Here is a 72,089-nt window from a genome sequence, read left to right as displayed (position 1 = left end):
TATGGACAATTCAGGGCTTGGAAAGTGCCTGTAGCATTTATATATTTCATTTTACCTTCCTCTTCTCTTCCTTCTCCTTCAGTAAAGTCTCTCGGTCGACCAGTTTGACAACAGTGGGAAGCCCTGAAAAGGAATATTATTCTCCAATGAGAGAAAGTTCAAGCAGAACACACATTCTTGGAAAGAAGGGTCCCAGGCCTCACAATCAATGAACATTTGAGGCTGAGATCATGGACAGGCTGGAATTTACTCTTCTGAGGGGCTAGATTATAAGTAGATTTGTTTTTCCCCAGTGTGCCATCTCATAAAACACTAAGAAATCACCCATAATGCTTGGTTAGCTGGAGGCACTGGGAAAATGGTAAATGAGGATGCAATAGCTTGCTAAACAGTCCAGTTCTTATGTGTAACACGAAGGAGCAGATTTATGAAGGGTTGAATTGAAAATTCTAATTTTTGAAAAAATGTTAAATTCAACTAGAGAGTTATGGAAATTCAATTCAATTTTTTTTAAAAAAATTTAATTAAATTTTCGAGATATATCATACTCTGGCCCTTTAAGAATTTGAATTCGACTATTTGCCACCTAAAACCTACCAAATTGCTGTTTAAATCAATGGGAGAGGTCCAGGGACCAATTTGGAGATGTTTGCAGCCTTCCTGACATTTGAGTTTGATCAAATTTGAATCGGGTCGTATAAATTTGTCCGAGTTTCAAAAATTTTACTTTATGAATAAATTTAGACTAGTCGGATTTCAAATTTATGGGAGTTTACAAAAACTCACATGAATTCTAAAATTTATCTTTTGATAAATGTGCCTCCCCATGTAACTCTTTAAACATAAGTAACATCTCAAATGCAATCTCTAAAAATCAAGTGGTGTGCCCCACTAACAGGGTTGTGAGCAGCTTCCCGCACCTTCATGGTCCTCCAGCCGCACTCCAAGTTCAGGAAGGATGTCATCACGCAGCAAATCACTGAGTTGTAAGACTTCAGTCACTATTAGGAGAAAATACAAGGGATCGAATCAATCACCCATTGTCCTGAACAGGCCAGCAGTCAGCACAGAGCTGAGAGTCACCCTTCCCAATAAATGGGAATTCAGCTCCTTGTTTGCGCGGGGAGGCCTAGACTGGAGTTACCTTTGTGCTGCCGGGCAATCTGTCGGACCCCTTCTCTGAACTGTGACAGAACCTGAAGATATGGCATAACTGTGCTTTCAAGCTGAGAAGGGAACAGAGAGAGAAAGGATCAAATTAAACCCCAAATCATTTATTCCAGGAATTATTACCCACTGTGAATATTTACTCCCACAGCCAACAGAGGAACCCCACATTAAAACCATACATTTGTCAAGTTCACAAAGAACTTCTAGTTGTTAAGTAGAGGTACTGACCACTTGCTGTCAAGAAACTTACATTCATGCTGTTTTCACTTCCACCAATGGGAAAACCAATCACTTCTTCACCCTCGATTGCTCCAAACACCTAGAAAATTATTTCTGCAGTCAAAATCTTGTAAAATGGATATGATATGTATGATAGATATGTATGACATAGACTGATTTCTGCTTGTAGGTTTAATGGAACAAAATTATGGACCAGGGTTACTTTGGATGTTTAAATCATACCTTGGCTGCATCTGAACAGAGTTTGGGCCCTTGGAGTTTGAGACATTGTAGGACTGAGGCAGTAAGACTGTTTAGTGCCTCCAATCCAATCCATTCTCTCTAAAACAGGGTTTGGATATAGCTTCCCCTTGCTGAATGTCTGACCATCTGTCAGAACAAGGAGTAGCAGGGTTCAATGTGACTATCCTTCTGGAGTGTTTTGAAAGTCTTAACCTACAGTTGTGTAGCAGTTTAGACTTGGGAAATGCTATCCAACAGAGGCTGTGGATGGCTGTGCTGGTTGATTCTAATGTAGGGTCTGGAATCCTGTGGTCCAAGAAGATCTGTGGCAGGGCATAACTGCAGGCTAGAGGTTGAGGTTAACCAAGAATGTATCCCTTCCAATTTGTGTGCCCTGGCATTACTGAAACAGGCAAGCTGATGCCAATGTGTTGTGCTTTTGTACGGAGTATACCTTCATACAGCCTAACATCCATACAGGCAAGATCCTAGCACACAAGGCCTACCAAAAGGATCACGAATCAGGCAATATGTACTCTTATTACCCCATAGATATACAATTAGAAAAAGGGCTACTAACATTATCTGAAAGGCAGGGGGTACAAGCATCTATGAATTTCATTGTGGAATTGCAGGGCCAGTCTCACTGATTTCTACTGGTACATTGTTTGTAAAATCTTCCAACTTTAGTAGGCATTTGCATAAGCTAGGCCTTTTACCATTTATGAAGAGTAGTCCAGCAGTGTGCAATCCCAAGCACCAGGGGTGGGGGAGTCAACAGTTAACTACCACAGGCCAAAGGTGTACTTTTCCATAGAATATGAGAAAGAAGCCCAGTGAGATGAAGCCTTGGGTAAAGGGACCAAATACTTTCATACGTATCAATTTCTATTGTGGTATAAGCCATACACCAGTTGCTTACCAACTCTGTTCTTCCATTCCCACTCTGTAACTTATTGGTCTGTATATGAGGCTCACCAATGGGCCTGTCAAAACCAATATCTTGCTGAAAATTGGACAGATATCAATCGGGCAGGTTTCAAAATTCTGCTGGATGATGAGCGCATTGATGCAGCTCTATATGGCTAGCTTTGATGCAATTGAAGTTGATAAAAATACTGTGAGACTAGCATCATGCAATTCAAAACTGCACAATGTTTTTTTTTTACTTATAAACCGCTTATGATACCATGTCAAATTGTAATTACTTTAAACCAGGGGTCCCCAACGTTTTTTGGACCTGGGACCGGTGCAAAATATATATATATTTTTTTGCAAAGACCGGGGGTGGGGTCGGCAGCAAGTTTGGACACGCCGGCGTCCAATTTGGCATGCCTCGTTTTGTGCGCTGGGGTCTGCAGCCCAGTGCAGGAGTGTCCGCGGCCCGCTTCTGGGCCGTGGACCGGCGGTTGGGGACCTGCTTTAAACCACTTGTTTTTTGGTGTTGCTGTTCCTTTAACTGAAAAGAATATAGAGGTTTTTCTAGAAAACAAGCTGTGTAACTCTAGGCAGTGTCACTCAGTGGCCACTATAGCAAATAAATGTTACTATACAGTAAGGTCCATAAATATTTGGGCAGAGAAAACTTTTTTTAATTTTGGTTCTGTACATTATCACAATGCATTTTAAATTAAACTGAAGTTGAACTGCAGACTTTCAGCTTTAATTCAGTGGGTTGAACAAAAAGATTGCAAAAAAATGTGAGGAACTAAAGCCTTTTTTTAACACAATCACTTCATTTAAGGGGCTCACAAGAAATTGGACAATTGACTCAGAGGCTATTTCATGGGCAGGTGTGGGCAATTCCTTTGTTATGTCATTATTAATGAAGCAGATAAAAGCCCTGGAGTTGATTTGAGGGGGGATTTTGCTGAGTACAGACAACATGCAGTCAAAGGAGCTCTCCATGCAGGTGAAACAAGCCATCCTTAAGCTGCAAAACAGAAAAAACCCATCCGAAAAATTGCTACATTGGTACATCCAGAGAAAGAAAGAAAGCACTGGTGAACTCAGCAACGCAAAAAGACCTGGACGTCCATGAAAGACAACAGTGGTGGATGATCGCAGAATCATTTCCATGGTGAAGAGAACCCATTCACAACAGCAAAACAAGTGAATAACACTCTCCAGGAGGTAGTCGTATCAATATCCAAGTTTACCATAAAGAGAAGACTGCGTGAAAGTAAATACAGAGGGTGCACTGCAAGGTGCAAGCTACGCATTAGCATCAAGAATAGAAAGGCTAGATTGGACTTTGCTAAAAAAAAAACATCTAAAAAAGCCAGCACAGTTCTGGAAAAATATTCTTTGGACAGATGAAACCAAGATCAACCTCTACCAGAATTATTGCAAGAAAAAAAGTATGGAGAAGATGTGGAACAGCTCATGATCCAAAGCATACCACATCATCTGTAAAACATGGCGGAGGCAGAGTGATATATTGTTATATAAGCACTGTTGGGATCTATGGTGGGTTAACACTTGAGGAAGAGCAGTTTAAACCTTTGATCATGACCTGTGTGTCCAGAGCACATTTGGGAACCCCCCATTTTTGACGAGGGTATTGGCATTCTAATTTTTTTCTCAGTACTTATAGCTGGCGGTGGGATAGGCCAGTACCATATACCTTTTTTCCAATATTTTTGGCACTGGGACACTAGTGTTTATCCATGATGTGACACAGGACAGAAGCAGCCGAATGAATTCTGAGGTGTTCAGAGACATACTGTCTGCTCAAATCCAGCTAAATGCAGTCAAACTGATTGTGAGGCGTTTCATAATACAGATGGACAACGACCCAAAACATACAGCCAAAGCAACCCAGGAGTTTATTAAAGCAAAGAAGTCAGAACCCAATTGAGCTGCATTTCACTAGTTGAAGACTAAACTTCGGACAGAAAGGTCCACAAACAAACAGCAACTGAAAGCCGCTGCTCTAAAGGCCTGGCAAAGCATTAAAAAGGAGGAAACTCTGGTGATGTCCATGAGTTCACGATTTCAGGCTGTCATAACTAGCACAGGGGTTTCAACCAAATATTAGAAATTAACATTTGAGCCCCTGAAATGAAGTGATAGTGTTAAAAAAAGGCTTTAGTTCCATTTTTATGCAATCTTTTTGTTCAATCCACTGAATTAAAGCTGAAAGTCTGCAGTTCAACTGCATCTGAGTTGTTTCATTTAAAATTCATTGTGGTAATGTAAAGAACCAAAATTACAAAAAAGTTGTCTCTATCCAAATATTTATGGACATATGTGCACCCTCATATTAAAACCCTTCATACCCTGACCCCACCCATATGTATCAATACTAATATACATAGAAGGAATGTTCCCACCCCACCAGTAATTTGGGATAATAAGGCAATTACCTTTAGCATTGAAGTAAGATAAGAGCTGATGCTTCTCAGTAGCATTCTGTTGGGAAACTGTTTTGCTACCTTCTTACTGGCTATGTAGGAGTTGCACTGACTGACCAGTGACCTCATTTCTTCCATGACAGTGCGTGTATCGATGTTATCACACAGAGCTTCATGAATGGCTGCCTTTTTGCTATAAAAACTAGTCAAAGAGAAGATAATGTTAGAATGTATATTTGTGCCATATTATGCCTATGCCAGTGGACACCTTACTGTGTGACCAATGAGTGATTATAATCTGCCCATATGTTAGGGCTTTAGCGGATAGCTGCTGTGAGCTATAAACCTATGTCTGTTTCCTAGTTATGGTTAATTCCTTTAAACCTATGGGATGATCCAAACCTTCACCTATTGCAACTACTGAACTCCAAGTCCCAGCATGCCTTGAGCAGTGAACTAAATAGGATACATGGCAGAGTCTGTATTTTAATCAAATCGTGGTTTGTTATATGTGGTGGAACAAATCTGCATAGTGTGTGTCTATTAGACTTAAGCAGGCCATAGTGTAGCCGTGCCAGAATCACAGATAAAGATCAGTTACTATTGGGAAATCATGTGTCAAGTTATTTAATGATGGAAAGTCCATCAAATGGAGCAAACAAAAAAAATCTTTGGATCTTGTCCTAATATAATAAAAAGCAAATGCTAACTGCAGGTTGCAGACTGTGATGGCAATTAGAGGGACATAGGTGCCAATGACAGGGTCATAAGGAGAAAGGCATAAGGTACAGTCTCTTAGCACTTAGCAGTTATACAGTTCCCTGCCACACAGAACTTACCAATTGTTGAGTTCTATTTCCAGAACTTCCCACTTCACAAACTGCCCTGTGATATCAGTAGGAGCTCTGAGAAGATCTTTCACGTTTAAGAAGAATTCCTGAAACAAATATTGATATTTTGTATGATATTCTGCTAGAGGTAAGAGCTGCCACTGATCTGCTAATGTTCTGCTAGAGGGGATACCAGGGATCTGATAGTGTTCTGCTTGAGGGAAGAATTGCCAGGAATCTGCTAATGTTCCGCTAGAGGGACGAATTGCCAGGGATCAGATAGTGTTCTGCTAGAGGGAAGAATTGCCAGGAACATGTTAATGTTCTGCTAGAGGGAAGAATTGCCAGGGATCTGATAGTGTTCTGCTAGAGGGAAGAATTGCCAGGGATCTGATAGTGTTCTGCTAAAGGGAAGAATTGCCAGGGATCTAATAGTGTTCTGCTAGAGGGAAGAATTGCCAGGAATCTGCAAATGTTCTGCTAGAGGTAAGAGCTGCCAGGGATCTGCTAATGTTCTGCTAGTGGAAAGAGCTGCCAGAGCTCTGCTAAGGTTCTGCTACAGGAAAGAGCTGCCAGGGATCTGCTAATGTTCTGCTAGAGGGGAGAATTACCAGGTATCTGATAGTGTTCTGCTAGAGGGAAGAGCTGCCAGGGATCTGCTAATGTTCTGCTAGAGGAAAGAGCTGCCAGAGATCTGCTAGAGGAAAGAGCTACCAGGGATCTGCTAATGTCCTGCTAGAAGAAATAGCTGCCAGGGATCTGATTATGTCCTGCTAGTGGAAAGAGCTGCCAGAGATCTGCTAGAGGAAAGAGCTACCAGGGATCTGCTAATGTCCTGCTAGAAGAAATAGCTGCCAGGGATCTGATTATGTCCTGCTAGTGGAAAGAGCTGCCAGAGATCTGCTAATGTTCTGCTAGAGGAAAGAGATGCCAGGGATCTGTTAATGTTCTACTAGAGGGAAGAGATGCCAGGGATCTGCTAATGTTCTGCTAGAGGTAAGAATTGCCAGGGATCTCCTCGCACTGTTCCAGTAACATTTACATCTTTATCTGGGCAATTTTCATTGTTCCGGAGACTTGCTTTGAACAAAAAAGGGCAGGGGTAAATTATGATACTGACATATGCACATAATCTAGAAAACTGCCTCAAGGTAACAACTATGGCAAAGATAAACAGATTTCCATACATACATTCATAAACTTCTCATACTGAACAGCCGACTCCATTGTGTTGTTGGAATAATCCAGGGTGTCCTTCCAGGAGTGCATGAGGAATGCCAGGCGCAGCTGACGGGCTGGATACAGAAACACAAAAGCAGACAATTTACCATTTAATTACCAAACCCTGATGGTAATACTTGCTGCACCTGATATTATACAAACAACTCTTATACTGGTCCCTGATTATTACACAAATGAAAACAAGTCACAATAGCATATCTGATGATGATACTTCATTCCCAGCACAATGCAACACTATGAAACATTACAACATTACAAAACGTACCTGTATTTTTCTGAAGTGCATCTTTGATGGTGATGAAGTTCTTCAAGGATTTGGACATTTTACAGCCTGCAATAGTCAGGTGACCAGTATGGAGGAAATAGCGCACCCAGTGATCATTATCAAAGTAAGCCTATGGCCGGAGAGAATAATCAGAGGCAAAGTCTTATTAACCAGATTTAACTACCACATACCCACATTAACAGAGAGATTGAGAGGCTACATAGGAATCAAGATCAAAGGGTTACACTTAATGGACTTGTGTCTGATTTAAAACATCAACCATATTGTTAATAAGATAAAACAGTCCAACTGATGCTACAGGAGGGTCAGGTAAACAATAGAGAATGGATCAATGTGCAGCTTGGAATTCTGCCTTCCTCCCTTCATCCTAGCAAAACCCCTTGTAGTCCTGTTTGTCCCATGTTGGGCAGGTTTGTGCTCTCCTGATAAAGCTTTTTTAATATATGTGTCTGTGATTTCCTGAATCATGAACATCATTTTGCCTTTGCATTCAAAAACCAGGAATATTTTGTACCTCAGACTGTGCCAATTCGTTGTCGTGATGGGGAAATCGGAGATCAAATCCACCCCCATGGATATCCATTGATTCACCAAGAATAGATCCTGCCATTGCTGAACACTCAATGTGCCAACCAGGCCGACCCTGCGGGAGGTTAAGAAATGAAGCAAAATCTGCCATAAGAAAAAGGGTATACATTTCTTGCTGTGATCTCAGGGAAAGGAACTGTACTTTATCAGGGAAAGGACACTTTGCTGTGGTGCAGGGCAGTCAATATATGGATCAGAAAACAAAAAACAAGACACGTTTGCTTGTTACCTTTCCCCATGGCGATTCCCAGGAAGGTTCACCAGGTTTTGAAGCTTTCCACAAAGCGAAGTCATTGGGAGATTGCTTCTCACTTAATCGATCAGCAGAGATACTCAGATCCCCTTCATACAGTGACAACAGCACAATCATTAGGTAAGCAAGAAGCACAATAGTCATAAGGTAATGGTAAAGTGCTTTATTGGTGTAGCACAGGAATTAGTATAACTTATATACTGGTGTACCCAGTGACATTATTATAGAGGTAGCACACCCCATGGTCGCAGGGTCTTTAAATGTAACCGCTCAAAAGCCAATTCTAGGAATCATAGCACACCAGGCCTATTTATAAATAAGCTGCTGTGTAGCCATGAGGGCAGCCATTCAAAGCAGAAAAAGGAAAGGGCACAAGATACACTATCAATAACAGATAAGCTCTGTAGTATACAATGGTATGCTTCAGAACTTATCTGTTATCTACTGTGTATCCTGTGCTTGAATGGCTGCCCCCATGGCTACACAGCAGCTTGTTTATATAAACGATAGTAGTACTTATCTGTTATCTACTGTGTATCCTGTGCTTGAATGGCCTCCCCCATGGCTACAAAGCAGCTTGTTTATATAAACTATAGTAGTACTTATCTGTTATCTACTGTGTATCCTGTGCTTGAATGGCTGCCCCCATGGCTACTCAACAGCTTGTTAATATAAATAATAGTAGAGTTTCTAAAGCAAACATACCAGTTTTATCAGTGCAGGAACAGTACATTATATTGTCAATCCTTTAAAACACTTTTATCATTTTTTAGGACAGGCATATTCCAGAAATGCAAATGATAGGCTGCACGGTTGCATTCAGGCACTTAGAATATGCTCATGTGCCAGATCCTTACATGAGGGCTTCTTGCTGAATACCTAATAGAGTGAGTTAATGCCGCACACTGCCTCCATAAACAGGCTACCGACAATACCATGTTGACATATGTGGATTTTGTGTGTCTGTTGCTTACCTTCTCCTTCCTGAAGGGCCTTCTGATCTCCAACAGCTTCGGGAACCAGTTTGGCATAAAAATGATTTTCACTGTCATGAAACTTTGCAGTACTAAAGTACACAGATCCATTAGACACATACCTGTGGGGAAGGCATCATAAAGTGAAGGCTATCACGGGTAATCATGTCAATTGTTACAGAATTTCATATTTACATTAAAATCATGAAATGAACTGCAACTGCAAACATCTGGGAATGTTTATGAATTGTATTGTGTGCGGAATAAAAGGGGTCACTGTACTGACAAATAAATCCTTCTCTAAAGCTTAAAAGCTTAGCAGACACAAATATATCATTCTATAAATCATTTATCAAATATATCATTTTAAATTATTAAACGGAAAATGCCCAATAAGTTTGAAGTTATTTGTAAATATACTGTAATTGCTGTTGAAAGCAGTATCTGCGTGCCCCTTGCTACTCCTTCCACTGCTTGTCCTGACTACATGTACCATATAAACTGCAACTATGAATGTGAGGAACTCAAGCTCTGCCACTGGCTCACAAAAGCCTGTTTCTCTATATGGAAATCAAATGGAAGAATCGAAAAATAGAGAATTGCTCATGGGCTTCATTCCTGGGGAACATAGGCACCAAAGTCACCCCCACAGGACAGGAGGGATGCTGGTAGAAGCAGCACCGTTATACTGAAAGCTGAAACCTACCCAACAATATCAGTAGGATCAGGTGGCTCACAATATAACTGATCCACCACTTGAAGTAGACTTCAATGGCATTAAGGGAATGTGCATTGAGACATGGTGGAGGCTCAGGCAGGAATCATAAGTCTAAAAGAATTTGATAGCTACACCTCCAGAGCCAGAGGCCCCTGAAAAATCGACTCGGAAAAGGAAAATAGAATAGAGGTGGAGCTGTCCCAAAGATTCCTATCTGATTGATTTTCTATCTTAGCCCTGGGACACCACATGAGGGAGAATAAAGGAGGCGGAGAACTGTGGTCTCACAAATTAACTTTCTATCTCTTGGGATAGCTCCAACTCTATTCTATTTTCCGATCTAAATTTCATGAATTGCTGGCTTCTTTGAAATTTAAAGTTGATGAACTAGCTTTCTACAATTTTTAATATTTATTAAGCACAAGCACTTTAATTCATTTGTTTTTCATTAATGATTGATTAACGTTAAATGAATTCATAATTAATTGACTGTTGTGATGAAACAGATTTGTTTACCTTCATGTAAATTAATTGCCACTATGCACTTTTTAATCATTTACAATTAATTATTTAAAAATTAATTATTGGTAAGTAATTGGAGAGTGTGGGGTTTTACTGCTAATTTATTCAAGATATAACACAATATTACTTCTACGAAAATAAAAAATAGAAAACATACCCATAACCGTTATCCACAATTTTTTGCACAAATGCTACAATTTCCGGCACATATTCACTGACCCGGGTCAGTACATCTGGTGTCAGAACCTAGGACAGGTCAGATATTCACTAAATGTAAAGGTACATTTCAGTTACAGGCACAGACCCAATGTTATGGCTGCTCAGATAAGGATAGAGGAACTTTAGGTCTATGAATGTGCAAATTATGTGTAGATGGCAGTGCATCACATTGCAAGCGTCACACATCCATGGAGCTGGAGACTGGTTACTATTTCTCTCTCTCTTTCTGTGCAGGGGATCACAGACACCGGGACATTCAGGAAGTCAAATAGGGAATTTCACACTAAATTGGTGCTGCGCGTGCCTTCCCTCTCCTGAATATTACCAACCAATCGTATAAAAGATAATGCAAATGAAACAGGAGAGGGAAGCCATGTGCAATACCAGTTCAGTGTGAACTTCCCTATTTGGCTTTCTGAATGTCCCAGTGTTGGCCATCCCCACAGAGAGCTTTAGTAGCGCTGATCCACAGCTAACATGGTGCGTAGCTCCAAAAAGAAACATTTCAAACAATAAAGATTATTTACATAAACATTTTTTTTTCTGACACTGGGCTATTTATAGTGTCTGAAGGTGAACATCCCTTTTAAGTGGTTCCCTGGCCCTCCATAACTGAGACTGATGAATGAAGTTGTTGGGAGTTAGCCCACAATAAAAGTGAATATTCATAATGCAGCCTGGTAAGCTTAACCTCTTCATAACCGATACAGAACTACAGTTATGAAGGGGTTAAATAAAAGGAGTAGAACAAGAGTTTGCGATTACTGCATTACATTCTCTTACAGCTGAATAACTGCAGTCATGTGTGCAACTACCTGGTAAGTTGTTCCCTGTAAAACACAGTATAATGTATAGAAATGACACTTACATTCAGGGCCTCCATGTCTTTATGGTATTCGCCTTCCCAGTATTTTGGAAGTTGAGAGAAAATTGAATTGTCTGCGATTTGAGCCCCATGTTTCTCATCCAACCAGTCCGACAGCAAATCTACTGCTGCTTCCATCAGCACCTGAAGTGACAGTGATCACAAGGTTTCCATTAAGTCATTGGATCTAACATTTGTCTCACATAAGCAGACACATTTTTACTCTCATATAAGCCAAAGTTCAGATCCAACAATTATCCACATCTAGCCTAGTCCCCTCCCTTCTCTGGGCCAGTCACAACAAAAATACAGTACGCATACACTCGGCGGGGAGTTGGTAAACAAGGGGTACAGCACGGGGGCCCCTAAGTCCAACTCTGATTTCACATATCGAACTAATCTTTCCCAAGTAATCCAGTCCTCAGAACTTTCAAACTCTTCCATTCTTGATAAAAGACCGATGGCGGTCTGAAACGTTGCCAAGTGTATTGGGGTCAGAAACCCATGTCTCAATAAAGGCATTTTAAACAAAGCGATCTATGGCTGGTGCTGTCGATATCTGCAAATTGTGAGTAAACGGTGGAAACCGTTGGACGTGCATCAGATCCTAAGAATTGGGAGGCATAGGTGCTGACTGAGAAATCTAATTGGTCTAACAATTCCTCCCAAGTAATCCAATCCCCAGATCTTTCTAACCCTCCCATTCTGCAGGTCTAACAATCCCTCCCAAGTAATCCAGTCCCCAGATCTTCCAAAACCTCCCATTCTGCAGGTCTAACAATCCCTCCCAAGTAATTCAGTCCCTAGAACTTTCAAACCATCCCATAACTCCCACTCTGCAGGTCTAAAGGTGGCCATACACGGGCAGATTAAAGCTGCCGATATCAGTCCTTTAGACCGATTCGACATCTTATCTGCCCATGTGTGGGGGATTCCGACAGGTCCAACCAATCGATATCAGGCCAAAAATCGGCCAGATATCGATCAGTTAAGTTTGATTTTTTTATACGATCCAGGACCACATTGGCTAGTTGATGCGGTCCTGCGACCCGTCGGAGCCCATTGTTAGTATCGTAATCCAACTGTTCGGCCCCAGGGCAGAACGTTCGGATTCATCCGATTTCGCCCAGCCATTAGTGGGCATATTGGGTCAAGATCCGCTCGTTTGTCGACCTTGCCAAACGAGCGGATCTTATGTAAGCCAGTCCTCAGATCTTTTAAACCCTCCCATTCCATAGATCAAACAATCCCTGCAAAGTAATCTAGTCCCCAGATCTTTCAAACCCTCCCATACCTTCCATTCTGCAGTCTAACAATCACTCCCAAATAATCCAGTCCCCAGATCTTTAAAACCCTCCCATACCTCTGATTCTGCAGATCTAACAATCCCTCCCCAGTAATCCAGTCCCCAGATCTTTCAAACCCTCCCATTCTGCAGATCTAACAAACCCTCCCAAGGTATTCAGTCCCCAGATCTAACCATAAAGCCCATGTAAACCAGACCCCAGAGCAGTGATGCAGTTGAACAGCTTGATTATATTGCACTATACAGTGTCCCTTCTAAACAACTCAGTACCCAAATACTATAACACCCCCCCCCCCACATGTAATCAAGTCCCCCAGATCTATGCCCTTAGCTCACCTGACTGTGTTTCTGGAGTTCCTCGGCTCCTGTATTTTTGTTCAATGCATCCTGAAGAGGAAGAAGGGCGGCACTAACAGCAGTTTGGATCCTCTCCAGCATCTGCTTTTTATCTGGGTCGTTGGTCTCGCTAATTCTTTGTAGGAATGGCTGGAAGGAAGAGGCCAGTTTTTAAATACAGGTTATGCTCATCTAGCCAAAACTGTTGCCAACAATCACATCATAAATTCTTGCCTTTTGTTACACATTTGGGTTCATGTTTGATCAGGTCCCACCCAGCAGATACCAACATTAAAGGGGTTGTTCTCTTCTGAGTTAACTTTTTTATCAATTCTGTTTTATGAAGATGTACAATAAAAAAGCATACCGTATATACAGTGGTACTGAAGTTCATTTCTTGAGTTTGCATGTTAAGAAACAATTTCAACATCATGAAAATTTTAACAATAAACTTGACAATGTATTCTGTGTTTTTGGTATTCTGTGTTCTGTTCTCTACTAACAATGAATCGTTGTCAATTATTTGTTACATATTACATCTGTAAGGCGTGGGTTTCCATGGGTGGTGCCTAAGGGTCAGTCTTAGAGTATAACAGTAGGGATATAGAGAAAAGTCCCGATGGGATACCTTTATATGAGAGGAACAGTTGTAATATCTCCAAAATGGTTGGCTTGGTACATGGTTCTACTGGTATGCTAGAGAAGGCATGTTCATTTTTAGAGGAGGCATGTTCATTTTTAGAGGAGGCATGTTCATTCTTATCCCCATGTTCAAATATATTAGTTTGATGGTAAAGGATGTGCTTTTTTGTTCAACCTGGGCTAAGCTCAGTGCGTTTTGTGCACTTAGTCAAGTTTGTCACACTGGCTCAGTGGGAGCTGCCTCATATTCAGCATCCAACTCCTGCAGCTTTTTGGTGTGTGTGTGTTTATTTTAGCGTTAATTGTGGTGTTTAAGGCCTTGATATTTCTGATGTATTCCCCTCTAATGTGAGCCTTTAGGGCATCGCAGAACATCCCCAAAAAGAGCTGCTGAGCAATGGGTTTGAGTTTTTTTGCCCACCAAATGCATCTCAAGCAATATTACAATTTGGGGTTTTTCCTTCCTAATGAAATCAAAAACCAGCCTGCAGCTGATAGCGGAGCCCATACCCTGTACATTCCATGACATTACCTTAAGCCTTGAAAAAGAACACACCGGCACATCATGGGTAATGCTAGCAGGAAAAGCCTTGCTCGTTTATTGCGTTTCCGGCGTAACCCCCTTGTCAAGCAAGCTAGACAAAGGGGTTACACCCCAAAACGTTGCATCCGCAATAAACCAGCAAGGCTTTTCCTGCTAGCATTACCCATGATGTGCCGGTGTGTTTTTTTTCTATGTTGTATTTGGGGCTGCCAATTCCTCTAACACCTGGGATTCAAGTTTATCTGGACAGCCAGGGTGTGCTAGGGTAATCCTTCCCTTCTCCATTACCTTAAGCCTAGACATATTGTAAATTTAGTAATATTTTGCCATGTGAACTCGCCACACCTTGTGGTAGCATACCAATGCATTGTCAAGAAAAAAATCATAATTATAAACATAGTTATTCCTCAAGTCCCATGTGTGTACCCTCCCTACACACACAGTCCCCAACATAACTTTGTGTGAGTTTCCACCCTTAACCATAACTTGTATGGAGAAAATGGGGTTAGTATCTACTCAGCCTGTCCAAGTGTGGATGGCGCATGTGTTTAGAGCCATGAGTCAATGTGGAGTCTCATCATCCACGAGAGGCCAAATTGTAGTTGCCGATGGTAATAACATATGTTTGCTAGTTCTGTCCCTGGTCTTTAGATGGAGTGAATGTTGAGTGTTCAGGCCTCCGGTTGTTGCCGGTGGTGTGGTGGGGGTGTTCTAGGTCTCCCTGCTATCCACGTGATTGTGTCCTCCGTAGTGTTGAAGAAGTGCATTTGCCCTTGTCTGTTATCCTGTCATCATCGGCCGTGGTGCTGCACCTGTGGGAGAGGGTGGACTGGTATTCTAGGGTTCCTCTCGACCGCAAAGGTGGGAGAAAAAATTCGTTCAACCAACTTTGATTGGAGCCATTTTTTCCACAAAGGCTACTGTGTCATATCCTTCTGCCCGTTCAGGAATACCTAGGATGCAAATATTATTCCGCCTGAGGCAGGTTTCTAAAATGTCTGCCTTGGTTTCCAGCATGTTTACTTGTTTAGAGACAAGGTCCTAGTCTCCTTTCCATTACTTTTTGTAAGTCATGGCAGTCAAGTCAGTATTTCATCCACTTTTGTGATTAGCCTGGAGTGATTACTGGTGTTGGGCAAATCTCTCCAGCTTCTTTGCTGCTACATCCCCCAGTCCTACTTGCAGTCTGGGTTGTGTTTCAGAGCGATGTGATGCGGCTGCAGTGCCATCTTGGATGCGCTTCCCCTCTGTTGCAGCTGTGGTGGAGGGTCTGGAAGCTTGCCTGGTTTTCCCCTTTGGGACTGGAAAGGTGTGTGCTATGTTGCTGCACCGAATATCTGTGTTGTAGTTGGTAAATCCAGGGGTATGGCAGGATTATAGAAGGCCCTCTGGCGGAGCTCACAAAATGTGCGTCTTTCCCGGTTAGCATGCAGACCACGCTCCGGAGTTAACTTTAAGTATGATATTTGGAGTGATATTCTGAGACAATTGGTTTTCATTTTTTATTATTTGTGGTTTTTTACTTTTTTTTTTTAATTTTATTATTTTGCGTCTCTTTTAGCAGCTCTCCCTTTGCAGTTAAAGCAAGTTAGTTGCTAGTGTACAAATTACCTTAGCAACCATGCACTGCTTTGAATAAGAGACTGGAACGTAAATAGGAGAGGATCTGAATAGAAAGCTGAACAATAAAAAGCAGCAGAAACAATAAATGTGTATCTTTGCAGAGCATTTATTTTTTTAGATGGGGCCAGTGACCCCCATTTGGAAGCTAGAAAGAGACAGAAGAAAAAGGCAAATAATTAAAAAACTATAAAAATGAAGACCAACTGTAAAGTGGCTTAGAATTGGTCATTCTATAACATACGAAAAGTTAATTAAAGGTGAACGACCCCTTCAATGGTGTAGGACAGCACTGTGATATCAACTATCTTCCTATAGCTCTATGCGTACATAGAGTAAATCAGTGTAAATCAGTGTTAGCACACAGGCTAAGCAACAGAAGGACCAATTACATTCTCTTTCATTTGGGTTTCCAGTTAAGTGGCATTAACTCTTCGCTAAATGTTGCATTATACGTTCAGATTATTTCCCTCTGCTGTACAGTGCGTATATATTAACCCCTTCAATCTGACTGTAGATAAGGAGTGGGAGGGACCTTATGGTTTTCCTGGGAATCTTGGCCTATTGCTGAACTTTGGCCTATGGACGCCAGTTATGGGTCTTTTATAGGACACCCTTCCCTTAGTAAAGGTTTTTCTACATTAGCTACAGCAGGTACATTTGTGCCTCAACCCCTTCTGCTGTCCTTTACAGTTAAAGAATTCCTCTGCATGATATTATTGTATTGCTTGCTAGTAAATGGCCTAGATATAATGTACCTATAATGTGTCTGGATGTAAAGTGTTGCACCCTGCAAATGCACCGTTCCTGTCGTGACTGGAATGTAACTGCATGCTCTTACCTGGATTATGTATTGAAATAAATATTAAAGCTCCTTCTGGTCTGTAAGTGCTCCAAGCCCACAACCCCAATGTAGCAAGCATGAAAGCAGCACATATTGGCAATGTTTTCAAATGCACTGGAACATTCTGGATAAAAAAAACATATCTGTAAAATTAATGAATGTGGGTTTCACTCACTATTAGTGCAGTGTTGACATCCTGAAGCAGATCGGAGTGTGGTGGATTACTCTCTCTGTATTGCTGAAATAAATGCCTCTGTCTGGCTCTCTTTATTATCTGCACAAAAAACAGGAGTTATTATTATTATAAGTAATTCTTTTATTGTAAAACTGCTGTCCCACACTTATGCCATGGTCCAATTAATCACAACTGTATATGTTCACAAACCCAGCTATTATAGAAAAATTATGCCATACAAAGAGGACTATGGACATCTCAGGCATAAAACACCTTGGAGGCCAACATCTACCCAGCAAGCCACCATGTGGACAGACCTGCTCTAAAATTGTCTTAATACAGTTAAATACCTATGCTGCCATAGTTTTATGGAATCTCTCTGTACACACTATGACCAAACTTAGGGGGCTGTTCCTGCTGAATTGTGCTTTGTACACGGGAATACCTATGCTGCCATAGTTTTATGGGATCTCTCTGTACAGGCTATGAGCAAACTTAGGGGGCTGTTCCTGCAGAATTGTGCTTAGTACAGGGGAATACCTATGCTGCCATAGCTTTATAGTATATCTCTGTACAGACTAAGAGCAAATTTAAGGGACTGTTTCGGGTGAATTGTGCTTAGTACAGGGAATACCTATACTGCCATAGTTTTATGGGATCTTTCTGCACAGACTATGCACAAACTTAGGGGACTGTTCCTGCTGAATTGTGCTTAGTACAGGGGAATACCTATGCTGTCATAGTTTTTTGGGATCTCTCTTTTCAGACTATGAGCAAATTTAGGGGGCTGCTCCTGCTGAATTGTGCTTAGTAAATTGGAATTCTTATGTTGGAACAGTTTTATGATATCACTCTATATAGGCTATTGGCAAACATAAAGGCTGTTCCCCGTTATTGTGAATGTAGTACACTGAAATACCAATGCTGGAACATAAAAAAAATCATTCATATATATTCCATTTAAACATGTGTTTAAAAATTTTTAAAAAATATGTTCCTACTCTAACCAGACACACAAAGCCTTGCTGGATGTTAGAAAGCCATGTAGGAAGTGTTGCCTCCCAAAACCCACAAAGGTATTAATCCTAACACCAATTTTCTCTTTTATGTTATTGTGCAGCTGAAATGCTCAATGCTGAGCTGGGCAGAATTTACTCTTTCAGTCAATGGCTCTGCACCCTTCATGAATCAGGAGAACGAAAGTCTTTAAAGCAGACCTGTCAACCAGACATAAAAAGTCCTTTTCAAATTAAACATGAAACCCAAATAAATTTTTTATTAAAGCAGTCATACCTGTTATAAATGCATTCAAATGTCAATCATGTTTTGCCTGCCTCACCTCTATGCCTTAGGCATAGAGGTGGGGCAAGCAATTACTTTCACTTTCCATTCTACATTTCCTAGATACCACATTCCCACTCCTTCCTTACCACACAAAAACAAGATTTTGGGATAACGTAAAACTTGTGTTCACAAAATGGCATCTGCCTGCTTGCTGTGATTGTAAATTTTCAGATTAAAGTGAACAAGACAAATAATGTATGTAGTGCAAGTAAAGTTTATCTTGCTTGACTAACATGATAATATATGATTGGATTTATTTCTTAGGGTGACAGGTCCCCTTCAAAGAAACAGTAACATCAAATAATGAAGGTGTTTTAAAATAATCAGAATATAATTTAGTGTTGCCCTGCAGCAGACAAAAACTGTGGGTGTTTCTTCAGAAATAATACTGTAATTTATATAAATACACTGCTGTGTAGCCATTTAAAGGGATCCTGTCATCGGAAAACAGTGGCTTCCAGTGCTTACCTTGTCATCAATATCAGTAATGTTCATGCAGTAAAATACATCATATTTGAAGTAGTCCCTCAGCACTCTCCTAAGGATATCAAAGGATATGTACGACCTAAAATACAAAAACAATGTTCTATATCAGAACGACCATGGAGGGAGACCCACGAATAATATCTGACAAATGACTGAACAACAGATTAAGGGGGTGATTTATCAAAATCTGAATTAATCTCATTATTTTCTGAAATATACTCCGACCAAATCCACACAGGTTATTTCCTCTTATTTATGAATACATTTTCTGAAAGTTTCCTGTGCAGGAAAAAAACCATGAAAATCATAAAAAATTCAGATTTCAGATTCAGATTTTCTGCATAAAAACTGAAATTTTTTCAGATTTTTGCCTTAAAACCACAAAATCTTTGGATCATTGCACGAAACCCATCGCAGATCAGGATATCTTGGGGACTTCTAACATTGACTTAAATGCAACCTCGGCAAGTCTGAGATGCCAGATTTTTGGATTCTGACTTTTCCCATCCTCGGAGTAAAATAAATCCCCAAAAAAATGTGAGGTTTTTTTTCTACTAAAAATTTGTATTTCATAGTGAAAAAAACTTGAGTTTTGGCATTCGGACTTTAATAAATAACCCCCTTAGTGTATTATTAATGCTATACGGTCCTGAGGAAAGTCAGGGAAAGACTAATTCAAGGGGTGTCAATATGCTAGGCACCCCCAGTGAATTAAATTGCTCAGTTTTTTTTTTACAGAGGCCAAATCTACTCTTTTGAAAAAAACTTTACTGCCCCAGGGTTGTTTCCATAGAAGAGCCATGCCCAATGATACTTTCCCAGGTATACACCGAATCCACTATTTTGGAATCGGCTGAACCCCCTAATCCTTCACAAAAGATTCGGCGAACCAATTCCAAATCCTAATTTACCTATGCAAATTAGGGATTGGAAGGGGAAAACATTTTTTACTTGTTTTGTGACAAAAAGTCACGCGATTTCCCTTCCCGTCCCTAATTTGCATATGCTAAAACCTGCGGTACCCTGCGTGTTACGGGTAGAAGTTCGGGGTGTGGGTATGGACGCGGGTCGGGCCACGGGTCTTCTCAATAACGATTTTTACTCCTTTTTTGTAATCACTCCTACTTCCAATGATGTCACTTCCGGTTTATGACAGCACTTCCTGATTCTTGATGGTCAGCGAGTCGCGGGTCCGGGTTGCGGACTACTAAGGAGTAGCAGGTCCAAGCGGGTAAGAATGCGGGTCCGGGTTGCAGGTACGGGTTCCTTATGATTAAGGGCGCACCTGCCCGAATTGTGTCAAGCAATGTTGTATGCCGTGCCTTTTTAACTATGGACAAATAAAGTTTTTGACTTTTTAATCACTTTGGAGTGCGGAGCCATTTTCTTCTTCCCGTTTATACTGTGTGGCGTGGGACGCCAAAAGAATCCAGCACCCGATCTTATACCACTTATATCTTATGCCAGACCTCTTTACCAGCAAAAGCGGTGAGTCGGAACGGTTACATTCATTTATCTTCCCTACCTGAGAGTCAGCTGGTGGAAGATTTCGGTATTGAGTGACCATTCTCCCTGGCCGATTGATGTTCTGCTCAGGTATTCTGCTTCCCAGTTTTGTACCCCTGGGATAAAAACTGCTGATGTCTGTGACTGTCCGCTCTGCCCAGCCTAGTATTCTTGCTTTCCTCTTGCATGGCTGTTTTGCTTCTTGTGCCCCCCTGTTTGTTGACTGCCCGTGATTGTAAGAGTGTGGACCACTTCTCCAGTGCTAGTGCTATTGCTCTCAGTTCTAGTACACCGATGGGTAGGAGGCTCCCCTTCCTGGAACAGATCCCCTGGAGTGGTAGTTCCTTGTGGTTACTACTTCCCAGGTAGTGTTTGTCCAACTTCTTCCCTGTAGGAGGTTGTCCTCTCTTTTTCACCAGATCAGGCTGTCTCTGGTCGCCTTCGAGATGGGGATTATCTGTTGCAGGTTTTGGTGGTCTCTGTTCCAGTGTTGTAAGAAGCTTTCCTTCTCCTTTAAATGCGGCCTCCTCAGCTGGTAAGGCTGTTTGCCTTGATAGTCGGGCAACTGCTGAGTCCACCTTAGGTGTTTTTTCCTATCTTTTTTGGTGTTCTTCAGGTACCGGGTAGGTTTTTAAAAGATCTTTGTGTGAGAGCAGTCCGTATCTTCCCTGGGGAGAGCTGCAGTCTCATCCTTGATCTCTAGTGGTTGCATCATCTCTCTTAGACGTTTTTAAGATATTTCTGGGGTTGCAGCTGACAGTCCTTCCTCAGAGTCCGATGCTGATTGTGGCTATGAGTGAGCTGAGCTATCTGAATCTTGGCCTGGTGTTTGGAACCCTTTTGTGCCCCCCTTGAGGAGGGCAAGGTTGTACGGTTTTCATTATCCATTGCAGGAAGTCTCCTAACTTTGGCATTTGTGCCAATGCGTGTGCGGCTGTGTCAGATTTCCAAGGTGTGGTTACAGGCCCCTCTGCTTGAGTAGCGTTTAGCCTTGGGTAGGGTGATGGAGTGCTTGGTGATGAGGCCTGGACTTGTGAGGGTTGGGTAAGAGGTACTTGCGGGGACAGTACTGGTGGGTCAGTAACTGATGCAATGTCTGAGGTGGGTCAGCAGTCAGAGCAATAATTTCTCTCGGATTTCCGTAGGGAGTGTTTGCACACTTTACATTTAGGGAGTTTATTAGGCTTTCTTTGTTTTTTGCCTGTCCCCCCTCTGAGGTCATTGAGGGAATCCGTTTCCTCCATCACACCCTGTGGTGCTGCCCCCTGGTAACAAATGTGGTGTTAATCCATAGACTGAGTGAACAGTCTTTTGCCCAGATATTAGGTAAGGTAAGCCTTATGTGTAAATAAATATAGAATAAAAAATAAAAATACTGTCCTCTACCTCCGAGGCAGGACAAAGAACTGAGAAGGGTAGGTGGAGACAAAGTATATAGACAGTGGCAGGGACCAGGAGGTACCAAAATGCAATTCCCTGTCCTGCCTCCAGAGGTAAATGAAGACAAAAACCCTAACGTCTGCACTGACAGGAGAGCTGACTAGAGAAATTATAGACAATTATTTTATTCCATCTATAGAGAAATCAGGAGCATGCATTTAATAAAGGCTAACACGGAAGAGATTTACCTGGCATGTCCCATGTGGGAGGCATCATACACAGTGGGGCCACAGCAATACCACGTGACTTTTCTACCAACTTGGGGGAAAAACAGCTCCTACAAAATCATTTGACATTATTACACATTTCTGAGCCTGCACATGGATACACTGAAATGAAAATTAACACATATAATAGAGAATAAACCACTAGTAATTCAAAGCGACCATGAAATATAAATATATATATATATATATATATATACACTGAAGCAAGAGGATAAAAGGGGGCAAGAGGGGTTTGTCTGTACAAGATAATGATCAGCACACATAGATCTGTAACCCCGTTTCACTGACTGCACACAGTCTATTTATACAAGGCTATGTAAATGATACTGTGGGTAGTACTGAATTACTTGCAATTCATTTGTATTTCTTCCTGTATCCGTTTCCTTCCACATCCCAAAACATAAAAGTGGGTTAATTGGCTCCTGATAAAACTGCCACTAGTTCAGTGATCCCAGACAAGTAGCCCATGAGCAACATGTTGCTCTCCAACCCTTTGGATGTTGCTCCCAGTGGCCTCAAAACAGGAGTTTATTTTTAAATTCCAGGCTTGGAGGAAAGCGTTGGTTATATAAAACCGAGCTTTAATGTAGGTTGACAATCTACATAGGGGCTACCAAATGGCCAATCACAGCACTTATTTGGCACCCCAAGAATGTTTTTCATGGTAACTTTGCTCCCCAACTCCTTTACCTTCTTGATGTTGCTCACGGGTTTAAAAGGTTAGGGATCCCTGCCCTTGTGTATGTAAATGTTATAGGAATCTTAGATTGTAAACTCTCTGGGGCAGATACTGATGTATAAAATTTACATGTGGAATGTGATGTTGCCGTATAAAGGATATATAAAACAATAGAAATATTGTGACTCATTCATGGCTGATCCTTCCTAAGTTTGAGGTTAGTAGGGGGTGCTGTTATTACATAAATACTGGAACACCCTCCCAGCCTAGTGTTGGAGGGCCCCATACATGGGTAGAAAATTTGTTAAATCAGCAGGCTAAATCTGCCCGTGTATAGCCACCTTTAGTTATTAGTACTAGGAAGAAGGAGATGCTGGGGGAGTACCTTGCTGCGAGTCAGGCTGTTGTAAAGGCGCAGTCCAGGTTGTTCATTTGTGTTGGGTGCAGACCAGGGTGGCTGGGTGCGCCTTCCTTTACCTGGAGGAAATAATAGGGCTGTCAGCAAACACAGGGGCATGAGGATCCATTTATTTGTACAGAATCATTGATATAAAAACTGTGCAGCCCGACCTTGCTCCACAGTACCTGTGATCTGGCCAAGGCGTTGTCTCTGCCACTCCATGACCTGCCTTATTAACTGTCTATGTGCCTTATTAATTGTACAAAGCTTTATGTTTGCACCTCCCACTTAACTTCATACGCTTTTGAACTGGGGGTGCAGGTATCCTTAGACGACTGCACATACACCATCATTCAAGCAGGCGGGGAGCTCATCCCTTATTATATATTATATTGTGCCTTATTCCCTCCTTCCTCTGGGCAGTCAGCACTCACTCACTTGCTCACACTCATGCCATGAGCACAACATACTATTAGCCTTACAGTCTTCTCCCCAGGGTCTTTTTACTGGGTGGATCACTTGGCATTTTTCCCTCCTGCCCAGTTCCCTTGGGGACCCCACTTTGCACACCTATCAGAATTCTCCATCGGGACTGTGAGTGATATTTGCAGAATGCACAGTCCTGTCGGCTTCTGCAGAAAAAGTTCTAACAGGGCAGGAGAGGCAGGGCAGGCAGTTTTTTATTTATCCCCAACCAGTGAAGTTTTTTTTTCTGAGGAGAACAACATTGAAGTATACTGTATAGCTGGAAACAAACAGGATTATTTAGCAACCCTCATGCATGTTATAAACCAATGGCAGGACTTAGAGTGTATAGAATATTCGATTTGTAGTAACAGTTGGAAACACTCACAAACGCAGCATAACTGCAATTAGGCTTTTTATTCCATTACCACACAACATGTTTCGGGCACCTGGCCCTTTCTCACTTGAGAAAGGGCCAGGTGCCCGAAACATGTTGTGTGGTAATGGAATAAAAACCCTAATTGCAGTTATGCTGCGTTTGTGAGTGTTTCCAACTGTTACTACAAATCGAATGTGTAAGGGATGCTAGAGGCGGAGCACCCAAGGAATCACCACAAGAATTGTTTTGAATTAACGCTAATCAGTGTAAAAAGCCTTTTTGGAGCAGTGTATAGAATATGCTTGGAGGAAGGCGCTGGTTTCATTATGCTGTTTGTAGTCCATTAGGCAGGGCTCTTTGTTTACCACAGCTCCTTCCCTGTAGACTCTAGGTTGTACACGTGTACTCACTTTCCTATGTCAATATCCTGTATTCATGCCAATGTGTGAGCACTCCTGGTGATAAGAGCATGAGAGCACTAGGAGGGAAAATATTAAGGAGTTTAACAGGGAATAATGAAGGCAGGTGAGCTGCCCAGAGCAGAATGATCCCCCGCAGAACTGCATTTGGCTTTATAGCTCCACTCAACAGAATGATCCCCTGCAGAACTGCATTTGTCTTTATGGCTGCATTCAACAGAATGATCCCCTGCAGAACTGCATTTGGCTTTTTTGCCCCACTCAACAGAATGATCCCCTGCAGAACTGTATTTGGCTTTATTGCTCCACTCAACAAAATGATCCCCTGTAGAACTGCATTTGGCTTTATTGCTCCACCCAACAGAATGATCCCCTGCAGAACTGGGAACAGAACTTTATTGGTGGAATACTGAAACGTGACTTACTTACATGACTGCCCATTTCTGAAGTCACTGTGCTTTGCAGCCTCAGTGGAAAGTGCTGCTATGTGCTTGTACCACCGAATCACATGGAACAAGTGGTCAGGGGGAGGTCCCTCCAGTTGCATGAAGGCCTGCACGTCCGCCTGAGAATAAGTGTAGCCCTGGATGTAACTACGGGTGCTGAGAAAGTCATTGAGAGCCTTCATGCTGACCTTGTCCTCACTAATGCTCAGAACTAAAGGAGAGATGCACAGGAGAGTCAGGGCATGCACAGCACCCGCAGGACTCGATACAGGGGGTGTGGTTATAAATCTAGGGCTACCCCTCCAAACCTCCCCATGCCTATTTGTATATTATAAGCCACCGTCTATAAACACTATGACATAAAAACATCCACCAAGATGAATCCTTTGCTCATATCGCTCCTACAGAGAGTCTGTTTTAGTCAGTAGGTAGGGAGCCCTCTCTTTATGAGTGCGGTCACCCACTGATATTTGGTAGTGATTTAGAAAGTACCAACACTGCATGTCATTAGCAAACATGTTGCTTATCATTTGTAAGTACACATTGCTGACTGACTGTACAAACTAGTTAGGAGTCAATATGCTGATCGCATCATGCAACCTGACTGATATGATTGGCTGTACAAACTGGGTGCAGTCACCCACTGATATTTGGTAGTGATTTACAAAGTACCAACATGTCATTTGCAAACATGTTGCTTATCATTTGTAAGTACACATTGCTGACTGGCTGTACAAACTGGGTAGGAGTCAATATGCTGATCCCATCATGCAATCTGACTAGGATTGTCAGTCAGCAGAGAGGCAAAGAGCAGTGGCTGTGATACACTATGAAGATTTCATGTAAATACAAATGTCAGAGCCACAGAAAAGATGCTGTTGCACTTGGGGGTCTGATCCAGGGAGAGGCTGGAAAAAATCAGACACGGGGCCATGGATATAGTGCAACATTAGGGGTGAGCACATGAATAGATAATAGATAGATATTGAGGAGTGCGGTACCAGATGACTTAAGCCGACATAGACGCAAAGATCTGATCATATGAATCGAGGATTCGGACGATTTTCGAACCGTGTGTGGAGAGTTCCAACATTTTTCGAGATTGGTGGTTTGGCTGATTGGACAGGTTAAAAGATTTCAGTCGGCTGCGGGTATATCTCTGCATGTATTGCCGCTCGTACGATTTTCAGAGGGAGACTGTCACTAGCTTTGTTGGACATTAAGCTGGCCATAGACGCAAAGATCCGATCATACGAATCGTGGATTCGTACGATTTTCGGACCATGTGTGGAGAGTCCCGACATTTTTCGTCCGTCGGAGATCGGTCGTTTGGTCGATCGGACAGGTTAGAAAATTTCTGTCGCCTGCCGATAATATCTCTGCGTGTATTGCCGATCGTAAGATTTTCAGAGGGAGACTGTCACTAGTGTTGTCAGACATAACTATCGTACGATTGCTGTCAGGGGCAGAACATTGGGTGATCTGTTCTTATTTGATCGGAATGGTAAAGACTTTGATCTGAATGGTTAGTGGAGGGTCGGGAGATGGGAAAGTCCGATCGTACGTTGATTCGTACGATCGGATCTTTGCGTCTATGGCCAGCTTAACTTTCATAGGATTGCTGTCAGGGGCAGAACATCGGCTGATCTGTTCTTTTCTACTTTATTTGATCGGAATGGTTAGTGGCAGGTCGGGGGATGGGGAAGTCCGATCGTACGATCGGATCTTTGCGTCTGTGGTCAGCTTCAGAGCCCCGGCTGTAACACAGCAGCTAATGTGGTGCCATGAGAGCAGCACACACTAGGGGCAACCGGGTTGTGGCTCAGGGAGCAGGAAAAGACATCCATGCAGTTGGTCAGAGAGCAGGAAGTGCGACTATGGGGTCGCTTTGTATTGAGACACGAGAGGACGCTTGACAGCCGGGTGCGTTGTAAACACGATGCCCGGGGGACTTTGGGGCTCCATTCTAGGGCCCCACACACCTGCGCTCACCTTGTTCCCATGATTCCGTCATTGTGCTCCTTCTCCCAGGCTGATGCAACACTCAGACAAACGTGCCGGATGCGCCCGAGAGACTAACATCCGCTTCGCCGGTAACTTAGCAACGCCGCGCACGGGAAATGCGTAATTCGACGCGGAACAGGAGCAGTTCCTGGAGGAGAAATTGAGGGTTAGGTTGGGTTTGTGCGTTACGGAGAATTGTAATTTAACCTGTCATGTAACTGGAACGTAAAAGCCGAGGGGCTGCGCTGCTCAGTGTGGAATAGGTTTGTGGCTTTGTGCAGATAGTGACACTAGCCGCTGCCTTTTAGCGCCCCCTGCGGGCGTAGTAATGTGTCTGGCTTGTTCCAGCAGCCTCCGGCCCACTGATACACAATACACAGAGCACAGGCAGCGCAATGGAAGCACTTGGTCCCTAGTCATACGAGCTAATTTTCTGGCAGGCTGGAAAAAAGTGCTATTGAGAGTTCCCTTTAGTTTATTGTAGAGGGGTAAATAGTTTGTGCTGCAGTGGGCTCTTTTCTGGTACCTCAGGTATTTCTTGTTACACCCCTATTGTGCTGCACTGGGCTATCTGGTAACCCCAAGTTTTTCCCATTACACCCGTATTGTGCTGCACTGGGCTCTTTTCTGGTAACTCCAGGTAGTTCTTGTTACACCCCTATGGTGTTGCACTTAGCTGTTCTCTAGTAACCCCAAGTACTTCTCATTACACCAGTATTGTGCAGGCTGTTCTCTGGTAACCCCACGTATTTCTCATTACACCCCTATTGTGCTTCACTGGGCTCTTCTTTGGCTAACCCCAAGTATTTCCCATTATACCCCTATTGTGCTGCGCTGGGCTCTTCTCCGGGTAACCCCATGTGCTTCCCATTACACCCATATTGTGCTGCACTGGACTCTTTTCTGGTAACCCCAAGTACTTCCCATTACACCCCTATTGCAGCATTACTGGGCTCTTCTTTGGTAACCAGCAGTAATTCCCTTTATACCCCTATTATGCTGCACTGGGCTATTCTCTGGTTACCCCAAGTACTTCCTATTACACCCCTATTGTGCTGCACTAGGCTCCTCTCCAGGTAACCCCAAGAACTTTCTATTACACCCATATTGTGCTACACTGGGCTCTTCTCTGGTAACCTCAAGTATTTCCCATTACACATCAAGTGACTGAATAAACGTGCAGGGGTTCTCCCCGCTACACCGGCTTTTGTGTGTGGCATCCTTTCTATTTAACCCCAAGTATTTCCCATTACACCCTTATAGTGCTGCAGTGGGCTTTTCTTTGGGTAACCCCAAGTTTTTCCCATGACACCCCTATTGTACTGTACTGGGCTGTTATCTAGTAACCCCAAATATTTCCCATTACACCCATATTGTGCTACACTGGGCTCTTCTCTGGTAACCCCAAGTACTTCCTATGACACCCGTATTGTGCATAACTGGGCTCTTCTCTGGTAACCCCCAGTACTTCCAATTACACCCCTATTGTGCTGCATAGGGCTGTTCTCTGGTAATCCCAAGTATTTCCCATTACACCCCTATTGTTCTACACTGGGCTCTTCCCCGGGTAACCCATGTGCTTCCCATTACACCCATATTGTGCTTCACTGGGCTCTTCTCTGATAACCCCAAGTACTTCTTATTACACCCCTATTGTGCTGCACTGGTCTATTCTCTGGTTACCCCAAGTACTTTCTATTACACCCGCATTGTGCTACACTGGGCTCTTTTCTGAGATCCCAGTGCAGCATAATACAGTGTAATGGGAAGTACATGAGGTTACCAGAGAAGTGCCCAGTGTAGCACAATATGGGTGTAATGGGAAATACTTGGTTACCCGGAGAAGAGCCCAGTGTAGCATAATACAGTGTAATGGGAAGTACATGGGGTTACCAGAGAAAAGTCCAGTGCAGCAGTGTAACCCTAATTATTTCCCATTACATCCATGTTGTGCTACACTGGGCTCTTCTCTGGTAACCAAGTATTTCCCATTACATCCCTATTGTGCTACACTTGGCTCTTCTCTGGTAACCATAAATATTTCCCATAACACCCTTATTGTGCTACACTGGGCTTTTCTCTGGTAACCCTAAGTATTTCCCATTACACCCCTATTGTGCTACACTGGGCACTTCTCTGGTAACCTCATGTACTTCCCATTACACTGTATTATGCTCCACACGGTTCTTCTCTGGTAACCCTAATTATTTCCCATTACATCCATGTTGTGCTACACTGGGCTCTTCTCTGGTAACCCCAAGTATTTCCCATTACATCCCTATTGTGCTACACTTGGCTCTTCTCTGGTAACCATAAATATTTCCCATAACACCCTTATTGTGCTTCACTGGGCTTTTCTGTGGTAACCCTAAGGGGTTAAGTTAGAGATTGCCACAGTCCACAGAGTGATTTTCCGCCACTCTCCATTCATTTCCATGGGATTTTCAAAAGAGTATTCAATGACTGAAAGTGAAAGTTCACCCTTTGTTAATTATGCCTTTCAAAATGCCATAGAATTGAATGGAAAGTAGCGGAACTTCACTCTAGAGGACTGTGGCGATCTCTAACTTCACTCTTTGATAAATCTACCCCTAAGTATTTCCCATTAGACCCCTATTGTGTTATACTGGGCTCTTCTCTGGTAATCCCAAGTATTTCCTATTACACTTGTATTGTGCTACACTCGGCTCTTCTCTGGTAACGCTAAGTATTTACCATTACACCCCTATTGTGCTACACTGGGCTTTTCTCAGGTAAACTCAAATATTTTCCATTTCACCCCTATTGTTCTACACTGGGCTCTTCTCTGGTAACCCCAAGTACTTCTGATTGCACCCATATTGTGATACACTCTTCTCTGTTAACTCCAAGTATTTCCCATTACACCCGTATTGTGCTACACTGGGCAGTTCTCTGGTAACCACAAGTAATTCCCATTACAACCTTATTGTGCTACACTGGGCTCTTTTGTGGTAACCCTAAATATTTCCCATTACACCCCTATTGTGCTTCACTGGGCTGTTCTCTTGGTAACCCCAAGTATTTCCCATTACATCCCTACTATGCTGCATTGGGCTCTTCTCTGGTTTTTTTTTTTTTTTTCTTCTCTGGTAACCCCAAGTATTTCTTATTACACCCCCATGGTGCTGCAGTCGGCTCTTCTCTGGGTAACCCCAAGTTTTTCCCATCACACCTATATCGTGCTACACTGGGCTCTTCTTTGGTAACCCCAAGTACTTCCTATTATACGCTTATTGTGCTGCACTGGGCTCTTCTCTGGTTACCCCAAGTATTTCCCATTACCCCCTATTGTGCTACACTGGGCTCTTCTCTGGTAACCCCAAGTATTTCCCATTATACCCTATTGTGTTACACTGGGCTCTTTTCTGGTAACCCCAAGTATTTCCCATTATACCCCTACTGTGTTACACTGGGCTCTTCTCTGGTAGGTCTAAGTATTTCCCATTACACCCCTATTGTGTTGTACTGGGCTGTTTTCTGGTATCGATAAGTACTTCATATTACACCAGTATTGTGCTACACTGGGCTCTTCTCTGGTAACCCTAAGGGGTTAAGTTAGAGATTGCCACAGTCCACAGAGTGATTTTCCGCCACTCTCCATTCATTTCCTTTTACTCACCAAATGCCTAACAGGTTCCAGCCCCTCAGTGTGCACAGTGCTGCCGCTGCCCCGTGTGTCAGGGGTTGATTTTGTTTATCCCAAAGAAACAAGGAATTATGTGTCTAGCCCAAATGGTACCATAAGCCCCACTGTTGCACAGGCACAGATACTAAAGCATTTATAAAATCTTCTCAACAACAATGTTCTAATGGCTCCTCCCCTTTCATTAATATCCAGCCTATGAAATATCATTTTCTCCCAGGCTCATTAGCATGCGAACCATTGACTATATTAGTTCCTTATGCCACTCTTTAATATCCAACCCATCACATCTAACTGCCCCTTCCCTCACTCATTTTCTGCCAACCTAGGATTTATAACTGCCCAGACAGGAGCAGAATTAGAGCCCCCATGATTGGCATCCACACTGCAAGGGAAACAAATTTGGGGGTTGGAGCCGCTTTATACAACTTCTACTTCTGAGCATGTTAAAGGGCAAAGAAACCTCCTGATTTTTTATTTGTTCCCTCCCCAAATGCATTAGTTGGTTGGGAGTTGGACCTATAAATGTTCCAGTGTAGGAGGGATGCACCAAATTCAACATTTTCAGTTTCAAGCAAGTTCCATATTTACTTGGGACCCAAATGTATTAACTGAAATACATCCTACATCAGTCACTGCTATGGACCCATTGCCCTATAACAGATCCTACATCAGTACCTGCAGTGAGACTGATTCCTCCAGCCTTTACTGCAGTGGCCTGTGATGCTGTTGGCTTGGAGATTTCATTCATGCTTCTCCCCATCCTCCCCCTCCCTGGTTCCTCTATTCAGTAGAAAACACATGAGTGGGTGGGCTGTTCTCTCCCCTATCAATCAGGGGCTGATGTAAAATGCATTAGAGCCACAGTCAGGAGCAGCAGAGGTAGAGGAGCCGAGGGGTTCTGGGGAGGATTTTATCAGCCGGACAAGAATTGTCTTTTCCTGAGAGATCAAAGCTCGACACCTGTGAGTCACATTTCCCAGCATCCTCTGTGGTGAGAATCTCTGCATCCTGTTCTGGATAATCTCCCATCTGAATAACAAGAGAAATTCTGGTCTGCCCAGGTAAATGTCCATATCTATTTGCCCCTATCTATCTCCCCTTTTATTTCCCAAACAGATTGTTGTCATAGATAAGAGGGTCTTGTGCTGTAGGAACTGGTGGGGGCAGTGATGGTGGATGGAGTGAATGAGATGCTGTTGGATTATATGCGCTTGTGCTGGGGGGATAGACTAATCTGCTATTAGTGAATGGATCAGGTTTTATTTGCTGATAACAGGTTCTGTCCCTGTCAGTGTGACTGAGGTACAATTTTCTCTCCTGACCACAATTACTGGGGTTGTACCCAACTCTGCTTTCAGCTATAGCCTTCCTCAGCCTTTTTTTTGAGGGGGCAGAATTAATTGAACAATGTTCTATCCTTCTTCATCAGTCACCCCTTTCCCAACCTGTCCTGTTGCCACTGGTAAAACCTGTCCTGTTACCCCTGCTCAGACCTGTCCTAGTCCCTTACACAGCCTCCCATGCACAAACCTGTCCTGTCTCCTTTCCAAAAGGCAGCCATATACACATCAATAAATGGGGGGGCTCTCCAACAGGCCTGCCTGACCAATAATGTATAAAAATCTGTCAGATATTTATTAGGTGGGTTTAAAAATCTTGTCGAAACAATGACCACATCAGCTCATAATGTAGATGTCATCCCATTTACTGTTGTGATCAAATTATTTGGCCTGTAAGATCACAATCACATCAGCCCAATATTTACTCCCTTAAGTACATACTAGGGAAAGATCCACCGGTTTGGCAAAATCCCAAATGAGCATATTTTTTAATATATCGCCAGTTTTACTCACCCATAAATGCTCAACATTACATGCCTCGCCTGTAATAATAACCCAGTTATGTACCCGACAATATATATCCCTCCTGTATGTAATAACAACCCAGTTATGCTCCTGATATTATATTCCCCTCTTTTCTGTAATAACTCAGTTATGTGCCCAACATTATATCCCCCTCCTGTATGTAATAACAACACAGTTATGCACCGACATTATATTCCCCTCCTGTACAGAATAACAACCCTGTTATGTGCCCGACATTATATTCCCCAGCTGTATGTAATAACCCAGTTATGCTCCAGACATTATATTCCCCTCTTTTATGTAATAACAACCTAGTTATGTGCCCGACATCATATTCTCCTCCTGTATGTAATAACAACACAGTTATGCACCTGACATTATATTTCCCTCCTTTATGTAATACCAACCCAGTGCCAGACATTATATTCCCAGCCTGTATGTAATGACAAACCAATTATGTGCCCATAATTATATTCCCCTCCAGTATGTAATACCAACCCAGGTTTCTGCCCGACATTATATTCCCCTTCTGTATGTAATACCAACCCAGTTATGTGCCAGACATTATATTCCCAGCCTGTACGTTATAACAACCCAATTATGTGCCCAAAATTATATTCCCCTCCAGAATATAATAACAACCCAGGTATCTGCCCGACATTATATTCCCCTCCTGTAAGTAATAATCCAGTTATGCGCCAGGCATTATATACCTGTCTTTTATGTTATAACAACCCAGTTAGGTGCCCAACATTATATTCCCCTCCTGTATGTAATAACAACCCAGTTATGTTCTGGACATTATATTCCCCTCCTGTATGTAATAACAACCCAGTGATGTTCTGGACATTATATTCCCCTCCTGTATGTAATAACAACCCGGTTATGTGCCCAACATTATATTCCCCTCCTGTACATAATAACAAGCCAGTTATGTGCCGACATTATATTCCCCTCTTGTATGTAATAACAACCCAGTAATGTGCCTGACATTATATTCCCCTCTTTTCTGTAATAACAACCCAGTTATGCACCCAACACTATATTGTCCTCCTGTATGTAATAACAACCCTGTTATGTGCTCAACATTATATTCCCCTCCTGTATGTAATAACAATCCAGTTATGCGCCCCAGATTATATTCCCTTCCTGTATTTAATAACAACACAGTTATTCACCCAACATTATATTCCCTTCCTGTATGTAATAAAAATCCAGTTATGTGCCCAACATTATATTCCCCTCCTGTATGTAATAATAACCCAGTTATGTGCCCGACATTATATTCCCCTCCTGTATGTAATAATAACCCAGTTATGCGCCCAACATCATATTCCCCACCCTGTATGTAATAATAGCCAGGGACTGATTTACATAGCAGGCGCCCCTAGGCCCGCTGCCGTTCATTGCCCCTGTCCCCTTCCTTTGTGCACATGCACAAATTTTCAGCATCGGGTCTGTAGTACTGCCCATTGGTGCACAGGAAATTGTAAAAACTAGTGTATCTCCTGCAAATCCCCAGTGCTTCCGAACCAATGCTTGTATGGTTGGGTGGCATGCTGCCCCACTAAAATTCTGCCACCATAAGCCCGGGCCTTTGTTGCCTTTCCATAAATCCGGACCTGATAACAACCCAGTTATGTGCCTGACATTCTGTTCCCCTCCTGTATGTAATAACTCAATTATGTTCCCAACATTATATTCCCACCTGTATGTAATAACAACCCAGTTATGTGCCCGACATGATATTCCCCTCCTGCATGTAATAACAACCCAGTTATGTGCCAAACATTCCCCACTCTGTATGTAATTACAACCCAGGTATGCGCTCAACATTATATTCCCCACCCTGTATGTAATAACTCAGTTATGTGTCCGACACTATATTCCCCTCCTGTATGTAATAACAACCCAGTTATGTGCCCGACATTATATTCCCTCCTGTATGTAATAACAACCCAGTTATGTGTCAGACATATTACCCAACCTTTATGTAATAACAACCCAGGTATGTGCCCGACATTATATTACCCACCCTGTATGTAATTACAACCAATTTATGTGCCCAACATTATATTCCTCTCCTGTATGTAATAACAACCCAGTTATGCGCCCAAAATTATATTCCCCTCCTGTATGTAATAGCAACCCATTTATGTGACTGACATTACATTGCCCACCCTGTATGTAATTACAACCCAGGTATGCGCTCGACATTATATTCCCCACCCTGTATGTAATAACAACTCAGTTATGTGTCTGACATTATACAGTATTCCTACCTGTATATAATAAAGGAGTTATGCGCCCTTGTTACATACAGATGGGGAATATAATGGATCATATCACAGGAACAGTGACAAGGGCACACAAACTTGGCAGAGAAGTTGTTCCCTTGCGACATCCCAGAATGCCCTTGATAGGATGAAGTTCCTAGTCAGAATTTTCTATCTAGTGTGGGAGTGACAGACGTGGGATCTGTGAGGATAGGATATCCAATAAGATCAAAAACTTTTTGTTAATGACTTATGTCAGTATGGTGCACATCTTCTTCTTCTTTATTTCTCCTCCCCATTTGTCTCTCTTCTCCCCAAGACCCTTTCCCTTTTCTCCTTCTGTGTCTCATCCCCTTTTCTTTTCTCCCCTAACTGTTTGGCCTTACTCTGCCCTTCTATATTTCTCTCCCCCATTTGTCCCTCTACTCACTAACCCCTTTTACCTTTTCTTCTGTCTCTCATCCCCTTTCCTTTTCTCTTCCAACTGTTTGGCCTTACTCTTCCCCATCCTCCCTCTTCTCTCCTGTTCTATATTTCTCCCCTTCCCAATTGTCTCTCTACTCCCTAGCCCCCTTTCCCTTCTCTCACTCTGTCTCTCATCCCCTTTCATTTTGTATTCTCCCCCAACTGTTTGGCCTTACTCTCCCCCATCCTTTCCCGTCCCTTCTATATTTCTCCTCCCCATTTGTCTCTCTACTCCCTAACACCCTTTCCATTCTCTCACTCTGTTTCTCATCCCCCTTCCTTTCATTTTCTCCCCCAACTTTTTGGCCTTACTCTCCCCCATCATCCATCTTCCCTCGCCTATAGTTTTCCTCTCCCCCATTTGTCCCTCTACTCCCTAACCCTCTTTCTCTTTTCTCCTTCTGTCTCTACATCCCCTCTCCTTTCCTTTTCTACCCAAACTGTTTTGCCTTACTTTTCCACATCTTTTCTTTTTTCTTGGTTAAAATGGAAATGAGATACAGGTTTTAGCTCAAACCTCATGAGTCTTTTAGGAAACTGATTAGCAGTAGTGCTGGACACACAGCATATGTGCATTTACTTGCATTCTTTTATTTTATTGTTATGAACAAATGAAGAAAGGAGCTTTTTAACCTTTATCGCTTACAAAGGGAGAATTCATGAAAACATTCAGAGCATATGAAAGTCCAGATCATGGGCAAATTGTTTATTCCCTTTAATAGACTGGACTGGCTATTGTCTGTTGTATTCAGAGTTGTGAACCCTGGGATGTGCCGCTTAAGCCCCTTCCCAGTTGCAAGCTCAAGGTCCTCCAAACTCCGCCATGTACCACACTTTAGTCGTGCGGCTGCAACCTGAGGACCACTGGTACACACAGTTCCTGGGGGGAACAGGCCTGGGTCAGCAGGGGCCACTGGGCCCACATGGGCTGGGGCAATGATCCTGCCAGCTAATTATTATGTGGCACATGCAAATCCCAGGGACTTGCCGGCAGCCCCCCTCTGACATGGGAAGAGAAATCTGCTCACAGGGATGAGTCATGGCTCCTACTTGGGAAGTGTAGGCAGGAGTCCAATGCACCGTCTGTGCACAAACACTGGCTCTCATTTCCCCTTATTATTTTCTCTCTCTATGGGCCCGGGCCCATCTGCAATCTTCAGACCTGACAGAGTGCCACTAACAGGACAGTAAGGGTCATGGCCGACAGAGAGATTTGGAACCTGAAATAAATTTGCACTACTGCGGACAACAAATCTCCAAACAATTTTTCTCCTGCAATAATTGAAATCTCTCCTTAAAAAAACCTACATATCTCAAAGTCATCTCAGTGGAAAAGCAATTTCAAGAGCTTTGTCGTCCAGAGTAGCACAAATTTATCACAGGCGACAATTCTCCCCATTGGTTATTACCCTAAAAGGAATATAAAGGGGAAGACAATGTTAACCCTTTAATGATGTCCATCTGCTCCCCTAACTACCCTCCCATTAAAGAACAGCATTGTTCCCCGCTGAGTAGCACAGAGTACAACATAGTAAGTTAGACTGAAAAAAGACACACGTCCATCAAGTTCAACCTATAAGTCTATATATATATATATATATATATATATATATATATATATATATATATATATATATATATATATATATATATATATATAAACATGCCTAACTGCTAGTTGATCCAGAGGAAGGCAAAAAAAAAACATTTGAAGCTTCTCCAATTTGCCTCAGAGGGGGAAAAATTCCTTCCTGGCTCCCCCTACCCCTTCTTAAAGATATCTTATGTATCAGCCTGTACCACTGATTCAGGGAGAGAATTCCACATATTCACAGCTCTCACTGTAACGAACCCCATCCGAATATTTAGGCGGAACTTATTTTCTTCTAATCGGAATGGGTGCAGTGCCGGAACTAGGAGTAGGCACAGTAGGCACGTGCCTAGGGCGCAAAGCTGTGGGGGCGCCAGGCACGCACCTTCTCTGCTACCCCCTAGTCCAGTACCCAGTCCCTGCTCTGGCCGTCGTGTGCAGACTTTTATGCATGTGTGCTGTCCCTTTAGCGCCCCCAATATTTTTTTTTTGTGCATGGTTTCTTCGTGCTTGTGCTCAAAGTTATTCCGCGCATGTATGCGTGCGCCTATGGCGTCTGACCGGGCTGGCCTGGCGCTGAATAGGTGCCGCCTTGTCAGCTGGAAAGACCTACTGGTAAATAAAGCATTAGAGAGATTATTATATGATCCCCTTATATATTTATACATAGTTATCATATTAACTGCCTCTTGTCCCTCGTGAACAACCTCAGTTTGGCCAGTCTTTCCTCATAGCTAAGATTTCCCCTTTACCAGCTTAGTTGCCCTTCTCTGTACTCTCTCTAATTCAAAAATGTCCTATTTGAGCACTGGAGACCAAACCTGTACTGCATATTCTAGATGAGGCCTTACCAGTGGTCTGTACAGTGGAAGAATAACCCCCTCCTATGAATCAATGCCCCATTTAAAACAGCTCAAGGCCTTATTTTCCTTTGATGCTGCTAACTGGCATTGCTTGCTACAGCCAAGTTTATTATCTATAATAATGGATTTGACTAGTGCAGTCCCATTAAGGATGTAAGTGGATATTTTTACTTCCCATGACTTTACATTTAAAGATTCAGTAAGGAGTCAGGTTGGTTAGAGAGAGAGATATCTGGGTATCGGGTGACAGAAGGTGCCCAGGTAAGGTGGGTGGGTGCAGGCACTCAGCAGAACTAGAGTAGGGATGTGTTTGAGAAACGACAGATGCTTATTATGTGTGGGCGGAATAATATTCCCTTCCTCTCCCCCCCCCCCAACCGGACCAGATTGACTCCCTGCAGTGGGAACTGTGCGACTCTACGGAATCCATTGGTTCTGCCCTACTAGAAACTTCCTGCCACTGGGGGTCCCCTGTTGTGTTACTCACTGTTCATTCCCCATTATCAGTACTCATAGTGTTGGACAAGTGAGCAGAGCAGCAGCAGGAGCTGAACTAATCAGGGAATTCATCTGGTGCCAGTCACAGCACAGTAGGCACAGTACAGTAAGTATTACACAGTAGGCACAGAACAGAAGGTATGCCATAGTATCTTCAGTAGGCACAGTACAGTAAGTATTGCATAGTACAGAAATCACAGTAGGTATGCCATAGTATGTACAGTAGGCACAGGGTTAGGGTTTGTACTCAAAAGAAGATTCCTTCATGGGCATAAGAAGAAGAGCAGCCAAGGATCAGAAAATACAGAAAATCAGAGTTCATTATCTGGGTATGTACTGAGGAACAATTAACAGTTAATCAGGTGAAGGTTTCTCTGTGTAATGAGAGATCTAAAAAATTGTGGATCATTTTTCCCCATTTGCCACGCTGAGGCGGCTTTAGTGCTGCTCCAACACCCTTGCCCCCTGTGCTTACCTTTCCACACCTTACTCTGTGGGTCGGACTGGGAGGCCAAAATGGATAAGGACTGTGGGCTGAAGTGACGAAGGCTGTGAGGGTGGTGTGGATACGGGACTCTGGTTAAGGCTGGAGTAGGTAAGGGCTAGCAGCTGGGAGGGATAAGGACTAGGAGGCTGACATTGATAAGGGCAGAGAGGCTGGAGTGGATAAGGGTTGGGGGGCTGGGGTGCATAATGGTTGGAGGGCAGCGGTTGATAAGATCTGGGAGTCTTTAGTAGATTAGGGCTGGGGACTGGATTGGATAAAGGTTGGATAGGGCATGGGGATGAGGGCAGAAGTTGGTTACACATTACATTATGTTACATTCTCTGAGGCCCTTACCACCCACAGCTTTTCCCCCCACGCAGCAGACTGCCACATGCACTGAATTCAGAACAAGCATCTGACTCACCGCACTGACAGTGACAGCTTCAGCCTTGCGCACACACCAGCCTTTCATCTCATTCCCGGCAGCAGCCAGCTTAGTGATCAGTGCAACAGCTGCTGGGGGTGCAGGAGTGTTTTGGTCAAGGCTTCCTTTATATATGGAGGATCAAAAAAGTTTCTAGGGTTCCATAACATATCAAGGACTGGTCAATATATTACTTGCTCTACCCCTTTCTTACTATCTCTCCTTTAATACTTCCACTATCTCCATCTTGCCCTACTGTCTCCATCTTACCCGAATTTCTCACTCTTGTCCTACTATTTTAATCTTATACTACTGTCTCCATCTTGCCCTACTGTCCCCATCTTGCCGTAATGTCTCACTCTTGTCTTACTGTCTCCATCTTGTCCTACTGCTTCCATCTTGTCCTAATGTCTCTATTTTGCTCTACTGTCCCCATCTTGTCCTACTGTCTCCAACTTCTCACTCTTGTCTTACTATTTCAATCTTATCCTACTGTATCCATCTTGTCCTACTGTCTCCATCTTGCCCTACTGTCTCACTCTTGTCCCACCATCTCAATCTTATCCTACTGTCTCCATCTTGTTCCACTGTCTCTATCTTGTTCTACTGTTTAAATCATGCCCTAGTGTCTCAATCTTATCCTACTGTCTCCATCATGCCCTACTGTCTCCATCTTGTCTTACGGTCTCCATCATGCCCTGCTGTTGCCATCTTTTCCTAATATCTCCTTCTTGTCTTACTGTCTCCATCATGTTCTACTGTCTCCATCTTGCTCTATTGTCTCCATCTTGCTCTACTGTCCCCATTTTGTCCTACTGTCTCAATCTTGTCCTACTGTCTCTATCTTGTCCTACTGTCTCTATCTCATCCTACTGTTTCCATCTTGTCCTACTGTCTCCATCTTGTCCTTTGGTTTCCATCTTGTCCTATTGTCTCCTTCTTGTCCTACTGTCTCCATCTTGCCCTATTGTCTCCATCTTGCCCTATTGTCTCCATCTTGACCTATTGTCTCCATCGTGCCCTAATGCCTCACTCTTGTCCCACCGTCTCAATCTTATCCTACTGTCTCCATCTTGTTCCACTGTCTCTATCTTGTCCTAATGTTTAAATCATGCCCTAGTGTCTCAATCTTATCCTACTGTGTCCATCATGCCCTACTGTCTCCATCTTGTCTTACGGTCTCCATCTTGCCCTGCTGTCACCATCTTTTCCTAATATCTCCTTCTTGTCTTACTGTCTCCATCATGTTCTACTGTCTCCACCTTGCTCTACTGTCCCCATTTTGCCCTACTGTCTCCATTTTGCCCTACTGTCTCCATCTTGCCCTAATGTCTCCATCTTGTCCTACTGTTTCCATCTTGTCCTACTGTTTCCATCATGTCCTACAGTTTCCATCTTGTCTCCTTCTTGTCCTACTGTCTCCATCTTGCCCTACTGTCTCCATCTTGCCCTAATGTCTCACTCTTGTCCCACCATCTCAATCTTTTCCTACTGTCTCCATCTTGTCCTACTGTTTCCATCTTGTCCTACTGCCTCCATCTTGTCCTACTGTCTAAATCATGCCTTAGTGTCTCAATCTTATCCTACTGTCTCCATCATGCCCTACTGTCTTGATCTTGTCCTACTGTCTCCATCATGTTCTACTGTCTCCATCTTGTCCTACAGTTCCCATCTTGTCCTACTGTTCCCATCTTGCACAGCTGTCTCCATCTTGCCCTACTGTTCCCATCTTGCACAGCTGTCTCCATCTTGCCCTACTGTCTCCATCTTAGCCCTACTGTCTCCATCTTAGCCCTACTTTCTCCATCTTAGCCCTACTTTCTCCATCTTATCCTACTTTCTACATCTGCACCTACGTTTTCCATCTCTTCCTACTGTCCCCATCTTGTCCTACTGTCTCCATTAAGCCCTGCTGTCTCCATCTTGTCCTGCTGTCTCCATCTTGCCCTACTCGTAGTTTGGAGCACTCAACCCTGGTTAAATATACCTGTGTAGGTCTCAGGTGCTAATACTGGAAGACCCTCACCTGCTTCAGGTCAACTGGTACATATAGAAGAAGAAATCCAGTAGCACATTGTGGTTGGTGAAGAAATCCTTTGTGATTTATTTAGCCCATATACATACAAAACATGGCCAACGTTTTGGGCCCTCCTGGACCCTCTGTCAAGCCTTGCCCTACTGTCTCTGTGTTGTCATACTGTCTCCATCTTGTCCTACTCGTCCCATCATGCCCTAAGTTTAGTAAAATAATATGCCCCAATACTGACTCCTCCTGTACCTGTGTATGCAAGCCAATATATGAGCATGGATGGTTCTTTACCTGAATGTCTAATGGATGGTTTTCTTATTCACTGCACTCAGTTCTGTTGGACCCATGCGGACTGGTGCTGTTATATTGAATCTCATTTCCCTGTTATTTGCCAGGTCCATCCATGACAGAGGTTATCCAGACAATATGGGTTCCATGGATGTGGAAGATGAACAGCCGATCCAGCCGGTTGAATGGGATCAGTCTCATAATGCAGAGAGTAATTCCCAGTATAGCTGGGCTGCATTGTGGAATATTCTGACCATCGGTGGCAGCATTTGTATCCTTATTCTCTCCCAGATACTGGTGAGTCTGCTGGACTACTGGATCAAAGTTAGATTGTACTAAGCACAATTCAGCAGGAAAAACCCCAAAGTTTGCTCCTAGTCTGCACAGAGAGATGCCATAAAACTATGGCAGCATAGGTATTCCACTGTACTAAGCACAATTCAGCAGGAACAGCCCCCTAAGTTTGCTCATAGTCTGTACAGAGAGATCCCATAAAACTATGGTAGCACAGGTATTCCCCTATACTAAGCACAATTCAGCAGGAACAGCCCCCTAAGTTTGGTCATAGTCTGTACAGAGAGATCCCATAAAACTATGGTAGCATAGCACAGTAGAGAGAAAGGCACAGTAGAGGGATGGGCATGACAGAAGAATTGGCACAGCAGAGGAATTGGCACAGCAGAGGAATTGGCATGGTAGAGAGATTGGCACAGCAGGATGTGGGCATGGAAAAGGGATATGAAAGACACACACTGGTAAATTACTGAGCCAGACTTTGGCATTTCTTTCTGGCAGGACCTGCCTGCTTGGCAGAATGGGTTCTGGAGAATGGAGGTTTCGGGGGTCTTGCTGCTCGTTGTGTGTGTTCTGACTCTGACTGGAACTGCTGTAAGTAAATATCTTGTTTATTCCAGGGAGTCGTGGGGGAATAAGAAATGTGGTGCCTGTGTATTCGGGCACATGAGGCACAGGCTGGTTGCCATATTAGCAAGTGTGTATAGTTAGGAACCCCTGGCCTGGTGGTCCGTTCTACACAAATATCTGCCATATCAGCCAAATGGGTCAGTAGGAAGTTGCTGAACTGTATGAATTACTGGGATCTGTGTGGTTTCAGTTAGCGGCAGCAGAATGACCACTTGGTATAATGAAAGCCTGGCGTGATACAGACTGATACAAGATGCCCATCTTCTGCAAAACCCGGCGCTTTTATGCTCATTCACATCTAAACTTAATGCAACATTTCTTAAGGCACAAACAAAAGGCCCTAGGTTCTGACCCACTTCCATTCATTCCCATGAACCTTGCAGAAAATGTATCAGTTCACTTGTTTTGAGAGTTGGTAGGAGCATCTCTGCCCCTGCTGATGTTTCCTGTGCTTTCTACAAGGAAAGAGACAGATGCACTGTCTGGTGCCCATCCGGCACATTGGCATTATTTAGTGGATTGTGCCCTAATGCAGTGCTGGTGTTGCCAGTGCTTTCTAGAAGCTGAGTCGTTGGCATGGGGGGGTGTGATGGTTGGTTCCAGAAGATGAATAGTCTGGATCTGAGCCCATAATACTTCATTTCTATTAGTGCTGCTACAGTGCCGGTGCCCCCGAGCTCTGTACAAGGTAAGTGATTGACAAGTACACAATGTTCCACAGCTGCTGAGAGTCTGTTATACATTATAGTTTGTGTAGCACAGCCCAGATCTGCCACTGGCACATAATAGTGGCACACAATCACACACAAACACGCACAATGGTACACAGTGAAATAACATCACTAACAGCTGTGCCCAATCATACGCTCACACATACAGGGAGGCACAAACACACACAGAGACTCACACACACAAAGAGACACCCAATGGCACTTTGGGAATAGAGTGACTGCATAACATGAATGCCGTGTGGGCCTTCATGTGCAGATCCACTAGAGCCATTCAGTGTCGGAGTTACTGTTGGGTTTAGTTTGTGAAGGGCCCCCTCTGTGACCCAATTTCATTGCAGGTCTGGTACCTCAGGCCCAGTGCAGAACCAGCCCTTTCTGAAGACCGGCGCCAGTCAGTGAGCCGCCAGCCCTCCTTCACCTACTCCGAATGGACCGATGATAGGAACGAAGACTTCCTAGACCTTGATTCGGTGCCAGACACCCCAGTGTTTGATTGCCTAATGGACATTAGGGGGGACACTGACCCAGGGACTCTGACTGTCAAACCTGTGGGCCTTCAGGAAAGGTAATGCTAGAACAGCAGCCGCAAGAGGGGGCAATGAGGGTTTATAAGGGGACAATGAGGGTTTATAAGGGGATAATGAGGTTATATAAGGGGGCAATGAGGGTTTATAAGGGGCATTTTGTACGGGGTTTAAACTTGCTCATGTACTTGGGGCCTGTGAGCAAATTGCAGGTTTGTAACAAAGCCATTCCATTGGCTGATGTTCTGTCTGGTTTATATAATGCCATTCCCTGTAGCGCCTTTTTTCTCAGATACATTTGGCCAAAGAAACTCATATATCACCCTGCCACAACTAGGTACAACCTTGTGGCTTGCTTTCTTGTTCCATGCCAGCACCTATATCACCTGATCATCTCATTCATTTTGCAGAAGAGGATCCAACGTGTCTCTGACCCTAGACATGTGCACCCCAGGGTGTACGGAACCTTACGGGCACATCATGTCTCCCAGGGAACAGTGTGCCCGGGAATATCTCCAGATGGCCAGTAATGTCCTGACAAAGGAGGAGCTGCATCAGAGAGCCCTGGACTCCTTTGCTCTACAGAAGGAATTCTTTGTGAGCCCCCCTCCTCTTCACTTCATTGGTTCTGTCCAACCTGTATAGTCTTACTTATCTGTATGCCTTTAAAGGGGTCAGGTGACCCCTGGGTAAGAGTGACTGGTCTCTCCAAATGATAATGTGATATTCCCTTCTGGCTTCTGTCCCAGCCCACTTAATTCCCTTCCTTATTACCCCCATGCCCTAAAGTCACATTGCAGAACTTGTCTAGCGCTATTCTCCTCCCCTTGTTGACATAGTCTTCTCCCTTTTTATTTCAGTACTGTCCCATCCCTTTCTTTTTGTATTCACCCCAATCCTTGCCTAGCTTTCTCTTCAGTTGCGAGTCAGTGCTGCCCCCTTCCCTCCCCATTTAATGTGAAACCTTGGTGTGGTCTAATAGAACCCCCAAAACCCCACTGCACACCCCCTTATCATCCCACTAACATTGGGACTATTTTCTTTGTCAGGAAATCCCAATGAACTTTGTGGACCCCAAAGAATATGAGATTCCAGGCTTGGTACGGAAGAACAGATACAAGACAATACTCCCAAGTAAGTACCAAGTCAGTATGCAGGGGGAGGCACAATGGCAGAAGGGCAACAGAGAGTTAAAGGAATATTACCATGCAGCTCCATACACCAAGAAAGGCTGGACTGTGAGCAGGCCCTCCAATAACCAATGGAAAGAGAAATAAGTGAATTGTCTGTTAATTGGCCGACAGCTGCTGCAACTAAGTAAAATCATTCTCTACAAGGGTAGAGATTCCTACAGCACCTGCAGGGGCATTGGTGAATTGGGAATTGGTGAATGTACTGCTCTCAGTGACTCTAGTGAGCATAATACTGAGGGGACAAGCTTTTGTTTTGCAGACCCCCACAGCAGAGTATGCCTTATGTCTCCTGACCAAGAGGAGGAGGACCCTCTCAGTTCATACATCAACGCCAACTACATACGGGTGAGGGGCACTGGTGGAGGTGCATGGAGATATTTCTGTTGAGTGCCATTTGGAGTGATCTGCCACACGGCAGTTCATTGATGTATATGTTAAAGACAGTTGGACTCGCTGCAGCCCTGTCCAACCCTCACAAACACTCACTTCTCTTCCAGTTCCCCAGCACGCTGCATTGGAATATGCATGGGGGCCAAACTGACAAGTGAATATTCCCCCATGTGCAGAGAGTAGTCACCGCACAAAATAGCACCAGGGAGAACCGTGTTAATAGACTGTATGTGTGCTGCACATGTAAAGCTGCTCCGGTTAGCATCAAATCCAAGTATTTGTGTGTGTGTAGCACAGAGCACCACATGGAGTCAGACGTTAAAAATCAAATACTTTATTTGTCCATTAAAATCAGTACCAAAAATATATGTACAAAATAGTGCCTGTAATGCAAGCAACCAATATGTTTTTACGCGTTTCATAGCCTTCCGGCCACTTTCGCAAAAGCTTCAGGGAGGGAGTAGATCTGTGATGCGGAAGGTTTGGCATGAACCCACCTTCCCTCTGGCATGTTGCTGTGTTAGGGAGGCGAGGATTTTCCCATTCAGATTTCTCAGGGTGCTGCCCATACATATCCCTATGTAATTGGGTTTTCTAGATGGGTGTTACGAGGCCTGGGTTCTGTACCTGAGAGAAGTGGCCAACGCACTAGTGGAGGTTGAAGAGTTTTGGTATTGCAGCGAGTGTTTATCTGGGAGCTGTATTTAACCATGTCTGGCAGAATTTTGCCTGTACCCCCAGATTTTTTTACATTGTAAGTCTTGTACTATCCCTGCTATTTCTTGGGGTATTATTGGTGCTTCCAGAGGGGCTTGGAAATCATTGATTTCTCTAGACCGGCCCTCCCTGTCCCATGTGCAGACACTATGGGGTTAAGTGTACACCTCTGGAGGCAGGACAGGAAGATTTTGGCTCCAGCCTCATATAATCTCCTGCTCCTCCTGTTCCCCTCAGTTTTTTCTTCTGTACTGCTGGAGGTTAGGGCAAAAATATTGTTTATTTATTTATTTTTATTATATCTTATTATTTTTCTATGAGTTGAGATCTGTTGATTGTTTTTATTATTCCAGGGCACCTGTGCATAAGAGGAACCCCTTTACAATTACAGAAGAACTGGTTAGCCCATACCACTCCACAGGACTGTTGGGCAAATCAGTTTTATGCACGAGTAAGACACAGTGAAATCTCTCAGAGATAACCACTGTTGTCTAGGATCGGATCACATGGTGTTTTACCCTTCTCGCAAGGAGTCACTCTTTGGGGTGAACCGAAAGTGGCGCTTACACAGCGGACGCACTTCTGGGTTCAGGAGTTTTGCCGCCAAACGTTGCGCAATGCGTATGTTTCAAGCAGGCGCCATCTTTGATCCACTGGGCGTGCAGATTCACAGCTCCGGATGGAGAGCAGGATACAGAGCGCACAAATATGGTCAGAGGCTTTACTAAGAACTCTAGTTAAACCACAATACAGTGTATATAAATAAGTGATCCCAACACTGCATAAGAGGTTATAATAAGCAGAAATTAAAGGTATCGCAGCTTGCAGGCTTACATACCGTCTGTACATATATTCCCTTACAGAGGTAACTACCTAAAGGCAGTAAAGGGGGCATATTGGCCAGTATATGGATAAAAATGATGTGCCATGCAACTGACTACAGGCAATACAACGGCATAATTAATGTAATAAGGGACATTATTATTATTAGGGATGCACCAAATCCAGGATTTGAATCCTTCTGCCCAGCCGAAGGATAAGGCAGAGAGGGAAACCACATGACTTTTTCTCACAACACAAGTAAAAAAAATGTTTTCCCTTACCCACCACTAATTTGCATATGCAAATTAGGATCTGGTTCGGTATTAGGCCGAATCTTTTGCAATGGATTCGGGGGTTCGGCCGAATCCAAAATAGTAGATTCGGTGCATCCCTAATTATTATATCCATACAGATAAACACATGGCTTCTAACACGCCCCTAGAGGACCTCAAAAAAGACATGTCCAACGCCGAGAAGAAATCTCATAGCCAGTTCAAAAAGTGCAAGATTTGCAAACATACTTTAAACAAAGGGGAACAAGGGATTTGTCTGGATTGCTCAGAACCCCCAGATTCAGCACCAACTCTTTCCCCACACCCAATTCTATCACAAAATATAGAGGATAGCTCCAAAATTAATGAGGCACAAGACCAAAATTCCAAAAATCAAGACCACCCCAATTCGAGGAATTATTTGACTGGATTAAATCCACTATTCAATCATCCATCAGTCAACCCCAAATTCATAGTAAGAAGCGGAAGACACATTTGAGCTTGGATACCAACTCAAATGATGCTAGTGAGTCAAATGATGCTAGTGATCAGGACAGTCATCTAGAACCTGGAGAACTCTCTGTCAGTGAAATCTCTTCTGACGACTCAGGCAATGAACATCAGTACCGCTCAATTGCAGGTCCCAACACAGCCAAATGTCTCTTATGTGAGATGCTGGCTACACTAGAGATTAAAGATGAGACAACAGTTAAATCAAAGGCTGACAGAGTTTTGGGAGTTCAACCCAAGAAATCTAGGACTTTTCCCATATTTAAATCAGTATCCCAGATAATTGACAATGAGTGGTCAAAACCAATTCATCGACTCATGCTGATTCAACGGTTCCTTAATACTCCACAAATACCACACTACCAACAGCAGCCTTCAAGGAACCGATGGATAAAAAGATGGAGTCCTTAAAAAAGGGATACACGCACACCGCAGCAATCCTCCGACCAGCGGTGGCATTAGCAGGATTATCACGCACTGGCTTTTCTGTCTGATGCAGCCATGGTTACTGTTAGGCTGGCAGCCAAAACCAGCATTGATACAATTGTAGCCAGAAGGGCTTTGTGGTTACACCATTGGTCGGGAGACACAGCATCCAAGACCAAATTACTCAATCTACGTTTCACAGGCAACACGCTTTTCGGGGCCAAATTAAAACAAATTATAACAAAAGTTACTGGTGGCAAAAGCACTTTTTTGCCATCAGGCAAGAAACCTAGGCCAGAACCACAGCATAGACCAGGGGTGCCCAAAACGAAGATCGGGATCTACCAGTAGACCTTTGAGTGATGATCAGTAGATCTCAAGACACTGTCAACAAACAGCTTGTCTATATCACACTCCTACTTAATTTTTTTCATTCAGATATTTATTACATTAAGGTTACATAATAGTTGTTTGTATAATATAGTAATATACATTTTATTTTTCATAAATCAATAGTTAAGTAATATTTTTCACAGAATGCTAATAATACTTTCATGGATGTAGATCCTCATGGGGCATCACTTAAAGTAGGCCCCGCATTACTGAAGTACGGGCACTCCTGGCTTAGACCATACAATAGACAATGGAACTCACAGGGTCGTTCCTTTTGCCCCTTCAGAAACACCTCTTTTCGCTCTGCACAAACAAGCGGGGATTTCAAAAAGGGCAGACCTTCCTGGCCCAAACAAGCAAGGCAGACCAGAAAGCCAGGCCCTTCTAAGTCAACCTCGACCTGACTCACACAGCTCGAATCCAGGAGAAGTAGGTGGTCATCTTCAAAAAAAATTTCCAGTTTGGCAAGCAAACACACAAGACAGTTGGGTACTCTCCATTGTCAACGAAGTATACAGAATTCTATTCAACAACCTACCTCCTCACACATTCAGATGATCGTCCATCTCAAAAAGTCCAAACAAGTTAAGAGCCCTCATGACTATAGTCAAAGAACTGTATGACAACAATGTAATAACAGTCCCTCCACAAGAACACTACAAAGGGTTTAACTCAAATCTATTTCTGGTCTTAAAGAGAGAGGGCACTTTCAGACCAGTGTTAAACTTGAAACATTTGAATCCATTTGTGTCAAAGCAAAGATTTCGCATGGAATCGATTCTATAAGTATTAATGTCAATGACAGAAAACTACATGACGAAGGTAGACCTTCAGGATGCACGTCCCTATCAGAGAGGAATCCCAACGATACTTAAGATTTACAATTCTCGACAGTCATTACCAATTCAGAGCCCTTCCCTTTGGCCTATGTACAGCGCCAAGAGTATTCACCAAAGTAACATAGTAACGTAGTAACATAGTAAGTAAGGTTGAAAAAAGACACATGTCCATCGAGTTCAACCTTTTTTTTTTTATATATTAACTACCTATCTGCCAGTTGATCCAAGTACTCAGCCCTCTCATTGCGCACCTCAGGCTCCGATGGATTATGCTCACCCGTACCTAGACGACCTGCTAATCAGATCCACGTCTTACGAGCAGAGTCAGTTAGATATAGGTATGTGTCAAAACACTCACCCAACACGGCTGGCTCATAAACCACAAAAAGAGCCAACTCCTTCCAACACAGTGCATCAAATTCTTAGGAATGTGGTTTGACTCCTCCCTACAGACAATATCACTGACAGAGGAGAAGATTCAAACAATCACGGACACAGGAAAACTAATTTGCCATCAGAAAAGGGTATCAGCGGAGCTTTGCTTCAGACTACTAGGATACATGGTAGCTGCACTAGAGGCCCTACCCTTTGGAAGGTTTCACATAAGAAATTTCCAAAGCCATTTTCTAAGCCATTGTAACAAGAACCATTTCGATCTCAAACAACAGATTCCTGTGACCAGGCCAGTCAGACTATCTTTGAAATGGTGGACACTGGCACACAACTTGGTCCTGGGCAAAACATGGGTCTCACACCAATGGACTGTGGTGACCACAGACGTCAGTCTCAAGGGTGATATTTCCACCCCGCACGTGCATGGGAGTTGGTCACCAGAGAAGTCAAGATTACCCATCAACGCCCTAGAAATCAGAGCAATAAGAAACGCCATTCTTCATTGTCAAAAGGAACCAAGGGGCAACCTCTCAGAATTCAATCAGACACAGCAGTAGCCTACCTAAACAAACAAGGAGGTACACGCAGCAACAGGGCAATGCAAGAAGTAGCTCAGATACTCAATTGGGCAATGTTCCGGCCATCTGAACTGGGAGGTGGATTACGTAAACCGGCAGCAGAAAGACCAGGTAGAGTGGGCCCTGCACGCAGAAGTCTTACGTCCAGATGGGGAATACCGGACATAGACATATTGGCGCCAAACCACAATTTCAAAGTACCTATATACTGCGCCAAATCTCAGGACCTGGGGGCAGCATATGTAGACACCTTAGTCATCCCATGGATCTTCAACAGAGTCTATGCCTTTTCCCCACTCGCTCTTTTGCCAAGGATAATCCACAAGATCAAACAAGAAGGGACACTAACGATACTCATTGCCCCGGATTGGCCGAGGAGAGCATGGTACTCAGAACTGGTCAATATGTCGATAGCTCCTCCGTGGAGATTACCCCTCTGGCCAGATTTGCTAACTCAGGGCCCAATCAACCACGACAACATATCATTCCTGCATTTGACTGCCTGGCTATTGAATCCGAGATCTGGCACTCCAAAGGTTTCTATAGACAGGCCACAGATATTCTAATGAAAGCCAGAAAACCAGCCACCAAAAAAATCTACATGGAAGACATTCATAGGGTGGTGCGATTCCGTAGAAACAATAAATTGTGCTTATGACTTTAGTAAGAAACCCAGGCCATTTAAAGGAGAAGGAAAGGCTAAAATTAAGTAAGCTTTATCAGAAAGATCTATATAAATACACCAGTAAACCCTCAAAGTAATGCTGCTCTGAGTCCTCTGTCAAAAGAATTACAGCATTTCTTTCCTTTTATTGTGTACACATGGGCTTCTGAATCAGAATTCCTGTTTTCATCTTAAACCTCCAGGGCAGGGCTTGAGCATGCTCAATTTGCTCCTCTCCCCCTCCCTCCTCCCATCCCTGCTGTAATCTGAACTCAGAGCTGTTAGTGAGCAGGGAGAGACTCGGGCAGGAAGTGATGTCACACCAAGCTTATATGGCAGCTTCTATCCTAAACAAACAGAGACAGTGTCTAGAGCTGTTTACTCAGGTATGGTAAAGCATTCTGCAGAATAAATATAGCGTTGTAGCTTGCACTATTGTGGCTTATCTGTTGGCAATAAACTGTCTTGGAGCTTTCCTTCTCCTTTAAGGTTAAAGCACACTCCACCAGAGCACTAAAGTACATCCTGGGCTCAACATAATTCAGCTACTCCAGCACAAAAATGTAAAGTGGCCACTTGGGCTTCTTTATCCACTTTTACGAAATTATACAGTCTTCATATTTTTCACTCTGCCCGTACAGCATTTGGTAGGAAGGTTCTACAGGCTGCTGTAAGGCAACAGTAATAATATCCCTCCCTAGTTACTGGACAGCTTTAGTATGTCCCCATAGCTTCTGCACTGACAGGGAGGAGAAATGAGGATTTTTTACTTACCGGAAAATCCTTTTCTAGATGGCTGAACTGTCAGTGCAGTAAGCCCCGCCCTTCTGAGTTACATACTAGAATGTTAGGAATCTACTATATGTTGGAAATAGAAGGTTATAAATCTACTGTATGTTGAATTTCTCTACTCCTAATTTGTCCTACAAACTAAGACGCTTCTTCTTCTGTCCTGCCTCCAGAGGTGGATACTTAACCCCATAGTGTCTGCACTGATAGTTTGGGCCGTCTAGAAATGGATTTTCCTTTAAGTAAAAAATCTTCAATTTATCCTCCAGAGCATGAAGCTTTGTCTTTGTCTGCTTTTGTTCTGGGGTTCCTAGCCTCATCCTCTCTATTTCTCTGGCTATTACTTTCTCTACCTCTTATCCTATCCCTCTTTCTCTCTAAAAAAAATTCAATGATTAATTAGTCATTCGTTACCCTTCTGTTACCCTTAATGATCTTTCCAAAAAGAGGCCCAAGTTTTCTCTTCAAGAAGCTTTGTGCCTTCTGTTACCCCAAACCTTTGTACCATTAAAGGCCTATATTGTTATTTCAGCTGATTGAAACAAAGCTCCTGCCATATTGGGACGATTCAACGAATGTTCATACAAAAGTGATTCCATTTGAGACCTCAGTCCCTTATCTGCAGTTCATATGGGGCCCCTTGTTCTCTTGTACCTCTATGGGAGGAAACTGGTACTGCAACCAGTCATTTATAAACCCAAGGTTTCCTTAATTTTATTTGCAATGATCTTGTGAAGGAGGCATTTCCCACAACAGAGCCATAATTCAATCAGATGAGATATATTTACAGTGTTTACAGTAGATACAATAGTTATAAGATACAGTAACATTGGGTGAGTGAATACTCTGCCAGCCTGGCTTATATACCCCTAGTAATGGATCAATGCAAGGTCTTTCTGAACCTGATTCCTCTGCACAGGGTTATGGGGAGGAGGACAAAGTCTACATTGCTACTCAGGGACCCACAGTCAATACAGTTGGAGACTTCTGGAAGATGGTCTGGCAGCAGCGTTCCCCCATAATTGTCATGATCACCAACATCGAGGAAGTCAATGAGGTAAGAGCTAAGGCTTCTGCGCTGCAGGATCAGGCCTCATTCATGCACTTGGCTCTCTATAGCATCATGTTCTAACTTGGTTCAGTCCAAAATTGGCCCTGTGCCTAGGGTTGCCACCTTTGCAGGGCTGTGATGTCAAAGGGGCGTGGTAGTGATGTCATGGGTGGAATAGAGGTTGTTCCAGGGCTGGCAGTTGTGGATTGGGGTTGATTCAGTACTATTTATTGGGGGCAACACTGAGCAGGGGGGTAGGAAAATTACTAACATGGCCCAACCCAAAAATTTGGCCCCAGGGCACTGCCGAGTTTGATGCACTAAAATCAGGTACAAACTCAACCCCAGAATTTGGTATTCAAAAGCGTCTATAGTGTAATGTACTAATATGGAGGCTCAGACCTGGGACCCTCAGTAGTGTAAGGCCTTAACATTTACTGCATGTTCTTTTGTAGAAATGCACTGAGTACTGGCCGGAGAAGGAAGCCATGTATGAGGAGATACAGGTCACTGTCAATCAGACCATCTGGGAAAACGACTATGAACTAAGGCTCATAACCTTAAAGGTAAAATCCTCCAGGGCCATTATTTGACTGAAGTCTGCAGCGCTGAATTAACTCCCACTAGCTACTTCATTGGGGCACCTTATTCTTCATATGTGCAACTAACCCTCACTCCCAAGAGCTAAATAACATTATCTCTACTCCCTTCAAACTTCCAGCCACCCCAACCCTTTATTCCTATAATGTGCATTTGTGCCCTGGCCTAAGGCAAGAGCTGCACTCTGGCCAATGGGAGTGCTGAACTTGGACAGTTGGACCAATGGCAGTTGGCCTAAAATTGCAGCCATTTCTATTCGCAGCAGGAGCTGAGCCTTTTCTCTTACAATGAGGTGAACTGTAGCAATTACAATGTTTATCTCTGTGAAGCCTCCAGCTCTCATGCAAGTACTAGGGTTGGGATTAGGGTTATGATTCAGCAGGTTTTAACCAAAATGTAGAGGATGAGTGAGTTTTTCCTTTATTACTTTACTTCTGGTACAGAGTGGAGAGGAAGAACGAAATCTCAAGCATTTCTGGTACACCTCATGGCCAGACCAGAAGACCCCGGATCAGGCACCCCCTCTACTGAAACTGGTACAGGATGTTGAAGAGACCATGAAGTGCACCAAACAGAAAGAAGGCCCTATAGTTGTACACTGTAGGTAAGCGGATAGAATGAAGGCCCTATGGTTGTGCTCAGTAGGTAAACGGGTAAGAGAAAGTAAAGAACTGCTCTCCCTAAGTAAGTGGGTAGAGTGGAAGCCCTATACTTGCTCTCCCTAAGTAAGTGGGTAGATTGGAGGCCCTATAGTTGCTCTCCCTAGGTAAGTGGGTAGAATGGAGGCCCTATAATTGCTCTCCCTAGGTAAGTGGGTAGAATGGAGGCCCTATACTTGCTCTCCCTCGCTAAGTGGGTAGATTGGAGGCCCTATACTTGCTCTTCTTAGGAAAGTGGGTAGAATGGAGGTCCTATAGTTGCTCTCCCTTGGTAAGTGGGTAGAATGGAGACCCTATGGTTGCTCTCCCTAGGTAAGTGGGTAGAATGGAGGCCCTATACTGGCTTTTCCTAGGTAAATGGGTAAAATGGAGGCCCTATACTTGCTTTCCCTAGGTAAGTGGGTAGAATGGAGGCCCTATAGTTGCTCTCCCTAGGTAAGTGGGTAGAATGGAGGCCCTATAATTGTTCTCCCTAGGAAAGTGGGTAGAATGGAGGCTCTATAGTTGCTCTCCCTAAGTAAGTGGGTAGATTGGAGGCCCTATAGTTTCTCTCCCTAGGTAAGTGGGTAGAATGGAGGCCCTAAAGTTGCTCTCCCTAGGTAAGTGGGTAGAAGGGAGGCCCTATACTTGCTCTCCCTAGCTAAGTGGTTAGATTGGAGGCCCTATACTTGCTCTCCTTAGGAAAGTGGGTAGAATGGAGGTCCTATAGTTGTTCTCCCTTGGTAAGTGGGTAGAATGGAGGCTCTATAGTTGCTCTCCCTAGGTAAATGAGTTGAATGGATGCTCTGTTGTTATATATAAAGAACATATAAAGAATGACAATTGGATGGACTTCTATGCTATGGCATTATGGTACAGTTGACAGTCAATGTTCAGTGTATTATTCCTGATTCCATAGTGCCGGAATTGGGAGAACCGGATGTTTCATTGCCACCAGTATCCTCTGCGAGCAGCTGAAAGATGAGGGGACAGTTGACATCCTCCGAACCACGTGCCATCTGAGACTGGACAGGTAGGTCCCTCCCTGCTATGCAATCAATACTGGGTACCAGCAGTACCTACAGATCTCATTCATGTTGTTCATTGGAGCATCCCAATGGTCCTCATTGACTTGTGCTCATACACAGAAAATAGACCAACACCAGCCTCGTGCGGCACACAGACGAACTCTGCCATGTCTCTGGTTTTCACCCTAATACTAAACCAAAGCTACTAACCCTTACCCTAATTCTAATGGAAAGCCTAATCCTAAACTGAAATGGCAGCACATGCCTCATGTGTAACAAAACAGGGAACAATGCAGAAGTAAATTAAAAATTAAAGCCAAAAGCAAATTGTCTCAGAATATCTCTCTCTACATCACACTAACAATTAATATAAAGTGAACAACACCTTTAACTATGGCAAAGTCTTCCCCTGCCGTTATAGCCATAAATTACACTTGCTGATAAGCCTCGGATGCAGCATCCAATCACTGTGTGAATAAGAATGAACCACATTTTCCACCCAGAATATTTGAGAATAAAGCAGTTGCTATGGACTAATGAGGCAGATTAAGAAGATGGAGTATTTGGTGCTACAAACACAATAAGATGGTGAGCGGAGTGCAAATATCAGGCCCAATCCACCAGTTTTTGGCACTTTTCCTGCCCCAGATAAATTGGTGGAGACCTAGGGCACATGAATAAGAAAGGGTTTAATTTGCCTTTAATACTGGACATGGGTGGGGCATGTGCCTGTGTATTCGTTAGAGTTGTCTTATTATAGTTGATGAATTCCAGCTAATTTGTTGTTTTGTTCCCAGGGGTGGGATGATCCAAACCTGTGAGCAGTACCAGTTTGTCCACCATGTGCTGAGCCTGTTTGTCAAACAGAATTCCCTCTCTGTGGAAGAATAATTGCCCCCTGGGATTCTGGTTCTCACATTCACAACGTCATCACTGCTTTCTGCCAACCTGCGGTAACTCCTACGTGGCGAGGGGCCAGCTTTGCCCATTCCCTGCCCATCCATGCCAGTGCTTGGGAAACACCGTCGTTCTCATCGCATACCAAAAATAGCAGATTTTGATTGTACATACGGTCTGATGTGTTTGTATGGGGCCACAACCTCTGTGGTGTTTACTCTTATCTTTTTCTGGGATTTTTTTTAAAAAATCGCTTTCGATAATCATAGTTTACAGCGTTGATCAGCCTAATTATTACCCTGTCCTTTTCCAATGACTACTTTTGCCTTTTTCTGAACTGTTTTTACATTTTTAACTGCCGAATACTGTGTCACATGATTCACTAAAAATGAATTCTTGGAAAATGTTCATACCTCATCCTGTGGGAGCTGTGGCCCCTTGGGGCCCGGGGTCAGTATCTCTAGAAGAGACTGTCGTATCACTTCCCATGTTCATATCATGTATTAATGGAAGAGCCAGTGGAACCATTGTGCAATATTCAGGGCCAATGCTCATGTGCTATTGCTTTATTAACATTCTATTCCATATAGACATTCTGGTGCTGAGCTTCATCATATTTGCTAATCTGCTTCTAAGGGGTGGGGCATATTTGGCTAAATAGTTTTCCCAAAGTATTTGGCTCTCAAGCAATAGCTAGGTTTGTCCCTCCTAATATCACCCTAATCTTTTAGCTGTAGATGCCCCTGGTACTTTAAGTGAACCCATTATAGGGGGCTGCAGGTCAGAGGGGCAGCAGGTTGCTTATATGTATAATGCTCATAAGCCATTTGTGCCCGTGTCTCTGCCATAAGGTGAAGAGCAGCGACTGGCACCATGAATATGTCTTTGGCTGAACTGTACTCACTGTAGGGGGTGCCTGGAATTACCGTAGGGTGCAAAACTCTAATAGGGGCGCAACAGAGGTGCCATCAGCAGCCACACCATTTCTTATTCCCAAAGCTCCTCCCTCCAGATACTCCAGTGACACTAACTCTGTGCCCTTGGCTACTAAAGGCCAAGTTATTTTCACTTTGTACTTTTCCCTGTCACCAGGGCAGAGGGTTCCATGGCAGAGGGTAAGGGGGCCAAGCCAGAAAGGCAAATAAAGCGAGTTGGAGCATATATCTATACAGCATGCAGTGATGTATTTATTGCCTGGGAAAGGGCTAAAAAAAAGTACAAAGTGGGATTGAACTATAGAGGGGGGTGAACCCCGTGGGGGGCCAAGTGAAAAGGGGACCTGTGTAAGGGGGTCGTAGGTCACTTGTGATTTCATTTCAGATCCCCAAAGTTAAACCTCTGCCTAAAGCTGAAGGGTAGATTAATAAAATACAAATTAATGTACTGAATATAAAACAGGTTTATCATTTACTCTCATTCTCTCTCACAGTGCAAGAAAAGGTACAAAACTCTGCATGATGAGCTTCTCTGCTCTGTGCTGCCTATGCTCTCTATAGCAAGAGTCCAGTGTGTGCGTGTGTGTGGGGGGAGGTAGTTGGGACCAACATTCTTTAGTTCAGCTTAATGGAAATATGTGGGACTCCCCTGTAGTGTAACTGCCCCACAAAGTAACCGCTGCTACAAGAGTGGGGCACGTACCTGCAACCTCCCTTGCATTGTAAAAAGCTAAACAAAGGGGGTTATTGGTATGGCAGGGTGTTCCCTTTGCTCCAGGACCATGTGATTTTGTTTGTAAATAATTAACCCTTTCACTGCCTGGAAGCCCATTGACTCCATGTTGTGCAGTAAAGGGATGTAGAATTGATATAAATCTGTTTATAACGCAGCATTTTTACCATTTCTATGAATGTGATTATAACATCATCGCCAGGATGGTTCTGATGTGATTTTTATCAATTGTTACTGATGTGTGTTTCCTTTTGCATCAAATAAAGGCAGATTTGAGAATCATTGTCTCCTTCTTTTTGTGACCCCAAAATACTTCACTCACATTCTCATCTGCCAAGCAAGTCTACAAATGCCTGAACCCACTAACTGAGCAGAACAGGCAACAAACCAGCCTAGAAATAAGTCATAAGAAGTCGAGATGAAATCCACCCTAATTACTTACCCAGGAAAATAACTCTTATTCTCTGTACTTCCAGCTCCTGGCCTGTTCTCTTTCCCATGATCACACAGGGACCACCCCCTAGGTATGTGAAACCAATCTCCACCAGTACATAGCTCTGATACCCTGTACTTCATGCTCCTGGGCTGCTCTCTTTCTCATGGTCAGATAGGAAACCCCCCCCCCATAGTAAGTGAATTCAATCTACTGCACTTTCTGCTCCTGGGTTGCTTTCTTTACCATGGTCAGACATGAACCTCCCCCTGAGTATGTGAATCCAGTTTACCCAGGTATAGAGCTCTAATTCTCTGTATGTTCAGTTACAGGGCTGCTTTCCTTCCTATGGTCAGCCCAATGTCAAACAGAAACCTTCCCCAAGAAGGCCCTAACCTCCCGCCTGTCCCTATGCACAGCACTATAGAAATAAAAAAATACATACATGTGCACTATGGACAAGCAAAGGCTCATATCTACTAAGCAGTGATAAAGCCAGCCTGACCAATAGAACTGGCTTAGAGCCGAGTTGGGTTATATCTTGTGGTTCTTGTAGGTGGCACTGTGCTACTGTCTAAGGGCTGGGACTGTATAGCTATAAATCACACAGAGCAGCCAGTTGTCTGTCACCATAGCAACACTCTCTCAGGGACTGGGTTTTATAGAAGGGGCAATGGGGTTGGCAGGAATCATCTGCCTGGCTCCGCCCCAGACATTACATGAATAAAGGGGAAGTTTCCCACAATGCAAACAGGGGTATTTCATTTGTAGGTTATCATTTGTCTTTCTCTGTACCATACAGTAACAAATTCACTTCTGTTAGGTTGCTATGGACAGTTACATTGGCAACGAGAGAGCGGCTTAAGTGAGGTCCGATTATTTATTGTTGGTAGCAAATTATGGTAATCTTTCTCTTCAGTCCCTGCCTGACAAATGCCTAGTTGCCAGTCAGGGAGCATGGCAACCAGAATTCCAAACTGTGCAGCTGCTACAGAATGTTATTGTCTAAATTCACCAACGGTAACTGACGGTCTCTCTGAGGCTGATTTCCTGGGGCACTTCTGGGAAATGAATACACTAACCCCTCCATACACTCACATCTACACTCACACTCACCCCTCCATACACTCACATCCACACTCACCCCTCCATACACTCACATCCACACCGACCCCTCCATACACTCACATCCACACTAACAACGACCCCTCCATACACTCACATCCACATTCACACTGACCCCTCCATACACTCACATCCACACTCACCCATCCATACACTCACACTGATGCAGTGATCCTCTATATGGGTAAAAAGGTTCCCTGCTATTTGTCTATAATGTCCTCTAGTGTACTTGTAAAGTGTAATCATGTCCCCTCTAAATTGCCTTTTTTCCAGAGAAAACAACCCCAACCTTAACTCTTCCATCCCTCTAACAAGTTTAGTTGCACTTAGCCTCTGCACTCTCTCCAGCTCATTTCTATCCCTCTTAAGGACTGGAGTCCAAAATTGCCCCCCATACTTTAGGTGTGGCCTTACAAGAGACCTGTAAAGATGCAAAATTATGTTTCATCCCTTGCATTTATGTTCTTTTTGGACAGAACTTTATTGGCGTTAGTGGCCACAGAATGACATTTTTCTCCCAAAACAACTCAGCTCTGGAGCGTGCGGCCATCTTTAATTAACCCCCACCAAACCTAAAGAAATTCCAACAGCTGATCTGTAGTGCTCAGTGCAACTATATAATGTTTGGGAGCTGGGCCCCCGCTTGATCCTTCATGTTCCCCCTCTTTCCCAATCCCCCCATCCCAGGGGCTTTGGCATGCTACTTACCCCACTGGGCACTATGCAGAGAGGAATCTCCTTTCACCCTACATTACTGGTTATGTTACAATGTTTCAGGCCCCACCTTGTGTGACACACACACACACACACACACACACACACACACACACACACACACACACACACACACACACACACACACACACACACACACACACACACACACACACACACACACACACACACACACACACACACACACACACACACACACACACACACACACACACACACACACACACACACACACACACACACGAACATGATCTACTGATGGGGCCCTAAAGGGCCACAGTCTGATAAGTAAGACCACAAGGACAAAGGGTTAATCACTGACTTTCTGTACTGCATGTATCAAAGCAAATCAGTTACTGTTCATGAAATCACAGAAGAAAGAAAACGGATTGTTATACAATAATGGCAAGAGTCTGGCCCCTGAGAGACTCTACCTGATGCAGACAAGAGAAGGTTAATGGTCCAGCCCCTGTCTGATACAACCTGGCAGAAACTCTAAAGCAAGAAGTGCAATGTGCCCCCCGACATGGTATTCAACCCAAATTCTAGGGGGCCACGGGTTCCCATCCTTGCTCTTCAGTCCACCCTTAGTGATAGAAGGTGGCGCATCAAATAGGGGCCCTATGAAACACCAGCTTGGTACAAATTCCCTGTGTGAGGGTAAATACCATGATAATGCCCAATGTGAGTGCAGGCAACACAGAAGTCTCTAACAGTAGGAAATGCAGATCCCTTTATAGTACAAGTGTGAGCCAGAATCAGGAAAGGATGTCACATTGCAGTTCAGTCCAGGGAATACTGGGGTCTCTCTAGGTGAAGGGTACAGCTGTTGCCCCCAGCATGTCAAAGAGCCACAGGCTTTTGTGGAAAGATTAAAAACAACTGCAGGTTTGCTTTGTGCCCTACTGTCTCCATCTTGCCCTACCCCTCCCACACCTACAGTTCTGCCCTTTATGTACCACCCATATCAACAGTTTTGCCCCACCCACACCCAACATATGCCCCTAAAATTCTATAGAGCTAGGGGGATCCATCCTAGGCAAAAGCAGTATTCCTGTCCAACTTAAATGGAATAAGGCGAACACAGAAGATAAGACTAATGACATGGGGTACAGTGAGGGTACAGTGTGTGACTGGGCCCATTGGGTTCACCATAAGCAACATAATGTTGGGCCTCCAGAGACACACAATACACAGCACATTGTCCAGCAGAGGGTTCTTCACAGAGAAGTGTGGGGGGGGGAATCTCAACTAAAGGAACCCGGTTTCACGTCAGTCAAAGCAAATCCAAAACCGCCCTGGTGATGTCTTACTTCCTCTTCCTGTAGTCATTCTCATCCTGGCACTCAACTGCTGACAGGGCGATCAGCATCTGGGCTGCGTAGTAGGTAGCCATGATGATGGCCCGAGAACATGGCACCGGGAAGCAGAACTTGTTGACAGCGATGGTCAGGTCGGATACGATGAAGAGGACAGAACCAATACAGGCGGAGAGCTTGGTCCAGGTCCAGAGGTCGTTCCAGAGCTGCACCCCAGCGACAGCCCTCCAGCCCATGAAGGCAATGAGGGCGGTGTAGACAGCGACCAGGTAGGTGAAGGGGCCTGAGAGGTAGGTGTAAAGGAACGTGTATAGAGCGCCAGAAATCAGTCCAATGAATATCCCAGTGCGCAGGTCCAGTGGTTTCATCCCAAATGCTGAGGAGTAGAGGATGTGGGTGATGGCGAACATGAGCAGCCCTGGCATAAGCAAAAGGGAAAGTTACTCCTTAATCTCAGAGGATTGTCACCCAAATCCCATTCAATCTGTCCCCTAAAGACCATCTAGCAGCTCGGCCAGGCTCCCTTTCTTACACTCTGCAGCATCACTAAGGGAAGTGACCTCATATGCCCCAACCAGGACCAAGTGACCAATTAGCTGGAAGATAACCTGCTCCTGAATGTCATGTCACAGGGGTACTTAGACTCCATTTTCCCCCACAATGCATCCATTAGTGCCCACTTCCCACCTGTAACTGGTTGAATTGTCAAAAGGAAATGTAATATGGTAAAATATCTCAAGTGGGTTAAATATAGTAATAAATGCATTTGTTTTTATAGCACCTCAGCTATTGGTACCACATTTTGGTCATGTTGTCGTGTTGGGACAAACACGAAGGGAGGGGGTTAAATTAGCCTTTGGGGAGAAGACAGACTTTTGTCCCAGTTGTAGGTAATTAGGTGGCAGGACTCTCAGGGATTGAGTTGGGGGTCAGTCCAGTCCGGTGGGAACACACAGGGGTTTCCTCTTCTCCCAGTGTTACTCAATACAAGGTCGGAGCTGCCAAGTGTTCCAGCTGCAGATCCCACTCTGCACCCCCCACTCCCAGCCCAGGACCCCCCCAAGGAAGAAACGTGGGAAAGAGATTTACTGAGGGACGTGGTGAATGGAGCCATTGTGGGGCAGAGGCTGGGGGCTCTTGTGCCCCCACCATGATGCAGACAATTTCTCTGCCAGGCGGGGGGTATGATGCCTAAAGTACAATCACCCCCAATGGCATGTGCTGCCAAGGCAAGTGCCCCTCTCCAGGAAGACCCTCCTTTCCAAACCATTTCTTGAGGGCATTTTGTCTTCATAGTTTAACCCCATTTAGTGCCAGTTCGCTTGGCAGTACCCCCAATTCTCCTGCATGACTTGCCCGTAATAATCTCTGCTGGGAGCTACGCTTGCCACCCCCCCCAGAGCAGCTTTTGCTGCTCCAAATTCCTCTGTTCAGCTTTGTGTGGGGGATTAAAGGGGACTTTGCACCTCTCTTCATTCATTGCTGAAATGGCACCAGGAAAAACTTTGTGAGTGAAATGCGACTCCAGAGAGAAGCCACTTATCCCTATAATCAGGAAATCAATAACAAAACCTATTGTGTATGGGGTGATTGGTAGTGAGGAGTCTGCAGCTTTGACAAAATTTGTACTGAGTCGTGTCAAGCAATGACAATTTACTTGCGCTCTATACAGATTTGGGAAATAACCCCCCCTGCCTCTGTGCCCCTCGCACACAATATTCCATTGTATTAGTGTCAACAATTATCTTTATACTGTCGACCTTAGAGGGAGTGGGGGCTGCAGGGCTTCTTTCCTCGCTCCAGTGCCCACCAGTGGATTTGTGATCCCGTGACTTCCTTCCTCTTTCTGCTTCTAGACATCTTATCTCAGTCCCTATGCAAGAGGTTCTGCAGCAGCCCAAACTTCTTTCTTCTAGGCTGAGGGGTCTTGTCCAACTGCATTTCCTGCAGGAGCTGCATGTGGGGGTTCAGTTTCATGAAGAGAGGAGCGGCTGATGTGCACCTACCCTGGTACTTACCGTGCACAAAGTATCCCTGTTCCTGCCAAATCAGGAAGGCGTCTCCCACAGCCGAGAATATTAGTCCAGCCAAGATCCTTTTGGCGCAACGATGAGTGACCAGGAAATTCAGCCCGTGGGCCAGGAGGAAAACCCACAGGCAGAAGATGGGCAAGCACTTAATGAGGGCACTGAACCAGGACGGGCTGGAGGTCGGAAGCCACAGGACAAAATACACACAAGTGGCCTTGAAAAATGGCACCAGCTTTGGTCCTTCACTCTTCACCTGCACAGAACAATGAGAAACACCTGTAAGACTAAGCACAGCTAGCCAGAGACATACTCCTAGCCCACAGACCCCTGTACTAGCAAGTAGCCCCAGGACTCCTGCACTAAAGAGCAGGCCCGGACCTCTGTACTAAGCAGTAGCCCCTGGACTCCTGCACTAACCAGTAGCCCACAGACCCCTGTACTAATGAGTAGCCCCTAAAACCCTGCACTAACCAGTAGCCTATGGACCCCTGAACTAATGAGAAGGCCTGTTAGGCTAAGGCACAGCTAAAGATTCAGCAAAAACAAAATGTGGTAAGCACAGGTCTGTTTGTGTGTTGTGCCCATATTTACTCATCATTACCCCAACCCAGGAGCTGTGTGCCCATCTCCTACCCCTGGTGCTGGGAGGTGCAGTTGGCACAAACCCAGGAGATAGACTGGACGGCACAGAATATGAGCAGCTGATATAGAACTGTCTGTACTTGTGAGACACCAAAGGGAATTTCTCCATCCAGACAGAGATGAGTCACTCCCTGCGCCTGACTATAACCCCCTGCGCCCTCAGTGGGACAAAAGTCAGAGCCATTTCCACCCTAATGGAGCACCATTTGCCTTCTGTTAAATATGAGAATTCAAATATAGGGCCATGTCTGCTAAACATGTGAGACAGAATGAAAGGGACAGGTGGCACAATTGGTACATGTTCCTTAGTCAGGTTTTGGGGGCCAAGGGATGGTATTGTGAGATCATGTACAGGCTGGTGACAATTGAAGAAGGTGAAGGGCCTTGCTGTGTCCCCCAGGCCCATTAGAAGCTGATGGTGCCCCCAGCATTGAGACACAGCTCTAAATGTGCCCTGGCCTAATGAAAGCAGCAATCAGCAGTTGGACAGTTGGTTCTGTTCTGGTATGTGAGTGACAGGTAGGTTCACTCTGTCCCAGCACCCGAGTCTGGTCAATAGTTACTCTGCACCCAGTGCCCACCCACAGCAAAGTGCCAGTGCTGAATATGCCAACGGGGGAACATCAAGAAAAACAGCTGGGGGCCCATCCCATATGTTCATGCTAACAAAAAAAACCAAAGAAATATAAAAGTATTGCAGAAGTGATACCTGTATTGGCAAACAATAGATTGCAAGCTTTGGGAGCACCAAGGCCCCTTCATTTCTCTCTGTCACTTCCCCATGTATTTCCCATAAACACATTTCACTAATTGTAATTACTGAGCCTCTCCTGCTTTTATTTGCATTTTATCTGACCAAGGGACCTTGGTGCTCCCAAAGCTTGCAATCTAATGTTAGCCATCACAGATATCACTTCTGCAATACTTTTATTTTTGCAACTGGCTAACAAGGTGCCACGGTTCTTGTTTTGCCATTGGGCACATGTAGTTTATAGAGAGTTATTGGGAGACCCATGTTTAGGGGTCCATGCATGGGACACTGATGGCAGGGAGAGGCTTGATACATTATTATTGGGGTAAGTAACCATCAGAACAAGGCCAGAGAGACTGCTGGAAGGCAGCAGCAGGGAAGGGGTTACTGATAAAATGGGGGAAAAGAGAAGAGCAAGGGAGCCCCCCTCTCCTCATACCTTAAGGGGGGCAGAGGGCAGAAGCAGATTGATATCCAGCCACTCTTGGGTTTTAAGGGTTAAACACAGATTCCAGGCTGCTCAGTGATACAAAATGACAGTGAATGGAGGGTGGGCAAGACCTGGTTTCTACCCCCCCTCAGGGGCGGGGCTAATCTCAGCATAAACACATGTCTAACATCAGGTCACATGGCCCATTGTTATTCTCTGTCATCTGGAGATTAACCCTCACTGTTCTGTGCCTGCTGGAGCATCTGTACATAGTGCATTTGTGTACTTATGTGAGTGCATCCTTGTGTATGTGTGTACAGCAGGAACCCTGCCACTCTCTACATACACACACACCTACCTACCTCTCCCCAGGGCAGTATTACCTGCTCCCAGTTATCCTCATACACTGCCAATAGTACCACCCCGGTCCCAGAGCAACTAGCCCATGGGCAATTTCACCTCTCTCTCTCCCAATCTAACTACCCACAAGGCAATATTGTAGTGTGTCTCCTACAGTAAATAGCCCCTAGGAATATTAGCAGCTCCACCCCTGTAATAAAACGTATTTGGTACAATAACTACTCCCCTCCCAAGCAATATAGTAACCCAAGGATAATAATGATCACTTTTACTCACCACAGTAACTGGAGACACCATGACTGCCGGCTGGGAGCAGAACATGCAAACCGGTACCTTCCTGCACCCACTGCCTGATCCCCGGGCCGGCACCTTGACTAGTCCCTGTCCCTCAGCTTTGTGATCCCTGCACCCACTGTCTGGTCCCTGCTTCTTTCTTTTCTGTTCCGCTTTCCTATGTTCCCCCAAGTCTCTCCCAGTCCCACCGCAGCCTCCAGCAATTTACTTGCTCGCTTTGTGTCTCCGCTGAATGTTATTGTGCTGAGCAGAATGCTGTGACGAGTCAGTGGGTGGAGTTTCAGCTCCAAAGGGGCGTTGACTAAGCAGCTGGAGCCTGCTGCAGATATGGGGGGGGGGAGTCTGACAGCAGCCCGGCCACTGAATATAGGGCTTCCAGGTGAAAGTGATGCTTGCTGCCATTGTTATTAATAGAGGAAAGGCTTAAACATATAGGAAGGCCGGATGGTATACAGTGGGACTGGGACACCAGGGGCCCACCCAAAAACCATAGACCAGGGGCCCATTTTCAGTACTATTATTCTTCCTCTCCTCACTTAACCTTTATTCTCCTACTCTCTATTCTTTACATACTATAATCTATTATTCCATCTATTTAGCCTCTTAGGAATGGCCATGAAATAGGCCAAATGTTTAGCAGCACGAGTGCCCACTGACACCTGGGCACACGGGGAGTTTTCCTGGCCCACACATCTGTCAGTATAGGACCCTCCCCACAGGGGTTGTCACACTGGGTCCCACAGACAGTGATGTGGGGGGCCTTTGCAGGCAGCTTCGCATGTAGTGGATAAAGCTCCTGGCAGCGGCTTACTGCGTTCATGGTCGCTCTCCTCTACCCTGTGGTAGCGCCAGGACTCCCTGTGCCTCCCTGTCCCAGGGCAATCAAATTGACCATATTGCAAATAAATTAAAGACATGCACAGCATCTCACTTAAAACATTTATTTGTGCAATTCAAACAAATAACAATTGACATAAGCCTTACATGGCATTTCAACATAACACACCACAATGCAGTGTCTCCCCCCCAGTCTGAAAAACAGTTATATCAAAAGATATGTGTCCCATGGCTTTTCATTAGTAAAAACAAATTATTTATTTATATTCACGTCAAAAAATTAGATACATACTGACCATACATGAATATAAATTATATTCATGAAAAAAAGTGCATATGTGCCATACAATTTCATAAAAAGATTTCCTATTATTGATATTTTTACAATTAAAGTGCACTAGTGCAACCCAATTCATAAATGTATTCAATATATTAAATACTGTATGTATATTAAAATGTTTTAGTGAGTTGATAATTACTTTAATATTTAAAATCTTTGTTTTAAAACCAACATTTTAATTCCATAGTGATGTAAGAAACAGCTTCAATTCAAAGTGGCTATTCATTCCCTCAAGTATAATTGTTCCCAGTCCATCCAGTTTGATTCTAATCTTAGTAACTTTGTGGTTAGATTACCTCCACTTTTTTTGTTTATTCTGTCGATATCAAACATCTTAAACTCCTGAGGTAATCCCCCATTAAGGCCTCAAAATTTCAATATATTGGGTTATCTTTATCTTTGTTGTTAACACCTTTGTTGGTCTTATCGTGTGACCAACGTATAGGGCACCACACTGACATTGTATAGGATAAACAACATATTTCGTAAGGCATGTAATAGTTTTTTTATCATAAATTCCTGACTGCTATCTTTATTGCAGAATTTATTCACCTTTTTGCAATTATTACTTTTACATACTACACTCAAATTGACCCCCTCTGCTGACTGGGCAGGATGAAATCAGGGAAATCGTGGGAGATTGCTGGGGGGGACCTGCCAGGAACAGCCAGAATTGCCCATTGACCCTACATTGGGTTTTCCCAGTCTCACGTAATCTTTTGGATTGTAAACTCTTGTGAGCAGGGTTCCTGATGTTATCCCTTGTTGACTCATGTATAAGAAAAGGGGGCAGTAAAGATAATTGAATGGAATTGGGGGTGTAGAACATTTGTATGAACAGGCGCCACTTATATCTCCATATGACATAGGCATGTTGGCTTCTTTGGGTTTCTTTGACTTTCCTGGACGGTTACATCACAATAATGACATCACAGTGATGCCATGATCATTTTTTCCCCTCAAAAATGGGAATTTGAGGTTTCTCATTTCACTTTTAGAAAGGCTGGGGGTGGGGGCAGAAATGTTGGTCCTTTTTATGTGCAGTGCAAAGCTCTCTCCTAATTGAACACTTCTTGTCATGTGACTGCTAGAAAACCCCAGTGACCCAGTAAGATGTTCGCTCTGTTTTGTCTGTATATACCAGAGCTTTAAAGCAGAACTAAACCCACGTAACCAAACCAATGCAACCCCATTTCCCAAAAGTGTCCTGCTCCCCACTACCATTCCTTTTAAGAATTGTGCAGCGTGGTATTTGGGAGTGCAGCTGCTGAAGGCCAGACCAGGGGCTTACATGGGCACCAGCTGACAGTTTCCTCCCATTGGGTCCCTATTAGGTGATTTGATTTCCTATTCACATGGGGTAGTTGAACTACATCTTTGCTGTGGCTTTCCATTTCCTTGCAGTATGGGTTGTGGTGCTGCACACATCAGGCACTAACTGCTTAATAAACTCAGTTTATTCTCATTTGATTCAATTGGTGCCAGTCTGGAGCTGCAGCCAGGTCTAGGTTATGGCAGCTTTAGGGTTCCCCAGCGTTAATAGGCACAGTTGGGTCCTGCTCATCAGACATTGGGCAGTGCACATTGGCACCCAGTGGAAGTGCAGCCATAGTGACAATCTGCCCTCTTTATGGCACCCTTTATAGAGCAGCGGGATGTGTTTGGGTATGACCCTAAGGACACTGACCCCTGTGTGTGTAAAGGGGAAACACGTGTACAGCACCTACACAAGCAGTTCACACATTGTGGTTTCAGCCATGAGCTGCTGAGCCGGGAGTCCTGATTCCCCGCACCCTCCCCCAATAGCTGCATCAGCACCCAAACCTCATTCATCCCCAGCAACAACCAGAAAGGAACTGGGGAACATTTCTCTGCTGAGCCAGCACCACTCCCACAATATATACATATACATCCAGTACATAGAGCAGCACCTGTACATGTGTGTGGGGGGGTCTATTTCAGATTGACAATACAAATATCAGATAGAAAGATGCAATCAGCTCCATTCACCTCAATGTGCTTTCATTCACATATATCTGGTTCCCTTCAGTTTCATGGAATGCTGTGGCATCACTGAAATGCCTGGCTGTGGCATCTGGTAATACAATATGCCTATTGCGAGTGAATGGGAGTCACCCTATACACCAATAACTGTATGTAAAGTAAATCCATTCCTTTGCACTTCAGTGCCAATGCTGAGAAATGAAGGCTGCTGATTGGTTGCTTTGGATGGATCTCTGCCTTTTAGTCAATACACCCAACCCCCAATCTGCACCCCCCCCCCCATATCAGAAAGATGGCACATAAGAAACACATGGGGCACTGAATTGCCAACCCTTTCATCTCCTCTGCAGCAAATGCACCCCTTTTCTTACTTACTGGGGTGACTCTTCTCCCCCAAACACTTTCTGGCAACACGACAAGAAAATACGCAGAGAAATCTTAATAATCCTGTCTCTATAGGGCAGTTTCCATTCCACTGTTTCCTTTCCACTATGTCTGTCCCTGCCATTCCTTCTATTCATTCCACTGTTTCCTTTACATTGCCTCTATCCCTGCCATTCCTTCTATTCCTTCTATTCATCCCACTGTTTCCTCTCCACTGCTTCTATCCCTTCCATTCCTTCTATTCATTCCACTCTTAACTTTCCACTGTGTCTATCCCTGCCATACCTTATATTCATTCCACCATTTCCTTTCCACTTCCTCTATACCTGCCATTCCCTCTATTCATTACACCGTTTCCTTTCCTTTACGTCTATTCCTGCCATTCCTTCTATTCATTCCACCGTTTCCTTTCCACTCCTTCTATCCCTGCCATTCCCTCTATTCATTCCACCTTTTCCTTTCCACTACATCTATCCCTGCCATTCCTTCTATTCATTCCACCGTTTCCTTTCCACTCTATCTATCACTGCCATTTCTTCAATTCATTCCATTGTTTCCTTTCCACTGTGTCTATCCCTGCTATTCCTTCTTTTCATTCCACTGCTTCTGTCCCTACCATCCCTTCTATTCATCCCACTGTTTCCTCTCCACTGCTTCCATTCCATCCCTTTTATTCATTCCATTCTTAACTTTCCACTGCGTCTATCCCTGCCATTCCTTCTATTCATTCCGCTGTTTCTTTTCCACTGCATCTATCCCTGCCATTCCTTCTATTCATTCCACTGTTTCCTTTCCACTGCTTCTATCCCAGTCATTCCTTCTATTCATTCCACTGATTCCTTTCCACTGTGTCTTTCCCTGCCATTCCTTTTATGCATTCCACAGTTTCCTTTCCATTGTTCCACTGTTTCCTTTCCACTGCATCTATCCCTGCCATTCGTTCTATTCATTCCACTGTTTCCTTTCCATTGAGTCTATCCCTGTCATTCCTTCTATTCATTCCACTGTTTCCTTTCCACTGATTCTATCCCTGCCATTCCTTTTATTCATTCTAGTTTCCTTTCCACTGCTTCTATCCCTGCCATTCCTTATATTTATGCCACTGTTTCCTTTCCATTATTCCACTGTTTCCTTTCCACTGCTTCTATCCCTGCCATTCCTTCTATTCATTTCACTGTTTCCTTTCCACTAAGTCTGTCCCTACCATTCCTTCTATTCATTTCACCATTTCCTTTCCACTACTTCTATCACTGCCATTCCTTCTATTCATTTCACCATTTCCTTTCCACTACTTCTATCCCTGCCATTCCTTCTATTCATTCCACTGTTTCTTTTCCACTCCTTCTATCCCTGCCATTCCTTCTATTCATTCCACTGTTTCCTTTTCACTCCTTCTATCCCTGCCATTCTTTCTATTCATTCCATTGTTTCCTTTCCACTACTTCTATCCCTGCCATTCCTTCTATTCATTCCACTGTTTCCTTTCCACTACTTCTATCCCTGCCATTCCTTGTGTTCATTCCACCGTTTCCTTTCCACTCCTTCTATCCCTGCCATTCATTCTATTCATTCCACTGTTTCCTTTTCACTCCTTCTATCCCTGCCATTCCTTCTATTCATTCCATTGTTTCCTTTCCACTGTGTCTATCCCTGCCATTCCTTCTATTCATTCCATTGTTTCCTTTCCACTGTGTCTATCCCTGCCATTCCTTCTTTTCATTCCATTGCTTCTGTCCCTGCCATTCATTCTATTCATTCCACTGTTTCCTTTACATTGCCTCTATCCCTGCCATTCCTTCTATTCATCCCACTGTTTCCTCTCCACTGCTTCTATCCCTTCCATTCCTTCTATTCATTCCACTCTTAACTTTCCACTGCGTCTATCCCTGCCATTCCTTCTTTTCATTACACCGTTTCCTTTCCACTCCTTCTATCCCTGCCATTCCTTATATTCATTCCACCATTTCCTTTCCACTACATCTATCCCTGCCATTCCCTCTATTCATTCCACCGTTTCCTTTCCATTCTATCTATCACTGCCATTTCTTCAATTCATTCCATTGTTTCCTTTCCACTGTGTCTATCCCTGCTATTCATTCTTTTCATTCCACTGCTTCTGTCCCTGCCATCCCTTCTATTCATCCCACTGTTTCCTCTCCACTGCTTCCATCCCTTCCATTCCTTCTATTCATTCCATTCTTAACTTTCCACTGCGTCTATCCCTGCCATTCCTTCTATTCATTCTGCTGTTTCTTTTCCACTGCATTTATCCCTGCCATTCCTTCTATTCATTCCACGGTTTCCTTTCCACTGCTTTTATGCCTGCCATTCCTTCTATTCAATCCACTGTTTCCTTTCCACTGTGTCTTTCCCTGCCATTCCTTCTATGCATTCCACTGTTTTCTTTCCATTGTTCCACTGTTTCCTTTCCACTGCATCTATCCCTGCCATTCGTTCTATTCATTCCACTGTTTCCTTTCCACTGAGTCTATCCCTGTCATTCCTTCTATTCATTCCACTGTTTCCTTTACACTGATTCTATCCCTGCCATTCCTTCTATTCATTCTAGTTTCCTTTCCACTGCTTCTATCCCTGCCATTCCTTATATTTATTCCACTGTTTTCTTTCCATTATTCCACTGTTTCATTTCCACTGCTTCTATCCCTACCATTCCTTCTATTAATTTCACCATTTCCTTTCCACTGCGTTTATCTCTGCCATTCCTTCTATTCATCCCACCGTTTGCTTTCCACTACGTCTATCCCTGCCATTCCTTCGATTCATTCCACCGTTTCCTTTCCACTCCTTCTATCCCTGCCATTCCTTCTATTCATTCCACTGTTTCCTTTTCACTCCTTCTATCTGTGCCATTCTTTCTATGCATTCCACTGTATCCTTTCCACTCCTTCTATCCCTGCCATTCCTTCTATTCATTCCACTGTTTCTTTTCCACAACGTCTTTCCCTGCCATTCCTTCTATTCTTTGCACTGTTTCCTTTCCACTACTTCTATCTGTTCCAGTCCCTCTATTCATTCCACTAATTCTATCCCTGCCATTCCTTCTATTCATTCCACTGTTTCCTTTCCACTACTTTTGTCTGTTCCAGTCCCTCTATTCATTCCACTTATTCTATTCATTCCACTGTTTACTTTCCACT

At 43.9% G+C, this 72,089-nt stretch overlaps 3 protein-coding genes across 4 annotated transcripts in view; 1 reads left to right on the top strand and 2 right to left on the bottom strand.

Moving 5' to 3' along the window:
- The window catches only part of cars1.S (cysteinyl-tRNA synthetase 1 S homeolog), a 32,819-nt gene extending 5,884 nt beyond the window's left edge, over positions 1 to 26,935 (bottom strand). Inside the window, exons 1-20 of one of the 2 annotated variants that reach the window (XM_018259431.2) lie at positions 26,736 to 26,935; positions 24,727 to 24,954; positions 23,020 to 23,111; positions 21,917 to 22,005; positions 18,765 to 18,861; positions 16,953 to 17,051; positions 13,128 to 13,277; positions 11,489 to 11,629; positions 10,559 to 10,647; positions 9,162 to 9,283; positions 8,164 to 8,276; positions 7,861 to 7,989; positions 7,326 to 7,455; positions 7,010 to 7,113; positions 5,828 to 5,925; positions 5,001 to 5,190; positions 1,421 to 1,489; positions 1,145 to 1,226; positions 921 to 1,001; positions 56 to 123 (exon numbers count right to left, since the gene is read on the bottom strand). In XM_018259431.2, coding sequence (XP_018114920.1) covers positions 56 to 123; positions 921 to 1,001; positions 1,145 to 1,226; positions 1,421 to 1,489; positions 5,001 to 5,190; positions 5,828 to 5,925; positions 7,010 to 7,113; positions 7,326 to 7,455; positions 7,861 to 7,989; positions 8,164 to 8,276; positions 9,162 to 9,283; positions 10,559 to 10,647; positions 11,489 to 11,629; positions 13,128 to 13,277; positions 16,953 to 17,051; positions 18,765 to 18,861; positions 21,917 to 22,005; positions 23,020 to 23,111; positions 24,727 to 24,954; positions 26,736 to 26,757 — 2,193 coding nt within the window. In that variant the 5' untranslated portion in view covers positions 26,758 to 26,935. The remainder of the gene's footprint in view (positions 1 to 55; positions 124 to 920; positions 1,002 to 1,144; positions 1,227 to 1,420; positions 1,490 to 5,000; positions 5,191 to 5,827; positions 5,926 to 7,009; positions 7,114 to 7,325; positions 7,456 to 7,860; positions 7,990 to 8,163; positions 8,277 to 9,161; positions 9,284 to 10,558; positions 10,648 to 11,488; positions 11,630 to 13,127; positions 13,278 to 16,952; positions 17,052 to 18,764; positions 18,862 to 21,916; positions 22,006 to 23,019; positions 23,112 to 24,726; positions 24,955 to 26,735) is intronic. The other variant, NM_001087317.1, reaches the window with a different exon arrangement.
- A 2,952-nt stretch (positions 26,936 to 29,887) lies between these two features.
- Positions 29,888 to 57,526, top strand: LOC108715327 (tyrosine-protein phosphatase non-receptor type 5). The gene is given in 14 exon segments (XM_041591477.1): positions 29,888 to 29,914; positions 31,206 to 31,384; positions 31,386 to 31,475; positions 41,308 to 41,497; positions 41,996 to 42,088; positions 43,194 to 43,420; positions 43,790 to 43,976; positions 44,429 to 44,513; positions 44,832 to 44,917; positions 52,285 to 52,422; positions 52,872 to 52,982; positions 53,460 to 53,620; positions 54,574 to 54,687; positions 55,480 to 57,526. Coding segments are annotated over 14 exon segments (1,782 nt in total). The 3' UTR covers positions 55,574 to 57,526.
- Positions 57,527 to 59,850: 2,324 nt separating this feature from the next.
- MGC80058 (protein) lies at positions 59,851 to 65,600 on the bottom strand. The gene is made up of 3 exons (NM_001093197.1): positions 65,349 to 65,600; positions 62,878 to 63,142; positions 59,851 to 61,277 (listed from the first exon to the last, which is right to left on the bottom strand). The coding sequence occupies exons 1-3, from the start codon at positions 65,367 to 65,369 to the stop codon at positions 60,850 to 60,852; spliced, it is 714 nt and encodes a 237-aa protein (NP_001086666.1). The 5' UTR covers positions 65,370 to 65,600; the 3' UTR covers positions 59,851 to 60,849.
- Between the last annotated feature and the right edge of the window lie 6,489 nt (positions 65,601 to 72,089).

This window comes from Xenopus laevis, chromosome 4S, assembly GCF_017654675.1.
Source record: "Xenopus laevis strain J_2021 chromosome 4S, Xenopus_laevis_v10.1, whole genome shotgun sequence".
Classification (NCBI taxonomy): Eukaryota; Metazoa; Chordata; class Amphibia; order Anura; family Pipidae; genus Xenopus; species Xenopus laevis.
Note: the sequence above shows the minus strand (reverse complement) of the source record. Positions and strands in the feature narration are given on the sequence as shown.

Excerpts from the sequence above, each read along its gene's own strand:
- MGC80058 (NM_001093197.1), bottom strand. The coding sequence starts at position 65,369 with ATGGTGTCTCCAGTTACTGTG. Across the intron at positions 63,143-65,348 it reads TGGTGTCTCCAGTTACTGTG|GTGAAGAGTGAAGGACCAAA; the intron begins GTGAGTAAAAGT and ends TGTTCTGTGCAG. Across the intron at positions 61,278-62,877 it reads ACAGGGATACTTTGTGCACG|GGCTGCTCATGTTCGCCATC; the intron begins GTAAGTACCAGG and ends TGCTTATGCCAG.